We start from the raw sequence: 72089 nt of genomic DNA, 5'->3' as shown, positions 1-72089 counted from the left end.
CTCAGAGGGAGTGAGAGCTGCTGGGCTTGGGGTTTTTCTTTTGTTTGTTCTGCTGTGATGTCGACTCTATGGTCAGGGTCTGATGTGGACTGTTCTGCTGTGATGTCGACTCTATGGTCAGGGTCTGGTGTGGACTGTTCTGCTGTGGTGTTGAGACTTTTGTCGGGTGCTGAGGTGGGCTGTTCTGCTGGCGTCTCTGTGGGGATGGCCACCTCCCTAGTGGGTTGTTCTCTGTCACATGCCATCCCCCTCCACCTCTCCTCCAGCAGTCTGATCCTCTCCTCCATCCCCCTCTCCCTCTCCTCCAGCAGTCTGATCCTCTCCTCTAGTGCTCTGTTCTGCTCCTGCTCCTGCTTCTGCTCTTTCTCCTGTTGAAGTTGTCTCACCACTGTCCAGAGTGCAGATATGTCTCTCTCCACCTCCAGCACTCCGGGATTGGTTAAAGGGGTGTTGTTGTGCTGGACTGTTGTCTGGGTCTGTGCTGACTGGAGTGTAATCACCTGCTGTTCCAGCTCCACCTGCCTTACCTCCAGCTGGGTGAATGTATCCTTCATTTCAATGGGGGAGAAGTACTCTGTGCTGGGAGGTTGACTGTCTGCTGAGGGTTGCTCGTCTGTGGGGTTATGTGATGAAGAGGTCTGGTCTGACCCGCTTGGGGTGGGGGTATCTTTATCAAGGGAGAGCTTCTCCTGCTGGGCTAAATCTTTGATTAGGTGAAAGTCCAGCTGAAACTGTTTGGGGTTGCCCTGTACCATTACTGTTCCAGACTTATAAAGATTTATGTTAGCTGACTCCTCGTCCTCGTTGTCAAGAATCCTGAGTTTCCACCCCTCGTTAACCCCCCCTTTCTTAACAGAGGGGTAGTGTGCTAATATAGCACTGTGCCATGCCAGGGGATGGTTTGTGTGGAAGATAAGGTTGCTGATGTTCCCATTTTTGTAATAGTCAGCAAAAAGTGTCTCTTGATTTTCCATAAGGAGCTTCATTTTGTGATCTTTTCTTGCCTTATCATTCTTTACACTCACAGGGTACTGTATTTTAATTACCTCTGAACAGCGGGAGGCAGCTTCTAAGGCCTCTCCATTTGGTTGGGGTAGACTATTCGACTCTACTGCCATTGTTGGGCTAATGGGCTTTGACACCTCTCACTTGACACGTAAGTGCTAGTTGAAGTTGTATCAAGCTTGGCAGAATTATGTTACCATTCAGTCCTTATAAAGTAATGTCATGTATTTTTCTTCTTGGCTTTTGGAAATAAAATATAGTTTCAGACTAAACATTACTCACTCAGTTCCAGGTTGGGTGGTGTTTTCAGGTTTCTGTTGTTTTCCAGAGAATTTGCTGTATAGAATAATTCATCCTTGGTAGATGTGAACCTTCCAGGTGATTCCGTAATTCCGTCCAAAATCAGGTTGTAGGTTTTGAGTTTTGATTTGAAGTGAAGGTTATGTAGTAGAGGGTAGCATCCTGTATGTGTTCCTGACAAAAAATCCAAGTTTATCTAACTCTAAATCTATCTTTTTTAAAGAAAATGCTGAAAAATGCAGGAGCTCATCTGATCGTGACCTCTCTCTCTCTCTCTCTCTCTCTCTCTCTCTCTCTGTCTCTCTCTCTCTCTCTCTCTCTCTCTCTCAACACTGACTGTGAATTAGGGAAAGTGGTTATGTGCTGTTGTTGACCACCTCAGCTATACTTTATAATCAATGACCAGAGCACACAGTGCTCCTCCTCATGTGTCTAATATCACTACGTACCCTCCCATTGAATGCTGACTACACACAGGGCAGCATACGGAGGTCACAAATCACTGGATGTGGGCCAGGACACAGGGGGTACGTCCCAATTGACACCCTATCGTCTACATCGTGGGGCCCTGGTGAAAAGTAGTGCACCATATAGGGATTAGGGTACCATTTGAGTCAGAGCCTGGAAGAAGTGCACGGTAATGCCAAGCCCAACAGTGTCAACGATCAATCAAATAAATAATTTGGTAAATTAGTACCCTCCCACTGAACAGACCTACAAGAAAAGCCAGGTATCAGTAAAACAACAGTGTATCTGAAAGCCAGTTCCAGTCACAGCTACTGGCAACTTCTTTTTAAATTAGACTCACTCTGCTTCTGTGATACATAATTTAGCGGTGTGACTGAAAAATATGAGTTTTTCAATCCAGGTCTCATAGATATGGCACTGGCTGCCTTAATGCTTCAGGGAAACCTGGATAACATGAGATCATGTCGCCTCTAGAGGCCTCGGAAGAAGCACTGAGTGGTTGGCTTTTTCTCCTGTCTCGTGTTATTATGGATCCGTTAGCATCTCCCACTACAACCTCTACATGGAGATACAGTAGCATTTAGCAGGGATCCATTAGCATCTCCCACTACAACCTCTACATGGAGATAGAGTAGCATTTAGCAGGGATCCGTTAGCATCTCCCACTACAACCTCTACATGGAGATAGAGTAGCATTTAGCAGGGATCCGTTAGCATCTCCCACTACAACCTCTACATGGAGATACAGTAGCATTTAGCAGGGATCCATTAGCATCTCCCACTACAACCTCTACATGGAGATAGAGTAGCATTTAGCAGGGATCCGTTAGCATCTCCCACTACAACCTCTACATGGAGATACAGTAGCATTTAGCAGGGATCCGTTAGCATCTCCCACTACAACCTCTACATGGAGATACAGTAGCATTTAGCAGGGATCCATTAGCATCTCCCACTACAACCTCTACATGGAGATAGAGTAGCATTTAGCAGGGATCCGTTAGCATCTCCCACTACAACCTCTACATGGAGATAGAGTAGCATTTAGCAGGGATCCGTTAGCATCTCCCACTACAACCTCTACATGGAGATACAGTAGCATTTAGCAGGGATCCGTTAGCATCTCCCACTACAACCTCTACATGGAGATAGAGTAGCATTTAGCAGGGATCCGTTAGCATCTCCCACTACAACCTCTACATGGAGATAGAGTAGCATTTAGCAGGGATCCGTTAGCATCTCCCACTACAACCTCTACATGGAGATACAGTAGCATTTAGCAGGGATCCGTTAGCATCTCTCACTACAACCTCTACATGCAGATAGATACAGTGCATAGTCTGTTCTTCAGCTTGAATGTAAATCAGAGACGGGAAAGAAAAAAAAAAAAAATTAGCATCAGTTTTTCCGAGAGGGACCATAGGGACCTTGTATTTTTAGACACAACAAAGGAATTGCCAGAGGTGTCCAGCAGAAATAGTAACTGTAGTTAACTTCTGGGCGTTCCGGTTTGATCACTGTTACATTAGTTATCTATATCTGTGCTTAGACACAAGCTGGTAGAAATGGAGGGTAAATTAAGTGTTAGTTGCATTACATGTCTATGGGATCCATATATTTTGACTGGCAGAGCCATAAAAGATGCATGGTTTTCTGAAGTCCCTCCAATCATCTACATTATGGTTTCCTGGTGGTCTGACCATGACTATAACTGTACAGACTCTTCCACGGAGGAAACAGATTTGTAACTCTTAACTGCGGATGAATTCTCAGAAATAATAACAAGTCATTTGTAATAAAATGTTTCTTTGGATTAGGTTACAGTCGGTAGGATTTAGTCCCCATGACTACACAAGGAATCCAAAGGAGGAAGGCTGGAAACAAAATGTTGTTTTACACCATCAAGGTACCATACAGCTTAACCCTGTTCAAGTACCATACAGCTTAACCCTGTTCAAGTACCATACAGCTTAACCCTGTTCAGTTACCATACAGCTTAACCCTGTTCAAGTACCATACAGCTTAACCCTGTTCAAGTACCATACAGCTTAACCCTGTTCAAGTACCATACAGCTTAACCCTGTTCAAGTACCATACAGCTTAACCCTGTTCAAGTACCATACAGCTTAACCCTGTTCAAGTACCATACAGCTTAACCCTGTTCAAGTACCATACAGCTTAACCCTGTTCAAGTACCATACAGCTTAACCCTGTTCAAGTACCATACAGCTTAACCCTGTTCAAGGTACCATACAGCTTAACCCTGTTCAAGTACCATACAGCTTAACCCTGTTCAAGGTACCATACAGCTTAACCCTGTTCAAGTACCATACAGCTTAACCCTGTTCAAGTACCATACAGCTTAACCCTGTTCAAGTACCATACAGCTTAACCCTGTTCAAGTACCATACAGCTTAACCCTGTTCAAGGTACCATACAGCTTAACCCTGTTCAAGGTACCATACAGCTTAACCCTGTTCAAGTACCATACAGCTTAACCCTGTTCAAGTACCATACAGCTTAACCCTGTTCAAGTACCATACAGCTTAACCCTGTTCAAGTACCATACAGCTTAACCCTGTTCAAGTACCATACAGCTTAACCCTGTTCAAGTACCATACAGCTTAACCCTGTTCAAGTACCATACAGCTTAACCCTGTTCAAGTACCATACAGCTTAACCCTGTTCAAGTACCATACAGCTATAACCCTGTTCAAGTACCATACAGCTTAACCCTGTTCAAGTACCATACAGCTTAACCCTGTTCAAGTACCATACAGCTACAATCCTGTTCAAGTACCATACAGCTTAACCCTGTTCAAGTACCATACAGCTACAATCCTGTTCAAGTACCATACAGCTTAACCCTGTTCAAGTACCATACAGCTTAACCCTGTTCAAGTACCATACAGCTTAACCCTGTTCAAGTACCATACAGCTTAACCCTGTTCAAGTACCATACAGCTTAACCCTGTTCAAGTACCATACAGCTTAACCCTGTTCAAGTACCATACAGCTTAACCCTGTTCAAGTACCATACAGCTTAACCCTGTTCAAGTACCATACAGCTTAACCCTGTTCAAGTACCATACAGCTTAACCCTGTTCAAGTACCATACAGCTTAACCCTGTTCAAGTACCATACAGCTTAACCCTGTTCAGTTACCATACAGCTTAACCCTGTTCAGGTACCATACAGCTTAACCCTGTTCAAGTACCATACAGCTTAACCCTGTTCAAGTACCATACAGCTATAACCCTGTTCAAGTACCATACAGCTTAACCCTGTTCAGTTACCATACAGCTTAACCCTGTTCAAGTACCATACAGCTTAACCCTGTTCAGTTACCATACAGCTTAACCCTGTTCAAGTACCATACAGCTATAACCCTGTTCAAGTACCATACAGCTTAACCCTGTTCAAGTACCATACAGCTTAACCCTGTTCAAGTACCATACAGCTTAACCTTGTTCAAGTACCATACAGCTTAACCCTGTTCAAGTACCATACAGCTTAACCCTGTTCTAGTACCATACAGCTTAACCCTGTTCAAGTACCATACAGCTTAACCCTGTTCTAGTACCATACAGCTTAACCCTGTTCAAGTACCATACAGCTTAACCCTGTTCTAGTACCATACAGCTTAACCCTGTTCAAGTACCATACAGCTTAACCCTGTTCAAGTACCATACAGCTTAACCCTGTTCAAGTACCATACAGCTTAACCCTGTTCAAGTACCATACAGCTTAACCCTGTTCAAGTACCATACAGCTTAACCCTGTTCAAGTACCATACAGCTTAACCCTGTTCAAGTACCATACAGCTTAACCCTGTTCAAGTACCATACAGCTGAACCCTGTTCAGTTACCATACAGCTTAACCCTGTTCAAGTACCATACAGCTTAACCCTGTTCAGTTACCATACAGCTTAACCCTTTTCAAGTACCATACAGCTTAACCCTGTTCAAGTACCATACAGCTTAACCCTGTTCAAGTACCATACAGCTTAACCCTGTTCAAGTACCATACAGCTTAACCCTGTTCAAGTACCATACAGCTTAACCCTGTTCAAGTACCATACAGCTTAATCCTGTTCAAGTACCATACAGCTTAACCCTGTTCAAGTACCATACAGCTTAACCCTGTTCAGTTACCATACAGCTTAACCCTGTTCAAGTACCATACAGCTTAACCCTGTTCAAGTACCATACAGCTTATCCCTGTTCAAGTACCATACAGCTTAACCCTGTTCAGTTACCATACAGCTTAACCCTGTTCAAGTACCATACAGCTTAACCCTGTTCAAGTACCATACAGCTTAACCCTGTTCAAGTACCATACAGCTTAACCCTGTTCAAGTACCATACAGCTTAACCCTGTTCAAGTACCATACAGCTTAACCCTGTTCAAGTACCATACAGCTTAACCCTGTTCAAGTACCATACAGCTTAACCCTGTTCAAGTACCATACAGCTTAACCCTGTTCAAGTACCACACAGCTTATCCCTGTTCAAGTACCATACAGCTTAACCCTGTTCAAGTACCATACAGCTTAACCCTGTTCAAGTACCATACAGCTTAACCCTGTTCAAGTACCATACAGCTTAACCCTGTTCAAGTACCATACAGCTTAACCCTGTTCAGTTACCATACAGCTTAACCCTGTTCAAGTACCATACAGCTTATCCCTGTTCAAGTACCATACAGCTTAACCCTGTTCAAGTACCATACAGCTTAACCCTGTTCAAGTACCATACAGCTTATCCCTGTTCAAGTACCATACAGCTTAACCCTGTTCAAGTACCATACAGCTTAACCCTGTTCAAGTACCATACAGCTTAACCCTGTTCAAGTACCATACAGCTTAACCCTGTTCAAGTACCATACAGCTTAACCCTGTTCAAGTACCATACAGCTTATCCCTGTTCAAGTACCATACAGCTTAACCCTGTTCAAGTACCATACAGCTTAACCCTGTTCAAGTACCATACAGCTTAACCCTGTTCAAGTACCATACAGCTTAACCCTGTTCAAGTACCATACAGCTTAACCCTGTTCAGTTACCATACAGCTTAACCCTGTTCAAGTACCATACAGCTTAACCGTGTTCAAGTACCATACAGCTTAACCCTGTTCAAGTACCATACAGCTTAACCCTGTTCAAGGTACCATACAGCTTAACCCTGTTCAAGTACCATACAGCTTAACCCTGTTCAAGTACCATACAGCTTAACCCTGTTCAAGTACCATACAGCTTAACCCTGTTCAAGTACCATACAGCTTAACCCTGTTCAAGTACCATACAGCTTAACCCTGTTCAGTTACCATACAGCTTAACCCTGTTCAGTTACCATACAGCTTAACCCTGTTCAAGTACCATACAGCTTAACCCTGTTCAGTTACCATACAGCTTAACCCTGTTCAAGTACCATACAGCTTAACCCTGTTCAAGTACCATACAGCTTAACCCTGTTCAAGTACCATACAGCTTAACCCTGTTCAAGTACCATACAGCTTAACCCTGTTCAAGTACCATACAGCTTAACCCTGTTCAAGTACCATACAGCTTAACCCTGTTCAAGTACCATACAGCTTAATCCTGTTCAAGTACCATACAGCTTAACCCTGTTCAAGTACCATACAGCTTAACCCTGTTCAGTTACCATACAGCTTAACCCTGTTCAAGTACCATACAGCTTAACCCTGTTCAAGTACCATACAGCTTATCCCTGTTCAAGTACCATACAGCTTAACCCTGTTCAGTTACCATACAGCTTAACCCTGTTCAAGTACCATACAGCTTAACCCTGTTCAAGTACCATACAGCTTAACCCTGTTCAAGTACCATACAGCTTAACCCTGTTCAAGTACCATACAGCTTAACCCTGTTCAAGTACCATACAGCTTAACCCTGTTCAAGTACCATACAGCTTAACCCTGTTCAAGTACCATACAGCTTAACCCTGTTCAAGTACCATACAGCTTAACCCTGTTTAAGTACCATACAGCTTAACCCTGTTCAAGTACCATACAGCTTATCCCTGTTCAAGTACCATACAGCTTAACCCTGTTCAAGTACCATACAGCTTAACCCTGTTCAAGTACCATACAGCTTAACCCTGTTCAAGTACCATACAGCTTAACCCTGTTCAAGTACCATACAGCTTAACCCTGTTCAGTTACCATACAGCTTAACCCTGTTCAAGTACCATACAGCTTATCCCTGTTCAAGTACCATACAGCTTAACCCTGTTCAAGTACCATACAGCTTAACCCTGTTCAAGTACCATACAGCTTATCCCTGTTCAAGTACCATACAGCTTAACCCTGTTCAAGTACCATACAGCTTAACCCTGTTCAAGTACCATACAGCTTAACCCTGTTCAAGTACCATACAGCTTAACCCTGTTCAAGTACCATACAGCTTAACCCTGTTCAAGTACCATACAGCTTATCCCTGTTCAAGTACCATACAGCTTAACCCTGTTCAAGTACCATACAGCTTAACCCTGTTCAAGTACCATACAGCTTAACCCTGTTCAAGTACCATACAGCTTATCCCTGTTCAAGTACCATACAGCTTAACCCTGTTCAAGTACCATACAGCTTAACCCTGTTCAAGTACCATACAGCTTAACCCTGTTCAAGTACCATACAGCTTAACCCTGTTCAAGTACCAAACAGCTTAACCCTGTTCAAGTACCATACAGCTTAACCCTGTTCAAGTACCATACAGCTTAACCCTGTTCAAGTACCATACAGCTTAACCCTGTTCAAGTACCATACAGCTTAACCCTGTTCAAGTACCATACAGCTTAACCCTGTTCAAGTACCATACAGCTTAACCCTGTTCAAGTACCATACAGCTTAACCCTGTTCAAGTACCATACAGCTTAACCCTGTTCAAGTACCATACAGCTTAACCCTGTTCAAGTACCATACAGCTTAACCCTGTTCAAGTACCATACAGCTTAACCCTGTTCAAGTACCATACAGCTTAACCCTGTTCAAGTACCATACAGCTTAACCCTGTTCAAGTACCATACAGCTTAACCCTGTTCAAGTACCATACAGCTTAACCCTGTTCTAGTACCATACAGCTTAACCCTGTTCAAGTACCATACAGCTTAACCCTGTTCAAGTACCATACAGCTTAACCCTGTTCAAGTGCCATACAGCTTAACCCTGTTCAAGTACCATACAGCTTAACCCTGTTCAAGTACCATACAGCTTAACCCTGTTCAAGTACCATACAGCTTAACCCTGTTCAAGTACCATACAGCTTAACCTTGTTCAAGTACCATACAGCTTAACCTTGTTCAAGTACCATACAGCTTAACCCTGTTCAAGTACCATACAGCTTAACCCTGTTCAAGTACCATACAGCTTAACCCTGTTCAAGTACCATACAGCTTAACCCTGTACAAGTACCATACAGCTACAATCCTGTTCAAGTACCATACAGCTTAACCCTGTTCAAGTACCATACAGCTTAACCCTGTTCAAGTACCATACAGCTACAATCATGTTCAGTTACCATACAGCTTAACCCTGTTCAAGTACCATACAGCTTAACCTTGTTCAAGTACCATACAGCTTAACCCTGTTCAAGTACCATACAGCTACAATCCTGTTCAGTTACCATACAGCTTAACCCTGTTCAAGTACCATACAGCTTAACCTTGTTCAAGTACCATACAGCTTAACCCTGTTCAAGTACCATACAGCTACAATCCTGTTCAAGTACCATACAGCTTAACCCTGTTCAAGTACCGTACAGCTTAACCCTGTTCAAGTACCATACAGCTTAACCCTGTTCAAGTACCATACAGCTACAATCCTGTTCAAGTACCATACAGCTTAACCCTGTTCAAGTACCATACAGCTTAACCCTGTTCAAGTACCATACAGCTTAACCCTGTTCAAGTACCATACAGCTTAACCCTGTTCAAGTACCATACAGCTTAACCCTGTTCAAGTACCATACAGCTTAACCCTGTTCAAGTACCATACAGCTACAACCCTGTTCAAGTACCATACAGCTTAACCCTGTTCAAGTACCATACAGCTACAACCCTGTTCAAGTACCATACAGCTTAACCCTGTTCAAGTACCATACAGCTACAATCCTGTTCAAGTACCATACAGCTTAACCCTGTTCAAGTACCATACAGCTTAACCCTGTTCAAGTACCATACAGCTTAACCCTGTTCAAGTACCATACAGCTTAACCCTGTTCAAGTACCATACAGCTTATCCCTGTTCAAGTACCATACAGCTTAACCCTGTTCAAGTACCATACAGCTTAACCCTGTTCAAGTACCATACAGCTTAACCCTGTTCAAGTACCATACAGCTTATCCCTGTTCAAGTACCATACAGCTTAACCCTGTTCAAGTACCATACAGCTTAACCCTGTTCAAGTACCATACAGCTTAACCCTGTTCAAGTACCATACAGCTTAACCCTGTTCAAGTACCAAACAGCTTAACCCTGTTCAAGTACCATACAGCTTAACCCTGTTCAAGTACCATACAGCTTAACCCTGTTCAAGTACCATACAGCTTAACCCTGTTCAGTTACCATACAGCTTAACCCTGTTCAAGTACCATACAGCTTAACCCTGTTCAAGTACCATACAGCTTATCCCTGTTCAAGTACCATACAGCTTAACCCTGTTCAGTTACCATACAGCTTAACCCTGTTCAAGTACCATACAGCTTAACCCTGTTCAAGTACCATACAGCTTAACCCTGTTCAAGTACCATACAGCTTAACCCTGTTCAAGTACCATACAGCTTAACCCTGTTCAAGTACCATACAGCTTAACCCTGTTCAAGTACCATACAGCTTAACCCTGTTCAAGTACCATACAGCTTAACCCTGTTCAAGTACCATACAGCTTAACCCTGTTCAAGTACCATACAGCTTAACCCTGTTCAAGTACCATACAGCTTATCCCTGTTCAAGTACCATACAGCTTAACCCTGTTCAAGTACCATACAGCTTAACCCTGTTCAAGTACCATACAGCTTAACCCTGTTCAAGTACCATACAGCTTAACCCTGTTCAAGTACCATACAGCTTAACCCTGTTCAGTTACCATACAGCTTAACCCTGTTCAAGTACCATACAGCTTATCCCTGTTCAAGTACCATACAGCTTAACCCTGTTCAAGTACCATACAGCTTAACCCTGTTCAAGTACCATACAGCTTATCCCTGTTCAAGTACCATACAGCTTAACCCTGTTCAAGTACCATACAGCTTAACCCTGTTCAAGTACCATACAGCTTAACCCTGTTCAAGTACCATACAGCTTAACCCTGTTCAAGTACCATACAGCTTAACCCTGTTCAAGTACCATACAGCTTAACCCTGTTCAAGTACCATACAGCTTAACCCTGTTCAAGTACCATACAGCTTAACCCTGTTCAAGTACCATACAGCTTAACCCTGTTCAAGTACCATACAGCTTAACCCTGTTCAAGTACCATACAGCTTATCCCTGTTCAAGTACCATACAGCTTAACCCTGTTCAAGTACCATACAGCTTAACCCTGTTCAAGTACCATACAGCTTAACCCTGTTCAAGTACCATACAGCTTAACCCTGTTCAAGTACCAAACAGCTTAACCCTGTTCAAGTACCATACAGCTTAACCCTGTTCAAGTACCATACAGCTTAACCCTGTTCAAGTACCATACAGCTTAACCCTGTTCAAGTACCATACAGCTTAACCCTGTTCAAGTACCATACAGCTTAACCCTGTTCAAGTACCATACAGCTTAACCCTGTTCAAGTACCATACAGCTTAACCCTGTTCAAGTACCATACAGCTTAACCCTGTTCAAGTACCATACAGCTTAACCCTGTTCAAGTACCAACAGCTTAACCCTGTTCAAGTACCATACAGCTTAACCCTGTTCAAGTACCATACAGCTTAACCCTGTTCAAGTACCATACAGCTTAACCCTGTTCAAGTACCATACAGCTTAACCCTGTTCAAGTACCATACAGCTTAACCCTGTTCTAGTACCATACAGCTTAACCCTGTTCAAGTACCATACAGCTTAACCCTGTTCAAGTACCATACAGCTTAACCCTGTTCAAGTGCCATACAGCTTAACCCTGTTCAAGTACCATACAGCTTAACCCTGTTCAAGTACCATACAGCTTAACCCTGTTCAAGTACCATACAGCTTAACCCTGTTCAAGTACCATACAGCTTAACCTTGTTCAAGTACCATACAGCTTAACCTTGTTCAAGTACCATACAGCTTAACCCTGTTCAAGTACCATACAGCTTAACCCTGTTCAAGTACCATACAGCTTAACCCTGTTCAAGTACCATACAGCTTAACCCTGTTCAAGTACCATACAGCTACAATCCTGTTCAAGTAACATACAGCTTAACCCTGTTCAAGTACCATACAGCTTAACCCTGTTCAAGTACCATACAGCTACAATCCTGTTCAGTTACCATACAGCTTAACCCTGTTCAAGTACCATACAGCTTAACCTTGTTCAAGTACCATACAGCTTAACCCTGTTCAAGTACCATACAGCTACAATCCTGTTCAGTTACCATACAGCTTAACCCTGTTCAAGTACCATACAGCTTAACCTTGTTCAAGTACCATACAGCTTAACCCTGTTCAAGTACCATACAGCTACAACCCTGTTCAAGTACCATACAGCTTAACCCTGTTCAAGTACCATACAGCTTAACCCTGTTCAAGTACCATACAGCTTAACCCTGTTCAAGTACCATACAGCTTAACCCTGTTCAAGTACCATACAGCTACAACCCTGTTCAAGTACCATACAGCTTAACCCTGTTCAAGTACCATACAGCTACAACCCTGTTCAAGTACCATACAGCTTAACCCTGTTCAAGTACCATACAGCTACAATCCTGTTCAAGTACCATACAGCTTAACCCTGTTCAAGTACCATACAGCTTAACCCTGTTCAAGTACCATACAGCTTAACCCTGTTCAAGTACCATACAGCTTAACCCTGTTCAAGTACCATACAGCTTATCCCTGTTCAAGTACCATACAGCTTAACCCTGTTCAAGTACCATACAGCTTAACCCTGTTCAAGTACCATACAGCTTAACCCTGTTCAAGTACCATACAGCTTATCCCTGTTCAAGTACCATACAGCTTAACCCTGTTCAAGTACCATACAGCTTAACCCTGTTCAAGTACCATACAGCTTAACCCTGTTCAAGTACCATACAGCTTAACCCTGTTCAAGTACCAAACAGCTTAACCCTGTTCAAGTACCATACAGCTTAACCCTGTTCAAGTACCATACAGCTTAACCCTGTTCAAGTACCATACACCTTAACCCTGTTCAAGTACCATACAGCTTAACCCTGTTCAAGTACCATACAGCTTAACCCTGTTCAAGTACCATACAGCTTAACCCTGTTCAAGTACCATACAGCTTAACCCTGTTCAAGTACCATACAGCTTAACCCTGTTCAAGTACCATACAGCTTAACCCTGTTCAAGTACCAAACAGCTTAACCCTGTTCAAGTACCATACAGCTTAACCCTGTTCAAGTACCATACAGCTTAACCCTGTTCAAGTACCATACAGCTTAACCCTGTTCAAGTACCATACAGCTTAACCCTGTTCTAGTACCATACAGCTTAACCCTGTTCAAGTACCATACAGCTTAACCCTGTTCAAGTACCATACAGCTTAACCCTGTTCAAGTACCATACAGCTTAACCCTGTTCAAGTACCATACAGCTTAACCCTGTTCAAGTACCATACAGCTTAACCCTGTTCAAGTACCATACAGCTTAACCCTGTTCAAGTACCATACAGCTTAACCTTGTTCAAGTACCATACAGCTTAACCTTGTTCAAGTACCATACAGCTTAACCCTGTTCAAGTACCATACAGCTTAACCCTGTTCAAGTACCATACAGCTTAACCCTGTTCAAGTACCATACAGCTTAACCCTGTTCAAGTACCATACAGCTACAATCCTGTTCAAGTACCATACAGCTTAACCCTGTTCAAGTACCATACAGCTTAACCCTGTTCAAGTACCATACAGCTACAATCCTGTTCAGTTACCATACAGCTTAACCCTGTTCAAGTACCATACAGCTTAACCTTGTTCAAGTACCATACAGCTTAACCCTGTTCAAGTACCATACAGCTACAATCCTGTTCAGTTACCATACAGCTTAACCCTGTTCAAGTACCATACAGCTTAACCTTGTTCAAGTACCATACAGCTTAACCCTGTTCAAGTACCATACAGCTACAATCCTGTTCAAGTACCATACAGCTTAACCCTGTTCAAGTACCGTACAGCTTAACCCTGTTCAAGTACCATACAGCTTAACCCTGTTCAAGTACCATACAGCTACAATCCTGTTCAAGTACCATACAGCTTAACCCTGTTCAAGTACCATACAGCTTAACCCTGTTCAAGTACCATACAGCTTAACCCTGTTCAAGTACCATACAGCTTAACCCTGTTCAAGTACCATACAGCTTAACCCTGTTCAAGTACCATACAGCTACAACCCTGTTCAAGTACCATACAGCTTAACCCTGTTCAAGTACCATACAGCTACAACCCTGTTCAAGTACCATACAGCTTAACCCTGTTCAAGTACCATACAGCTACAATCCTGTTCAAGTACCATACAGCTTAACCCTGTTCAAGTACCATACAGCTTAACCCTGTTCAAGTACCATACAGCTTAACCCTGTTCAAGTACCATACAGCTTAACCCTGTTCAAGTACCATACAGCTTAACCCTGTTCAAGTAGCATACAGCTACAACCCTGTTCAAGTACCATACAGCTTAACCCTGTTCAAGTACCATACAGCTTAACCCTGTTCAAGTACCATACAGCTTAACCATGTTCAAGTACCATACAGCTTAACCCTGTTCAAGTACCATACAGCTTAACCCTGTTCAAATACCATACAGCTACAACCCTGTTCAAGTACCATACAGCTTAACCCTGTTCAAGTACCATACAGCTTAACCCTGTTCAAGTACCATACAGCTTAACCCTGTTCAAGTACCATACAGCTTAACCCTGTTCAAGTACCATACAGCTTAACCCTGTTCAAGTACCATACAGCTTAACCCTGTTCAAGTACCATACAGCTTAACCCTGTTCAAGTAGCATACAGCTACAACCCTGTTCAAGTACCATACAGCTTAACCCTGTTCAAGTACCATACAGCTTAACCCTGTTCAAATACCATACAGCTACAACCCTGTTCAAGTACCATACAGCTTAACCCTGTTCAAGTACCATACAGCTTAACCCTGTTCAAGTACCATACAGCTTAACCCTGTTCAAGTACCATACAGCTTAACCCTGTTCAAGTACCATACAGCTTAACCCTGTTCAAGTACCATACAGCTTAACCCTGTTCAAGTACCATACAGCTACAATCCTGTTCAAGTACCATACAGCTTAACCCTGTTCAAGTACCATACAGCTTAACCCTGTTCAAGTACCATACAGCTACAAGCCTGTTCAAAGTGTGTGAGTTTGATCAGGTTTCCATTAGGCCTGTGGATAATTTTTTTTATCATCATGAATTAGATTGAGCAATAAAACCCCCACTATTATTCCATAGGCTGGGATCTGCACTATGCAGCTGTTATTCTATAGTCTGGGATCTGCACTATGCAGCTGTTATTCTATAGGCCGGGATCTGCACTATGCAGCTGTTGCAAGAGCACGGTTTTCACTGGCTGTCCACTGGTTTCAAAAACATTGATTGATAGGCAGCTTAAACTTCTTGAATTCAACCATTTCTGTGTTCAAATACAGATTTAGATTTCTGAACAGACATCCACAACAACCACAATCCGTAAAGGCACAAATAGCTAAATGAGAGAGCAGCAGTGTGATTCACATCAATGCGATATGTAGATATCAATAATACGTGATACCCATGTCACCGTGGACTACACCACTGCTGTCGTCCTTACCGCCAAGCGTTTATTCAAGTTGGATGATCTTTGGATGCCGACAGAAATGATCTCCTGCTTATATAGGTACTTCCAATGCCTTGTGAGTTATGGGTCATGTGATTCGCCAGGTGCAAATTACAATGGGGCATCTTATCTTCTTGGTCGTGAGGTGAAATATTCTCTCTTTACTTGCAATAGGGTCCCAATTATATACAATACTGTGACTCAATGCTTAATGATAGGCAGCAACTGCAATGAGCACTGGATATAGACACATACAGTACAGTACGGTAGTTATTCTGGATATAGACATGTACAGTACAGTAGTTATTCTGGATATAGACATGTACAGTACAGTAGTTATTCTGGATATAGACATGTACAGTACGGTAGTTATTCTGGATACAGACATGTACAGTAAGGTAGTTATTCTGGATATAGACATGTACAGTACGGTAGTTATTCTGGATATAGACATGTACAGTATGGTAGTTATTCTGGATATATACATGTACAGTACGGTAGTTATTCTGGATATAGACATGTACAGTACGGTAGTTATTCTGGATATAGACATGTACAGTACGGTAGTTATTCTGTATATAGACATGTCCAGTACAGTACGGTAGTTATTCTGGATATAGACATGTACAGTAAGGTAGTTATTCTGGATATAGACATGTACAGTACGGTAGTTATTCTGGATATAGACACATACAGTACAGTACGGTAGTTATTCTGGATATAGACATGTACAGTACGGTAGTTATTCTGGATATAGACATGTACAGTACGGTAGTTATTCTGGATATAGACATGTACAGTACAGTACGGTAGTTATTCTGGATATAGACATGTACAGTACGGTAGTTATTCTGGATATAGACACATACAGTACAGTACGGAAGTTATTCTGGATATAGACATGTACAGTACAGTACGGTAGTTATTCTGGATATAGACATGTACAGTACAGTAGTTATTCTGGATATAGACATGTACAGTACAGTAGTTATTCTGGATATAGACATGTACAGTACGGTAGTTATTCTGGATATAGACATGTACAGTACGGTAGTTATTCTGGATATAGACATGTACAGTAAGGTAGTTATTCTGGATATAGACATGTACAGTACGGTAGTTATTCTGGATATAGACACATACAGTACAGTACGGTAGTTATTCTGGATATAGACATGTACAGTACGGTAGTTATTCTGGATATAGACATGTACAGTACGGTAGTTATTCTGGATATAGACACATACAGTACAGTACGGTAGTTATTCTGGATATAGACATGTACAGTACAGTAGTTATTCTGGATATAGACACATACAGTACAGTACGGAAGTTATTCTGGATATAGACATGTACAGTACAGTACGGTAGTTATTCTGGATATAGACACATACAGTACAGTACGGAAGTTATTCTGGATATAGACATGTACAGTACGGTAGTTATTCTGGATATAGACATGTACAGTACGGTAGTTATTCTGGATATAGACATGTACAGTACGGTAGTTATTCTGGATATAGACATGTACAGTACGGTAGTTATTCTGGATGTAGACATGTACAGTACGGTAGTTATTCTGGATATAGACACATACAGTACAGTACGGTAGTTATTCTGGATATAGACATGTACAGTACAGTACGGCAGTTATTCTGGATATAGACATGTACAGTACGGTAGTTATTCTGTATATAGACATGTCCAGTACAGTACGGTAGTTATTCTGGATATAGACATGTACAGTACGGTAGTTATTCTGGATATAGACATGTACAGTACGGTAGTTATTCTGGATATATACATGTACAGTACGGTAGTTATTCTGGATATATACATGTACAGTACGGTAGTTATTCTGGATATAGACATGTACAGTATGGTAGTTATTCTGGATATATACATGTACAGTACGGTAGTTATTCTGGATATAGACATGTACAGTACGGTAGTTATTCTGGATATAGACATGTACAGTACGGAAGTTATTCTGGATATAGACATGTACAGTACGGTAGTTATTCTGGATATAGACACATACAGTACAGTACGGTAGTTATTCTGGATATAGACATGTACAGTACAGTACGGCAGTTATTCTGGATATAGACATGTACAGTACGGTAGTTATTCTGGATATAGACATGTACAGTATGGTAGTTATTCTGGATATATACATGTACAGTACGGTAGTTATTCTGGATATAGACATGTACAGTACGGTAGTTATTCTGGATATAGACATGTACAGTACGGTAGTTATTCTGTATATAGACATGTCCAGTACAGTACGGTAGTTATTCTGGATATAGACATGTACAGTAAGGTAGTTATTCTGGATATAGACATGTACAGTACGGTAGTTATTCTGGATATAGACACATACAGTACAGTACGGTAGTTATTCTGGATATAGACATGTACAGTACGGTAGTTATTCTGGATATAGACATGTACAGTACGGTAGTTATTCTGGATATAGACACATACAGTACAGTACGGTAGTTATTCTGGATATAGACATGTACAGTACGGTAGTTATTCTGGATATAGACACATACAGTACAGTACGGAAGTTATTCTGGATATAGACATGTACAGTACAGTACGGTAGTTATTCTGGATATAGACATGTACAGTACAGTAGTTATTCTGGATATAGACATGTACAGTACAGTAGTTATTCTGGATATAGACATGTACAGTACGGTAGTTATTCTGGATATAGACATGTACAGTACGGTAGTTATTCTGGATATAGACATGTACAGTAAGGTAGTTATTCTGGATATAGACATGTACAGTACGGTAGTTATTCTGGATATAGACACATACAGTACAGTACGGTAGTTATTCTGGATATAGACATGTACAGTACGGTAGTTATTCTGGATATAGACATGTACAGTACGGTAGTTATTCTGGATATAGACACATACAGTACAGTACGGTAGTTATTCTGGATATAGACATGTACAGTACAGTAGTTATTCTGGATATAGACACATACAGTACAGTACGGAAGTTATTCTGGATATAGACATGTACAGTACAGTACGGTAGTTATTCTGGATATAGACACATACAGTACAGTACGGAAGTTATTCTGGATATAGACATGTACAGTACGGTAGTTATTCTGGATATAGACATGTACAGTACGGTAGTTATTCTGGATATAGACATGTACAGTACGGTAGTTATTCTGGATATAGACATGTACAGTACGGTAGTTATTCTGGATGTAGACATGTACAGTACGGTAGTTATTCTGGATATAGACACATACAGTACAGTACGGTAGTTATTCTGGATATAGACATGTACAGTACAGTACGGCAGTTATTCTGGATATAGACATGTACAGTACGGTAGTTATTCTGTATATAGACATGTCCAGTACAGTACGGTAGTTATTCTGGATATAGACATGTACAGTACGGTAGTTATTCTGGATATAGACATGTACAGTACGGTAGTTATTCTGGATATATACATGTACAGTACGGTAGTTATTCTGGATATATACATGTACAGTACGGTAGTTATTCTGGATATAGACATGTACAGTATGGTAGTTATTCTGGATATATACATGTACAGTACGGTAGTTATTCTGGATATAGACATGTACAGTACGGTAGTTATTCTGGATATAGACATGTACAGTACGGAAGTTATTCTGGATATAGACATGTACAGTACGGTAGTTATTCTGGATATAGACACATACAGTACAGTACGGTAGTTATTCTGGATATAGACATGTACAGTACAGTACGGCAGTTATTCTGGATATAGACATGTACAGTACGGTAGTTATTCTGTATATAGACATGTCCAGTACAGTATGGTAGTTATTCTGGATATAGACATGTACAGTACGGTAGTTATTCTGGATATAGACATGTACAGTACGGTAGTTATTCTGGATATATACATGTACAGTACGGTAGTTATTCTGGATATATACATGTACAGTACGGTAGTTATTCTGGATATAGACATGTACAGTATGGTAGTTATTCTGGATATATACATGTACAGTACGGTAGTTATTCTGGATATAGACATGTACAGTACGGTAGTTATTCTGGATATAGACATGTACAGTACGGAAGTTATTCTGGATATAGACATGTACAGTACGGTCATTCTCCTCATTAGATTTGACCTGCCACCTGTACCATCAGATTAACATAGACACTATTTTATTTGTTTCCCCCCCATTGTAAACATGATGTGGCCTATCACATTGCTGATATAGCCTATCACATTGCTGATATAGCCTATCACATTACTGATGTAGCCTATCACATTACTGATATAGCCTATCACATTACTGATGTAGCCTATCACATTACTGATGTAGCCTATCACATTACTGATGTAGCCTATCACATTACTGATGTAGCCTATCACATTACTGATGTAGCCTATCACATTACTGATGTAGCCTATCACATTACTGATGTAGCCTATCACAATACTGATGTAGCCTATCACATTACTGATGTAGCCTATCACAATACTGATGTAGCCTATCACATTACTGATGTAGCCTATCACATTACTGATGTAGCCTATCACATTACTGATGTAGCCTATCACATTACTGATATAGCCTATCACATTACTGATGTAGCCTATCATATTAGTGGAAAAGGAGAGTGTGTGACAAGATCAGGACAATCAATATTATTTTTTTAAGATTCCAGATTAGGAGCCTTCAAAAGGATCTGTTCCTGACTCCTTAACTTTGAAGAGAAGACTTAAAAGGCAGAACATGTCAAGACACATTCCCTGGAGGAATCCTGCCTCTTATCTGGAGTAATAGTGACTCTTCTCTGGAGGAATCCTGCCTCTTATCTGGAGGAATCCTGCGTCTTATCTGGGGGAATCCTGCCTATTCTCTGGAGGATTCCTGCCTCTTCTCTGGCGGAATCCTGCCTCTTCTCTGGAGGAATACTGCCTCTTATATGGAGGAATCCTGCCTCTTATCTGGAGGAATCCTGCGTCTTATCTGGAGGATTCTGCACTTGGGAAATGTTTCTTCATCTCTCTCTTAAAACGTCAAGTACCAAAGTCATTTTCATGCACTGAAAATCTCTCTGCAGGCAGAGAGTTAAAACTAAGGCTGTGCAATGTAACACTGTTCAGAGACTGCTGGTGAGGGAAAAAAGTACATTGGGAGGGGAAGGCTCAGGGTGTAGAGGGAGGAGGAGGTGTTGGGAGGGCCATGAAACAGAGAGAGGAGGGGAGTAGGGAGGGTAATGAAACAGAGAGAGGAGGAGGTGTTGGGAGGGTCATGAAACAGAGAGAGGAGGAGGGGTTGGGAGGGCCATGAAACAGAGAGAGGAGGGGAGTAGGGAGGGTAATGAAACAGAGAGAGGAGGGGAGTAGGGAGGGTAATGAAACAGAGAGAGGAGGAGGGGTTGGGAGGGTCATGAAACAGAGAGAGGAGGAGGAGGAGTTGGGAGGGTCATGAAAAAGAGAGAGGAGGAGGGGTTGGGAGGGTCATGAAACAGAGAGAGGAGGAGGGGTAGGGAGGGCCATGAAACAGAGAGAGGAGGAAGGGTTGGGAGGGCCATGAAACAGAGAGAGGAGGAGGGGTTGGGAGGGATATGAAACAGAGAGAGGAGGAGGGGTTGGGAGGGCCATGAAACAGAGAGAGGAGGAAGGGTTGGGAGGGTCATGAAACAGAGAGAGGAGGAGGGGTTGGGAGGGCCATGAAACAGAGAGAGGAGGAGGGGTTGGGAGGGCCATGAAACAGAGAGAGGAGGAGGGGTTGGGAGGGCCATGAAACAGAGGGAAGAGGGGTTGGGAGGGTCATGAAACAGAGGGAAGAGGGGTTGGGAGGGTCATGAAACAGAGGGAGGAGGAGGGGTTGGGAGGGATATGAAACAGAGGGAGGAGGAGGGGTTGGGAGGGCCATGAAACAGAGAGAGGAGGAGGGGTAGGGAGGGTCATGAAACAGAGAGAGGAGGAGGGGTTGGGAGGGCCATGAAACAGAGAGAGGAGGAGGGGTAGGGAGGGTCATGAAACAGAGAGAGGAGGAGGGGTTGGGAGGGCCATGAAACAGAGAGAGGAGGAGGGGTTGGGAGGGTCATGAAACAGAGGGAAGAGGAGGGGTTGGGGGGCCTTGAAACAGAGAGAGGAGGAGGGGTTGGGAGGGCCATGAAACAGAGGGAGGAGGAGGAGGGGTAGGGAGGGCCATGAAACAGAGGGAGGAGGAGGGGTTGGGAGGGCCATGAAACAGAGAGAGGATGAGGGGTTGGGAGGGCCATGAAACAGAGGGAGGATGAGGGGTTGGGGGTCTTGAAACAGAGAGAGGAGGAGGAGGAGTTGGGAGGGCCATGAAAAAGAGGGAGGAGGAGGAGTTGGGAGGGTCATGAAACAGAGAGAGGAGGAGGGGTTGGGAGGGCCATGAAACAGAGGGAGGAGGAGGGGTTGGGGGGCCTTGAAACAGAGAGAGGAGGAGGAGGAGTTGGGAGGGCCATGAAAAAGAGGGAGGAGGAGGGGTAGGGAGGGTCATGAAACAGAGGGAGGAGGAGGGGTAGGGAGGGTCATGAAACAGAGGGAGGAGGAGGAGGGGTTGGGAGGGTCATGAAACAGAGGGAGGAGGAGGGGTAGGGAGGGTCATGAAACAGAGGGAGGAGGAGGGGTAGGGAGGGTCATGAAACAGAGGGAGGAGGAGGGGTTGGGGGGCCTTGAAACAGAGAGAGGAGGAGGGGTTGGGAGGGTCATGAAACAGAGGGAGGAGGAGGGGTTGGGAGGGTCATGAAACAGAGAGAGGAGGAGGGGTAGGGAGGGTCATGAAACAGAGAGAGGAGGAGGGGTTGGGGGGCCTTGAAACAGAGAGAGGAGGAGGAGGAGTTGGGAGGGCCATGAAACAGAGGGAGGAGGAGGGGTTGGGAGGGCCATGAAACAGAGAGAGGAGGAGGAGGAGTTGGGAGGGCCATGAAAAAGAGAGAGGAGGAGGGGTAGGGAGGGTCATGAAACAGAGAGAGGAGGAGGGGTTGGGGGGCCTTGAAACAGAGGGAGGAGGAGGAGTTGGGGGGCCTTGAAACAGAGAGAGGAGGAGGAGGAGTTGGGAGGGCCATGAAAAAGAGGGAGGAGGAGGGGTAGGGAGGGTCATGAAACGGAGGGAGGAGGAGGGGTTGGGGGGCCTTGAAACAGAGAGAGGAGGAGGGGTAGGGAGGGCCATGAAACAGAGAGAGGAGGAGGGGTAGGGAGGGCCATGGAACAGAGAGAGGAGGAGGGGTTGGGAGGGCCTTGAAACAGAGAGAGGAGAAGGGGTTGGGAGGGCCATGAAACAGAGAGAGGAGGAGGGGTGGGGAGGGTCATAAAACAGAGAGAGGAGGAGGGGTAGGGAGGGCCATGAAACAGAGAGAGGAGGAGGGGTAGGGAGGGCCATGAAACAGAGTGAGGAGGAGGGGTTGGGAGGGTCATGAAACAGAGGGAGGAGGAGGGGTAGGGAGGGTCATGAAACAGAGGGAAGAGGGGTAGGGAGGGGCATGAAACAGAGGGAAGAGGGTTAGGGAGGGGCATGAAACAGAGGGAGGAGGAGGGGTAGAGAGAGCCATGAAATAGTTGGGGAGGAGGAGGGTTTAGGAGGGCAATGAACCAGAGGGAGGAGGATGGGTAGGGAGAGCCATGAATCCGAGGGAGGAGGAGGGGTAGGGAGAGCCATGAAACAGAGGGAGGAGGAGGGGTAGGGAGAGCCATGAATCCGAGGGAGGAGGATTGGTAGGGAGGGCCATGAAACAGAGGGAGGAGGAGGGGTAGGGAGAGCCATGAAACAGAGGGAGGGGTAGGGAGCGCCATGAAACAGAGGGAGGGGTAGGGAGGGCCATGAAACAGAGAGAGGAGGAGGGGTTGGGAGGGCCATGAAACAGAGAGAGGAGGAGGAGGAGTTGGGAGGGTCATGAAAAAGAGGGAGGAGGAGGGGTAGGGAGGGCCATGAAACAGAGAGAGGAGGAGGGGTTGGGAGGGCCATGAAACAGAGAGAGGAGGAGGGGTTGGGAGGGCCATGAAACAGAGGGAGGAGGAGGGGTTGGGAGGGTCATGAAACAGAGAGAGGAGGAGGGGTTGGGAGGGCCATGAAACAGAGAGAGGAGGAGGGGTTGGGAGGGCCATGAAACAGAGAGAGGAGGAGGGGTTGGGAGGGTCATGAAACAGAGGGAGGAGGAGGGGTAGGGAGGGCCATGAAACAGAGAGAGGAGGAGGGGTAGGGAGGGCCATGAAACAGAGGGAGGAGGAGGGGTAGGGAGGGCCATGAAACAGAGGGAGGAGGAGGGGTTGGGAGGGTCATGAAACAGGGGGAGGAGGAGGGGTAGGGAGGGTCATGAAACAGAGAGAGGAGGAGGGGTTGGGAGGGCCATGAAACAGAGGGAGGAGGAGGGGTAGGGAGGGCCATGAAACAGAGGGAGGAGGAGGGGTAGGGAGGGCCATGAAACAGAGGGAGGAGGAGGGGTTGGGAGGGCCATGAAACAGAGGGAGGAGGAGGGGTAGGGAGGGCCATGAAACAGAGGGAGGAGGAGGGGTTGGGGGGCCTTGAAACAGTTGGAGGAGGAGGGGTAGGGAGGGCCATGAAACAGAGGGAGGAGGAGGGGTTGGGAGGGCCATGAAACAGAGGGAGGAGGAGGGGTAGGGAGGGCCATGAAACAGAGGGAGGAGGAAGGGTAGAGAGAGCCATGAAACAGAGGGAGGATAATTCAATTTGACTTCGACTCATTGTCACTTCATACAACTGGGGGATTGGCTCAGTCTGGTCTCCTCCTAAATGAATTAGCATTCATGAAGTATTAAAACAATGTGGCCAGTTGAAGGAGGCAAGCAGAGTTTTGTTTAATTATCAATAGCTTAAAACTATAACTCTACCTTATAAAAAAGAGCCAATCAAATCAACTTGTATTTGTCACTTGCGCCGAATACAAAAGGGGTAGACCTTACAGTGAAATGCTGAATACAAAAGGTGTAGACCTTACAGTGAAATGCTTACTTACAAGCCCTTAACCAACATCACAGTTTTAAGAAAAATACCTAAAAAAGTAAGAAATAAAAATAACAAATAATTAAAGAGCAGCAGTAAAATAACAATAGCATGGCTATATACAGGGGGTACCGGTACACAGTCAATGTGCGGGGGAACCGGTTAGTCGAGGTAATTGAGGTAATATGTACATGTAGGTAAAGGTTTTCAAGTGACTATGCATAGATAATAACCGAGAGGAGCAGCAGCGTAAAAGACGGGGGCGGGGGGGGGGGGGGGCAATTCAAATAGTCTGTGTGGCCATTTGATTAGATGTTCAGGAGTCTTATGGCTTGGGGGTAGAAGCTGTTTAGAAGCCTCTTGGACCTAGACTTGGACCACTCCGGAATCGCTTGCCGTGCCGTAGCAGAGGGAACAGTCTATGACTAGGGTGGCTGGAGACTTAGACAATTTTTAGGGCCTTCCTCTAACACCGCCTGGTAAAGAGGTCCTGGATGGCAGGAAGCTTGGACCCAGTGATGTACTGGGTCATTCGCACTACCCTCTGTAGTGCCTTACGGTCAGAGGCCGAGCAGTTGCCATACCAGGCAGTGATGCAACCCGTCAGGATGCTCTCGATGGTGCAGCTGTAGAACCTTTTGAGGATCTAGGGACCCATGACAAATATTTTCAGTCTCCTGAGGGGGAATAGGTTTTGTCTTGCCCTCTTCATTACTGTCTTGTTGTGCTTGGACCATGTTCGTTTGTTGGTGATGTGGACGCCAAGGGACTTGAACCTGCTCCAATACAGCCCCGTCGATAACAATGGGGGCGTGCTTGGTCCTCCTTTTCCTGTAGTCCACAATCATCTCCTTTGTCTTGATCACGTTGAGGGAGAGGTTGGTGTCCTTGCACCAAACGGTCAGGTCTCTGACCTCCTCTCTATAGTCTGTCTCGTCGTTGTTGGTGATCAGGCCGTACCTCTGTTGTGTCATTTGTAAACTTAATGATGGTGTTGGAGTCGTGCCTGGCTGTGCAGTTATGAGTGAACATGGAGTACAGGAGGGGACAGAGCCTGCACCCCTGAGGGGCCCTCGTGTTGACAATCAGAGTGGCGGTTGTGTTGTTGCCTACCCTTACCATCTGGGGGCGGCCCATCAGGAAGTCCAGGATCCAGTTGCAGAGGGAGGTGTTTAGCCCAAGGGTCCTTAACTTAGTGATGAGCTTTGAGGGCACTATAGTGTTGAATGCTGAGCTGTAGTCAATGAATAGCATTCTCACATAGGAGTTCCTTTTATCCAGGTGTGAAAGGACAGTGTGGAGTGCAATAGAGATTGCATCATCTGTGGATCTGTTGGGGCGGTATGCAAATTGGAGTGGGTCTAGGGTTTCTGGGAAAATGGTGTTGATGTAAGCCATGACCAGCCGTTCAAAGCACTTCATGGCTACAGATGTGAGTGCTACGGTTTGGTAGTCATTTAGGCAGGTTACCTTAGTGTTCCTGGGCACAGGAACTATGGTGGTCTGCTTGAAACATGTTGGTATTACAGTACAGTACATGCTCAGAGTACACGTCCTGGTAATCCGTCTAGCCCTGCGGCCTTGTGAATGTTGACCTGTTTAAAGGTCTTACTCACATCGGCTACGGAGAGCGTGATCACACAGTCGTCCGGAACAGCTGATGCTCTCATGCATGTTTCAGTGTTATTTGCCTCGAAGCGAGCATAGAAGTAATTTAGCTCACTTCACTTTGCAGCTCTCAGCTGTGCTTCCCTTTGTAGTCTGTAATAGTTTCCAAGCCCTGCCACATCCGACTAGCATCGGCGCCGGTGTAGGACGATTCGATCTTAGTCCTGTATTGATGCTTTGCCTGTTTGATGGTTCATCGGAGGGCATAGCGGGATTTCTTATACGCTTCCGGGTTGGAGTCCCGCTCCTTGAAAGCTGCAGCTCTACACTTTAGCTCCGTGGCTTTTGGTTGGGGTATGTACGTACAGCTACTGTGGGGACGACGTCATCAATGCACTTATTGATGAATCCAGTGACTGATGTGGTGGACTCCTCAATGCCATCGGAGGAATCATCCAGTCTGTGCTAGCTAAACAGTCCTGTAGCTTAGCATCTGCTTCACCTGACCACTTATTTATTTATCTAGTCACCGGTGCTTCCTGCTTTAATTTTTGGTTGTAAGCAGCAATCAGGCAGATAGAATTATGGTTAGATTTTCCAAATGGAGGGTGAGGGAGAGCTTTGTATGCGTTTTTGTGTGTGGAGTAAAGGTGGTCTAGAGTTTTTTCCCTCTGGTTGCACTTAACATGCTGATAGAAATGAGGTAAACCAGATTGAAGTTTCCCTGCATTAAAGTCCCCACCCACTAGGTCAATAGTACAGATGGCAAAGGCAGATTAGCCGCTCATCGCCTGATCCTCACAGGGCACCCGGATCTCCTTCCGCAAAATCTCTGTATCTTTCTCCTGCGAATGAAGGGGATGAGGGCATGTTCGGGTGTCTGGAGTAAATCCCTCTCGTCTGACTCATTAAAGAAAAATGATTTGTCCAATTCAAGGGGTGTAATCGTTGTTCTGATGTCCAGAAGCTCTTTCCGGTCAAACGAGACGGTAGCCGAAACATGCTGTACAAACAATGTGAAAAAACGAACAAAATAGCACGGTTGGTTAGGAGCCCAAAAAATGTCAGGCATCCTCTCCGGCGCCATTACAGCAGTGAGCGAAGCTCTAGTGGAAATATCTGATCCTCAGCTTGTGTAACTTAGTTAACTGACTGATGCAGTCTGACGTGGTACCCTCCATCCGGTTAACAGACAAACCAGAACAACCAACGGGTTGTCCCTGCATTATCTAACTCCACATCGCTGGCTTGATGCCTTTAACAGAGATAGCTAGCTTTAATAACAAAGCTTGCCAAATAATACCCACTAGATAACAATAGACAAGCAACCAATCTCACTTTCCGCCACGGATGTTTTTTTGTCTTACTTAGGTATCAATAAATGATATAGGTTATTAAAGTACACAATTGAAAGATTTCTGACAAACTGTAATAAAATCTCTTCAGGACTTCCAGACATGTTAAGTACCTACATATATTGTTCACTACATACATGTTTATTAGACTGGAGGAAATCTAGGAACAATTTCCGGTGTCAAACTTTTCAGACTACGCACGAATAACTCATTTCTAAATTCTGTTTTAAAGGGGCATAACAAAGGCCCAGAGAGGAGAACATTATGTGACTGGGATAATCAGAATACTTCTCCTGGTGTTGCCTTGAGGGAGGAACAGGAACAGAGGAACAGCTTCCTCTTTCTCACCCACAGCGTTCACTATTCAGCCCTACCAAGCAAAAAAGGCAGGAACTGAGGAAAATGTCTTTTATTTACCTTGGTTTCACAGTAACCTAGTGCAGTTACTGCTAATATGACCCCCAATTTTTTTTCCAAAAACACAATACAAATAGAGGCAGGATACTGGTCCACCTGATTAAGCATGTATTTAATGTAGCAAAAATGAAATTAACTCATTTATGACCAAATTAGAAGTTACTGCCTTTTTGCTTGCTAGGGCGGTATTGTTATCAGCGTTTCTCTGTCCTCTTGTTTGTAATTTATGGTATTGTATTTCTTTGATATTCCATTTTAATCCTTCAAGTGGAAAGATTTTTAACTCAAGATTGTGTTGATTCAATTCTAATTCAAGATGCACTTATGGTTCTATTCAATCCCTATCACGGAAATTACGAGCTAAAGCCCAATTGAAATGTAAAGAGCAATGTTCCCACGTTGGCGGAGACCGCATTCACGGCAAACACTGTCGGCTCAATCAGAAATGACCTTTTCTTTTTGTATTTCTCAGGCATTACAAGGTAATGCTAGTGTAACCATCAATCAACCCCTTAACAACCCTCTAGCTATTTGGCGGTACTTTAGTTTGCGGAATGTGCAGGAGGTTATGCACAAATGAGGAAATACAGACATGGGTGTGTTGTATGTGATAGTTTTTATACTCATATCTGAACCAAAAAGATTGAGTATATCAGCCACAAATTGACTCGTTTTTTTGGCAAGAATCTAATCTGTATGTAGGAAGATCAGGCCTTATATTCAATACAATTGGATAGTGGGTTCCAGGATAAGAATATATTTTTTTTTTGAACAGCAAGAGAGCATGTTTTAATTGATAGGAGACTGAGTTTCTGTATGCACACTGACAATTATGTGAATCTAAATACCATGTTGTGTATTCTTACAATGCAAGAGAATGGAATTTATATTCCCAAAAAAATTTCAGGATCTTATTGCCTGTTCAGTATGTTCCAAACCAAGGCAAATGGACCCCCAAAACCCATAGGGTATGTTTTGTGGTCCTGTTTGTAAAGCCGGTGGGTAAGCTACAAACAGTTGTTGGGCTTTTACGTAGATTGCACGTTTGTGTGTGCTTGGATCAACCAGGTTGCCTAGTAACACCAACCAGCCAGTCGGGTTAGGAAACTATCTGTTTTAGTTTACGAATTCCATCAATGAAGGTTTTTATATGGCTCAATTACTTGAACCAATCAGAAGCAAAAGCTTTTTAAATCTGGGCTCCTTGAGTGCTGTCACTGGTTATTACTGCCTTGCTGTTTAGCAAAAGTGCTTTTGGCTTTTTGAAGAGCATCCCAAGATATTAGTGGCATCTAATAGCATTACCTGGAGGAGACTGATGGCGCCAGTTAAAATGGCTGGCTTCTTTTCAATCTGGTGTGTCTAAAACAAGTGATTCTTTACAGCTCTTGCATCATGTTATTTTAGCTATCTTTTGTTGACTAAGTGATTTTCTGACAGATGGATATTACCCAACGTACCGCAGACTGCTCCATTCACCAGCATCCATATTATCATTACCTTTCCCCCGTTTGATGTACATTCCATTAAGATAATGCAAAAAATTATCATGCTTGCTAATTCTGCTTAATTATGCATGTGTCAGTCAAATCCATTGTAATGAACTAGTCTTAAGGTAATTAAATCCCTAGTGTACACATTGTGTTTGTATATTTTACGTCCGTTAACCCAGCCCAATAATCCCTCTGGATATATGTTGCTAATTGCGTAATGAAACCCGTTGATAGTGTATGTTAAACATGCATGTGCCATTCAAACCAAAACAAAGTAGCTTTGTTTAACAATGATTTCATATCTGGCCTGATAGTTCAGTGTCGTAACAGCCAGGTGAATATAATAAGTAGCGTGGGACATTTTTGACAATGTCAATACCTTCAAATCAAAATCAAATTGTATTTTTATAGCCCTTCTTACATCAGCTGATATCTCAAAGAGCTGTACAGAAACCCAGCCTAAAACCCCAAACAGCAAGCAATGCAGGTGTAGAAGCACCTTGAACATAAGATTTCTAGATTGATACATTTAGATTTTTTCATTTCCAGCATAGTCAGAACATTGATTCCTAGCTTACATAAAATGTGGATATTATTTGGTGTTACAAGGTGTTGGTAGTCAGTAAAATAGCCTTGGGTACATATTGTTAAAAATAAATTTAATTAAGCTGCACTGTAAAAAGTTTAGTTTATTTATAAGACGGTTTCAAAAGCAAAACATTTAGTCATTACTTGTGTGCGTCTGTAAGTTGTTGTTCGTAAAGTTTGTATTTGAAAAAGTTTTGTCCTCACCTAATCCCACCAACGCTTGTTATGTGTCCTGCCTGAGCCTTGTAAGCATATGAGAAGCTCTAACGTTCTTGTATAAAATCATTCTAACCTCCTGAATTATCACATTTCCACACATCCACATTACTTTAATCATTAAGCAAATCATGTTCTCTTGGTAGAGCTTGGTGAAACTAATTGCCACATTTGCACGACTAGCTACATCTCAAATCTGCAGATATAAAAATACCACAGAAAAGACGAGTTTGCATAGAGATGAAAGTAGTCTGCCCATGCAAGCTGTCTATCAACTTGTGAAAGGAGCCGTAGGGCATCTTAGTGACGGTGGAGAGAATAGGAAAAGCATTGTGAAGTGGCTGGTAAAGTTGGCTAGCCTGCTCAGGAGACAATAGGAAAAGCATTGTGAAGTGGCTGGTAAAGTTGGCTAGCCTGCTCAGGAGACAATATGAAAAGCATTGTGAAGTGGCTGGTAAAGTTGGCTAGCCTGCTCAGGAGATAATAGGAAAAGCATTGTGAAGTGGCTCGTAAAGTTGGCTAGCCTGCTCAGGAGACAATAGGAAAAGCATTGTGAAGTGGCTGGTAAAGTTGGCTAGCCTGCTCAGGAGACAATAGGAAAAGCATTGTGAAGTTGCTGGTAAAGTTGGCTAGCCTGCTCAGGAGACAAATGGAAAAGCATTGTGAAGTGGCTGGTAAAGTTGGCTAGCCTGCTCAGGAGACAAATGGAAAAGCATTGTGAAGTTGCTGGTAAAGTTGGCTAGCCTGCTCAGGAGACAAATGGAAAAGCATTGTGAAGTTGCTGGCATAGTCATAGTCAGTCAGCAAGCCTACTCAGGGACAGTAAGAAAAGCATTTTGAAGGCCCTGGTCAGGCCCTGGTCAAAGGTAGTGCACTATTTTATAGGGAATAGGGTGCTGTTTGGGATTCAACCAGGATGTCATGATGGCACCTTCTCCAGTTAAGATTTAGTGAAGCTGGAAGGACTTTTAGCTGGGAGACTCAGGCTCCACATTGAACAGTCCAGAGGGATCACTGTCAGGGGAATAGCATGTTAGTTTTATTAAGGAGGAGGTGGGCAGCTAGTAGAGGGAAACTAGGAGGTCCTCAGAGATGGAAACTAGGAGGTCCTCAGAGATGTCTGGAATCTTTCCACATCCAAGTAGAGTAGATGAGCAACTCAAATTCAAGCGTTTGTTTGGTATGGCTTTTTTTTTTTTTGTATCATGTATTTTGCAGCAATTTAACTGCCTTGTTCTATATTCTTAATTATTCTCTCTTGTTTCACAAATGACTCAGAGTGTATCTCTCTCTCTCTCTCTCTCTCTCTCTCTCTCTCTCTCTCTCTCTCTCTCTCTCTCTCTCTCTCTCTCTCTCTCTCTCTCTGTCTCTCTCTCTGTCTCTCTCTCTCTCTCTCTCTCTGTCTCTCTCTGTCTCTGTCTCTCTCTCTCTCTCTCTCTCTCCGCTCTCTCTCTCTCTCTCTCTCTCTCCGCTCTCTCTCTCTCTCTCTCTCTCTCTCTCTCTCTCTCTCTCTCTCTCTCTCTCTCTCTCTCTCTCTCTCTCTCCGCTCTCTCTCTCTCTCTCTCTCTCTGTCTCTCTCTCTCTCTCTCTCTCTCTCTCGCTCTCTCTCTCTCTCTCTCTCTCTCTCTCTCTCTCGCTCTCTCTTTCTCTCTTTCTCTCTCTCTCTCTTTCTCTCTCTCTCTCTTTCTCTCTGTCTCTCTCTCTCTCTCTCTCTCTCCTCTGTCTCTCTCTCCTCTCTCTCTCTCTCTCTCTCTCTCTCTCTCTCTCTCTCTCTCTCTCTCTCTCTCTCTCTCTCTCTCTCTCTCTCTCTCTCTCTCTCTCTCTCTCTCTCTCTCTCTCGCTCTCTCTCTCTCTCTCTCTCTCTCTCTCGCTCTCTCTCTGGCTCTCCCTCAGTGGCTCTCCCCGGGGAGAGTGAAATTGTCCATGGTCATTTATAGTATGATAGCTCGTAATAATTTGGGTTAAGGACGTGGGGGTAATAAATCTTTTTCCTCAGCTAAAAGTGCTCCCACTTTCCAGTTGTTGTGCATTTACTTGCTCAATGTGAAGTGAGAGAAAGTCCTGTTTGAAGTTCAAATTGGTATTTTGGGTGTCCTACCTATGGGGACTGTTAACCTCTTGCCATTCAGCTGTAAAGCAAGTTAGTTCCATTAGAATACATCATGCATGAAGGACAGTGGAATAAATTGAGTTTAAATCCTATTAACATAACCAGTTACACATAAAGTCAGATGAATATTAAACATTGATGCCACATAACAATTAAAATGGACAAATCACTGCTCCCTCAGTTGTGGTTTTGGAACAATCAGGAATGGCCTGACCAACAAAATGTCACCCTAAGCAACAAGGGGACTAGATCATGATATTGATAGCTAAACTGTAATTATAACAATTTTAAATATAATTAGCCCTCCTGTTCGTCAGTGTTTCAACAAACGGTTTAGTTTTGGGATGATACGTGTGTTGTTGCTGGGTCTGTGGTACTTGGTGTGAAACCTAGTTTGCCATTCGGTGTACTTTCAACCCTCTCAGCCCTCTTCATCCTCCCACTCCTGACCCGGTTTTCGGTTTTTCTGTATAATGATGAAAAATATATTTAAAAAATAAATACATTAATTGACCTATTCGTAGTCTTTTATTGAAACTGAGAACAAATGCAAATGCCAATAATTTTTTGTTATGTTATGCTGTGTTTCTGTCTGTTCCTATGTTATGTTGTGTGTCTGTCTGTTCCTATGTTATGTTGTGTGTCTGTCTGTTCCTATGTTATGTTGTGTTTCTGTCTGTTCCTATGTTATGTTGTGTGTCTGTCTGTTCCTATGTTATGTTGTGTGTCTGTCTGTTCCTATGTTATGTTGTGTTTCTGTCTGTTCCTATGTTATGTTGTGTTTCTGTCTGTTCCTCCATGTAATCTCTGTTATGTTGTGTGTCTGTCTGTTCCTCCATGTAGTCTATGTTATGTTGTGTGTCTGTCTGTTCCTCCATGTAGTCTATGTTATGTTGTGTGTCTGTCTGTTCCTCCATGTAGTCTATGTTATGTTGTGTGTCTGTCTGTTCCTATGTTATGTTGTGTGTCTGTCTGTTCCTCCATGTAGTCTATGGGACTGTCTCACCGTCAGACCGACGGCCCCACTTCTTGCCCTGCAGACAGCACTCTACTCCCTCTACTCTGGAGCATAGTGCATTTAGACTTTCCCCCCAGTTCAAACCAATCATCTTGACAGGTGGCCTCCAATATAGCACCTGTCTGCAATACGTTTTTGTGGGACTGAGACGTCAAACCCTTGCCTTTTCTCTCCATTAGGCGGGGAATAATTAGGCCAATTCAATTAAGTGAATACCGATTTAACATATGTGTTTTCCCCTGATTAGATCGGTGTAAGGTCTGTCGTTGCCCTCCTGTGTGGAACGAGCGGTGACCCAAATTAGGGCACAGATCTCTCTCTTCCCGGGCTCTGCCAAGCGCCCCTTGAACAATGCCAAGAAACGCTGCCAATGGCAGAAGATATCCCCTGAACAAAATAGTAATTGTAATTGTGAGTGGTGCATCAGTCCTACTGGTTAGTGTTCTGTTATACCAGTAAAACAGCATGCAGAGAAAACATTACTTTTTCTGTGATCGCCATGGTTTGAAGGACCAGTGATTATAGTCTGGAGTGAAGAGTCATTGTTTGGTACTATATTGTACTTTCATTGTTTGTTATTAACCTTCCATGTTTTTTTTGTGTTTCAATCACTTGAATAGTACTTAGTAGACATGCAGTATCTGAGCAGTAGCATTGTAGAAGTACACAGAACAGCATAATCACTCTGACTTTAAGTGTATATCTAAGACCCTGTCTAAGATTTTTGATTGGATAAATGAGACTCTCTGGAGGCACAAACATCACTTAGGTGATATGATGCGTTTGGAATATATGTCAAATCAATACATTGTTTATTTCAGAGAGCCCAGTCTGTAATGGGTTCCACTCAAAGCCACAATTACAGGACAACAGCCCGTACTGTTGACGACTACACTCAGAGGGAAACAAAGCCACAATTACAGGACAACAGCCCATACTGTTGCCGACTACACCCAGAGGGAAACAAAGCCACCTTTACAGGACAACAGCCCATACTGTTGACGACTACACCCAGAGGGAAACAAAGCCACCTTTATAGGACAACAGCCCATACTGTTGACGACTACACCCAGAGGGAAACAAAGCCACCTTTACAGGACAACAGCCCATACTGTTGACGACTACACCCAGAGGGAAACAAAGTCACCTTTACAGGACAACAGCCCGTACTGTTGACGACTACACCCAGAGGGAAACAAAGCCACCTTTACAGGACAACAGCCCATACTGTTGACGACTACACCCAGAGGGAAACAAAGCCACCTTTACAGGACAACAGCCCATACTGTTGACGACTACACCCAGAGGGAAACAAAGCCACCTTTACAGGACAACAGCCCATACTGTTGACGACTACACCCAGAGGGAAACAAAGCCACCTTTACAGGACAACAGCCCGTACTGTTGACGACTACACCCAGAGGGAAACAAAGCCACCTTTACAGGACAACAGCCCATACTGTTGACGACTACACCCAGAGGGAAACAAAGCCACCTTTACAGGACAACAGCCCATACTGTTGACGACTACACCCAGAGGGAAACAAAGCCACCTTTACAGGACAACAGCCCATACTGTTGACGACTACACCCAGAGGGAAACAAAGCCACCTTTACAGGACAACAGCCCATACTGTTGACGACTACACCCAGAGGGAAACAAAGCCACCTTTACAGGACAACAGCCCATACTGTTGACGACTACACCCAGAGGGAAACAAAGCCACAATTACAGGACAACAGCCCATACTGTTGACGACTACACCCAGAGGGAAACAAAGCCACCTTTACAGGACAACAGCCCATACTGTTGCCGACTACACCCAGAGGGAAACAAAGCCACCTTTACAGGACAACAGCCCATACTGTTGACGACTACACCCTAATGAAAACAAATGCACTGCCAAGGCAAAGACACTCTACTGTATACTACAGTTGTTTACTACCATTATGTAGGTCTACCAGGGTTTATGGGACTATACAGAGCATTCAGAAAGTATTCAGACAACTTGACTTCATCCACATTTTGTTGTTACAGCCTTATTCTAAAAAGGATTAAATTAATAAAAATCCTCATCAATCTACACACAATTCCAAAGCAAAAAATTGTTTTTTAGAAATGTTTGCAAGATTTATAAAAAATATATAAAACAGAAATACCTTATTTACATAAGTATTCAGACCCTTTGCTATGAGTCTCGAAATTGAGCTCAGGTGCATCCTGTTTCCATTGGTCATCATTGAGATGTTTCTACAACTTGATTAGAGTCCACCTGTGGTAAATTCAATTGATTGGACATGATTTGGAAAGGAACACACCTGTCTGTATAAGGTCCCACAGTTGACAGTGCATGTTAGAGCAAAAACCAAAAACCATTTCGCGGAGCAGAAATCTCAGAGACCAATTGGTACACTCTGATTTACCACCCCAAGATATTCCTGAACAACGTCTATTTGCGCCCCTACTGGATGGAAATTACAAGTGTAATGGCTGTGCTCAATGCAATGGCACTTATAAATGCAGATCCTTCAAACACCCACAAACAGGGAAATCGATCCCAATCAAAGGTGTTATCACCTGCTCCACTAAGGCAGTTATTTATCTTATAACTTGTCCTTGTGGTAAAAAATTATGTGGGTAAAACAAAGCTGCGAATTAAAAGTACGTATCTCAGAGCATCGGAGCACAATTAGGTGCAAAAACTTGACTTACCCAGTTGCGGCCCACTTTTTGGAGGCAGGCCACTCGATTTCGTCTCTGCGTTATATTGGCATCGGTCATGTCACCCTCCCTAGAAGAGGGGGTGACCTTGATAATTTATTGTTAAAACGAGAGCCTGCCTGGATCTTTAATTTAAAGGCCCTTGCTCCCTTCGGTCTCAACGTAGACTTTGATCTGAAGCCATTCTTGTGATTATTGTGACTTTGCCATTGTAATTGTTTGTAAGCTTGTGTAGTCTAAAATGAATCTATGATCGTATGCTATCCATTTGTTTTTTGTATGCTGCTCTTTGTATGCCATTTTAATATTTGAGAATTAACCAATGATATTAGGCCACTCTTGGCCATGATTACAGACACCTGTGTGTCTTTTGACACTATATAAACGAGTCATCCGGCAGTGTTTGTGAATATACCCTGATGAAGACAGCTTGGCTGTCGAAACGTTGGTAATTACATTTTTGCGTCTGAGCTCCTAGAGCTCCTTTATTTTTAAGAGCAAAAACCAAGCCATGAGGTCAAAGTAACTGTCCGTAGAGATCCGAAACAGGATTATGTCGAGGCACAGATCTAGGGAAGGGTACCAAAACATTTTTGCAGTATTGAAGGTCCCCAAGAACGCAGTGGCCTCCACCGTTCTTAATTTGAAGAAGTTTGGAACCACCAAGAACCTTCCTAGAACTGTCTGCCTGGCCAAACTGAGCAATCGGGGGAGAAGGGCCTTGGTCAGGGAGGTGACCAAGAACTCGATGGACACTTTTACACAGCTCCAGATTTCCTCTGTGGAGATGGGAGAACCTTCCAGAAGGACAACCATCTCCGAAGCACTCCACCAATCAGGGCTTTATGGTAGAGTGGCCAGACGGAAGCCAGTTCTCAGTAAACGGCACATGACAGCCTGCTTGGACTCTCAGACCATGAGAAACAAGATTATCTGGTATGATGAAACCAAGATTTAACTCTTTTGCCTGAATGCCAAGCATCACGTCTGGGGGAAACCTGGCACCATCCCTACGGTGAAGCATGGTTGCAGCATCATGCTATGGGAATGTTTTTCAGTGGCAGGGACTGGGAGACTAGTCAGTATCGAGGGAAAGATGAACGGAGCAAAGAATAGAGAGATCCTTGATGAAAACCTGAGCACCCAGGACCTCAGACTGGGGCGAAGGTTTACCTTCCAACAGGACAACGACCCTAAGCACACAGCCAAGGCAACGCAGGAGTGGCTTCGGGACAAGTCTCTGAATGTCCTTGAGTGGCCCAGCCAGTGCCCGGACTTGAATCCGATCCAACTACTCTGGAGAGACCTGAAAATAGCTGTGCAGCGATGCTCCCCATCTAACCTGACAGAACTGGAGAGGATCTGCAATCCTACCCAAGAAGACTCAAGGCTGTAATCACTGCCAAAGGTGCTTCATAAAAAAGGACTGAGTATAGAATCTGAATACTTATGTTAATGTCACATTTCAGATTTTTTTTTAAATTGAAAAAATTGAAAAAATTTCCCAAAAAAACGATTGTGCTTTGTCATGATGTGGTGTTGTGTGTAGATTGATGGGGCAAATAAACTATTTCATTCAATTAAAAATAAGGCTGTAACGTAACATAATGTGGAAAAATTCAAAGGGTTTGAATCCTTTCCGAATGCACTGTATGCAGACAGCTATAAGTGCTGGGGTTACTGCAGTGGGCTAAATCAGGGTCACACAGAGTGTTTCTTGGTAGTCTTAAACACATCTACTATGAAATAAAAGTATCCACCTCACACACAGGGTTATGGGCACAAACAATGAAGACACCTGTACCATGTCAGATATATAGTTGAAATGTATTACATTTTATAGTTTGCCTCCCAATATTACACTTTATACAGTGTACATTACAGAAGTCTGCAGAAGACTTTAACAAAACAGTTTGACATATAAATACCAGATTTTCTGAGATTAAACATAAATAATGTTTATGAAATTTTGAAAAATATGAATATCGTTCCACCCATGAGGCCGCTAGAGGGCGCTTTGGTCATTCGACTGCAGGAAAGGCGTCTACACTAGGGCATCATGATGTGTATTGATAGATACTGTAGTATATGTTACTTAACTACAGTTAAGGTTTTCAAGTACAACTTCTGTAGGCCTACCAGGGCATATGGCTGCTATGCAGACAGATGTCAGAAGAGCATCATGATGTGTTTGGGTAGCTTAAAGTGCTATTGACAGTTTTTCAGAGCGGTCCATCATTGAACACAGGAAGGATAAGGCTCTGATAAGGCTCTGATAAGGCTCTGATAAGGCTCTGATAAGGCTCTGTCGATTAGCCGTTCGTCACATCATCTCAGAAACATTGTCATCTCACTAACATAATCTCAAAAACATTAATTGAATTTTTTTTATTTTTTTTATTTTACTTTTATTTAACGAGGCAAGTCAGTAAAAATTCACACATTCATATTCACAATGACCAAGACAAGGCTAGGCCAGTTGTGCGCCGCCTTATGGGTTGTGATACAGTCTGTATTCGAACCAGGGTGTCTGTAGCGAAAAATTATACTCTTCAATACTCAGTGAAGCTGTGTTCTTATTGTTTTTGCAGAATACTCTATAATATATGAACACAATCTATTTAAATGTCCTGGAGTTAATCCATGCTTTGAGGCCCAATCCTAATACGTTGTCAGAGTGCTCAAAGTAAAACTACATAAACTTCTGCTAGGACGTTATCGGTAACGTTACTGGCATCACCGGGAGGTCTTTCCCACAAGCCCAGTAGAGTATAGAGGGATTGCAGAGCAACAAAGAGAATGGAGAAATATCAAGTGTGACTCCTAAACAGCTCCGTGTCTTTAAAACTCAAGGGATTCCTAGTTTGATTTGTCGATGATGAAAGAATTATGAAAATACGTTCGTCTTGTCAGAGTTAAGAACATTTGATCTTACTTTTTCCTCCACCTTTTTTTTGCCTTTCTACTGCAGGCAAAACAAAATGTAGTAAAGAATATACACAGAGATAAAACGAGGAATTTGTGTATCTTCGTTGCTTTCTTCAGTTTTAAGGGGTTCTTTTAACTTATTTCTTTCATACAGTGCAGCAGTGATTCAGTGGCCCGTATATTGAGTGAAAGAGTGTTATTGTGCTTCTCCCTGGGTAGAGAGCTGTTTATCAACTAGGGAAAGGGGGATACATAGTCAGTTGTACAACTGAATGCCGTCAACTCCTCTGAATCATAGAGGTGGGGGGAGGGCTGCCTTAATCGACATCTACGGCTGCTGGGGAACAATGGGTTAACTGGCTTGCTCAGGGGCAGAACGACAGATTTTTACATTTTTACATTTTTACTGGCCCGACGCTCTAACCACTAGGCTACCCTGCCACCTCTGTCCTTCATGAATCTGTTTTTGGGGGATGCTTCTATTTAATTTGTATAACTGTCAGGTACGGGAGCTCATCAAATTGATTTAATGAAATGTACTGTTAGCTACAATTGAACATTTATTGTCTGTAATCAGGGTAAAGTAACCTCGGTGAGTAGCTCTGGCAAACGTGCAAACAGCCCTGGCCCTGAATGACTTGTCTTGTGTTTCTACATACTGCTGATAGAGTAAGCTGTGATACTTCCAAACAAATAGTTATAGTTGCAATTAGTCAAACCCATGTTTGTGTGTACACAACTCATTCAATCAAGCTTCGGTTAGTAGTGAATGCTAATTAAAACCAATATTTGCCTGATGTAAAATTGGTTCGCGAAACAAATTTAATCACTGACATAGTGTATGCATTAAACAGCAAAAAAGTTAACAGCAAAATTATAATTTCTTGTAAAGATAAAGAACAGTAGATGCCTAATTATTCAATTTGAACTAAAATCACTGACACAATATTATTCTATAGATTATCAAAGAATAGAGCTGTGGCAGAACTAGTTGGATTGGATTGGACAGCAGGCTGATCATGTGACCTCTGACTGCTGAGAGTTTGTCCCATGTGCATAATACCACATGGGCAGACCGGCCCAACGGCATGATATTGATGTTTATTTGAAAACTTCTTATGCAAATACCCTGCCTTTTACAAGATACTGCCGCTTTGTTAGTAGGAAAAGCGTGGAACTAACTATTTATATGTTATGTCAGGTTTAGAGAACGGGCCGAGTCTAGGCTGTTATGGTCATAGAATTAGGAATTAAATACAGGATGTCTATGATCATAGAGGGGTTGGGCATCGTCTTCCTCCCTTTACTGATCTGTCTTGTATCTCTCAAAAGGTAATGGGATTGATCAAAAGTAATACGGCTGCAATGTGCTGTATAATGGTAAAAAATTATATAACCTACAGATATAGGATCTTAATTTGATCACTATTCTGTTGCTGAGAATTTCACTATACAGTAGGACAGTTCAACTTGTGCTGTATTCAAGGTTTAAAAAAAAGTTTTTAATTTCCACTTTAAAATGTCAGACTTGATTTGTCATAACCAAAAATGTATCAACCCTACAATTTTTTTTTTGTATTAATTATAATCCACCCAATAATTCACATTTCCTGTTGCTGCAGTATAATTTTCCTACTGTAGCAAACTGGCTCAAATTAAGATCCTACATCTGTAGGTAACCTAATGACCTATTGAACCCCATTTTCATCCTCAAAACAGGCAGAATTAATCAAAGCTAAAACAATACATCTGAAAATAATGTTAATGTGTTTTGATTAGGGAATTCTTAGTCGCACCATTTCACATCTAGCTAAACAAGTTTTGTGCCTGACGGAGCAGTATTTCTGAAGTCTGACAATGTGCACGACAATTAGCTTAAATTTGTCCATTAGCTTGCTTATGTAGCTCTTAGCCAGTCACTTCGTATGAAATGAATAGGACGCTAACCTAGTGCACACACTTAATAATGCTGAACACCAAATGTTTCCTCCATCTGCTAGCTAGTAAGCGAGCTATTTTAGCAACATTATTTGATCACAATGGAATGAGTTTTAAAGAAGCAGATAGCACTGCCTGTTCTGCCACATGTCCGTAGCCTCCAGTCAGCTGCTGCTGTGCTCAGCTGACCCCAACATTAGTAACTATAACCATGTGGAGAGACATGCTGCTCTACGAACTGATTTCTGATAACAGTTCCTCTTTATTTTTGGGCAGCTTGTCTACAACTTCAGGGCAAGCTTTAGCAAGCTGTTAATTTGTTCAGTAACGGTAAAGCTAGCCAGCTAAGTTAGTAAGCTAGCTACAAGAAGTTGGCTAAGCAGCTGATCACACTCGTGGTGACGGACGTGGTTCCACATCATCTTAGTCACCACTTTGTTTTATTTTCTCTGAAATTAAAGACAATGATGGGAGAGTACTTTTCTGTAAATGGTACTTGACATGTTTAGGACATGTTAGTAGGATAATTATGATGATGTGACTGTGTAGTATCACTGTGGTTTCTAAACCAATATGCACAGACAGGTGGCAGTGGCTGGGCTTATTGTAATAGAATTACAGTAGCTGTGGACAGGCTTATTGTAATAGAGTTACAGTAGCAGTGGCTGGGCTTATTGTAATACAGTTACAGTGGTAGTGGCTGGGCTTATTGTAATAGAGTTACAGTAGCAGTGGCTGGGCTTATTGTAATACAGTTACAGTGGTAGTGGCTGGGCTTATTGTAATAGAGTTACAGTAGCTGTGGCCGGGTTTATTGTAATAGAGTTACAGTAGCAGTGGCTGGGCTTATTGTAATAGAGTTACAGTAGCAGTGGCTGGGCTTATTGTAATATAATTACAGTAGCAGTGGCTGGGCTTATTTTAATAGAGTTACAGAGGCAGTGGCTGGGATTATTGTAATATAATTACAATAGCAGTGGCTGGGCTTATTGTAATATAGTTACATTGGTAGTGGCTGGGCTTATTGTAATATAATTACAGTAGCAGTGGCTGAGCTTATTGTAATAGAGTTACATTGGTAGTGGCTGGGATTATTGTAATAGAATTACAGTAGCAGTGGCTGGGTTTATTGTAATAGAGTTACATTGGTAGTGGCTGGGCTTATTGCAATATAATTACAGTAGCAGTGGCTGAGTTTATTGTAATAGAGTTACATTGGTAGTGGCTGGGATTATTGTAATAGAGTTACATTGGTAGTGGCTGGGATTATTGTAATATAATTACAGTAGCAGTGGCTGGGATTATTGTAATAGAGTTACATTGGTAGTGGCTGGGCTTATTGTAATAGAGTTACATTGGTAGTGGCTGGGATTATTGTAATATAATTACAGTAGCAGTGGCTGGGATTATTGTAATATAATTACAGTAGCAGTGGCTGGGATTATTGTAATAGAGTTACATTGGTAGTGGCTGGGCTTATTGCAATATAATTACAGTAGCAGTGGCTGAGCTTATTGTAATAGAGTTACATTGGTAGTGGCTGGGATTATTGTAATAGAGTTACATTGGTAGTGGCTGGGATTATTGTAATAGAGTTACATTGGTAGTGGCTGGGATTATTGTAATATAATTACAGTAGCAGTGGCTGGGATTATTGTAATAGAGTTACATTGGTAGTGGCTGGGATTATTGTAATATAATTACAATAGCAGTGGCTGGGATTATTGTAATAGAGTTACATTGGTAGTGGCTGGGATTATTGTAATAGAGTTACATTGGTAGTGGCTGGGATTATTGTAATAGAGTTACATTGGTAGTGGCTGGGATTATTGTAATATAATTACAGTAGCAGTGGCTGGGATTATTGTAATAGAGTTACATTGGTAGTGGCTGGGATTATTGTAATATAATTACAGTAGCAGTGGCTGGGATTATTGTAATAGAGTTACATTGGTAGTGGCTGGGATTATTGTAATATAATTACAATAGCAGTGGCTGGGATTATTGTAATAGAGTTACATTGGTAGTGGCTGGGATTATTGTAATAGAGTTACATTGGTAGTGGCTGGGATTATTGTAATAGAGTTACATTGGTAGTGGCTGGGATTATTGTAATATAATTACAGTAGCAGTGGCTGGGATTATTGTAATAGAGTTACATTGGTAGTGGCTGGGTTTATTGTAATAGAGTTACATTGGTAGTGGCTGGGATTATTGTAATAGAGTTACAGTAGCAGTGGCTGAGTTTATTGTAATAGAGTTACATTGGTAGTGGCTGGGCTTATTGTAATAGAGTTACATTGGTAGTGGCTGGGATTATTGTAATAGAGTTACATTGGTAGTGGCTGGGCTTATTGTAATAGAGTTACATTGGTAGTGGCTGGGATTATTGTAATAGAGTTACATTGGTAGTGGCTGGGATTATTGTAATAGAGTTACATTGGTAGTGGCTGGATTTATTATGGCTGAATTTGTTTCAAACTTGCACTGGAAGGAGAGGCGGCGCCAGAGCCAGTCAGAGGCAGGGAGAGACAGTCAGAGGCAGGGAGAGCCAGTCAGAGGCAGGGAGAGACAGTCAGAGGCAGGGAGAGCCAGTCAGAGGCAGGGAGAGACAGTCAGAGGCAGGGAGAGCCAGTCAGAGGCAGTCTGAGCCAGTCAGAGGCAGGGAGAAGCCATTGCTATCTCTTGTTTAAAGAATGTGTCAGATTGTAAAGCACAGGCGCTTGCTGAGCTCTTTGTATGCCTGGTAGAAGACAGCAGCTTGACAGTTCGTTTCAAAGAGTGTTTCAATACCTAAGGGGAGGTGTGCTGTACACGGAAGGATACATCACAGAGGCAGTTCACTCATGCAAATTACATTATACTGGTTTCATTAATCCCCACTGTACTGTACATCAAGACTGTGCAAAGAACACACTTCTAACGCCCACTGTAACATGTATCTATCACAGCTATTTCAAATGCCCACTTAGAAATACAGGACAGTGGACATTCATCTGAAATGAAGGACAGTATGATACATGTACACGTTACCTCAATTACCTCAACTACCTCATACCCCTGCACATTGACTCAGTACCTCAACTATCTCATACCCCTGCAAATTGACTCAGTACCTCAACTACCTCGTACCCCTGCACATTGACTCAGTACCTCAACTACCTCATACCCCTGCACATTGACTCAGTACCTCAACTACCTCATACCCCTGCACATTGACTCAGTACCTCAACTACCTCGTACCCCTGCACATTGACTCAGTACCTCAACTACCTCGTACCCCTGCACATTGACTCAGTACCTCAACTACCTCGTACCCCTGCACATTGACTCAGTACCTCAACTACCTCGTACCCCTGCACATTGACTCAGTACCTCTACTACCTCGTACCCCTGCACATTGACTCAGTACCTCAACTACCTCGTACCTCTGCACATTGACTCAGTACCTCAACTACCTCGTACCCCTGCACATTGACTCAGTACCTCAACTACCTCGTACCCCTGCACATTGACTCAGTACCTCAACTACCTCATACCCCTGCACATTGACTCAGTACCTCAACTACCTCGTACCTCTGCACATTGACTCAGTACCTCAACTACCTCGTACCTCTGCACATTGACTCAGTACCTCAACTACCTCATACCCCTACACATTGACTCAGTACCTCAACTACCTCGTACCTCTGCACATTGACTCAGTACCTCAACTAACTCGTACACCTGCACATTGACTCAGTACCTCAACTATCTCGTACCCCTGCACATTGACTCAGTACCTCAACTACCTCCTACCCCTGCACATTGACTCAGTACCTCAACTACCTCATACCCCTGCACATTGACTCAGTACCTCAACTACCTCGTACCCCTGCACATTGACTCAGTACCTCAACTACCTCGTACCCCTGCACATTGACTCAGTACCTCAACTACCTCGTACCCCTGCACATTGACTCAGTACCTCAACTACCTCCTACCCCTGTACATTGACTCAATACCGGCCCTCCTTGTAGTGTGTATAGCCTCATTATTATCTTCTTTTTTACTCTGCATCATTGGGAAAATGTTTTTTAAGTAAGCATTTCAAGGTAATCTCTACTTTTGTTGAATTTGACAGGTGTGACAAATACATTTGATTTGATTGGTTTTGACAAAGCACATTAAAACAAATCCCAAATGTGCCTTGCACATCGTGGTCATTATTTTTCAAGACAGTACAATATAATCAACGGGGAAAAGAGAAAATGATTTTGCCCGTGTCAAACTGTCACGCCCTGACCTTAATTGTCTCTGTTTTCTTTATTATTTTGGTTAGGTCAGGGTGTGACGAGGGTGGGTATGCTAGTTTTGTATGTCTAGGGTTTTTTGTATGTCTAGGGGTTTTGGTAGTCTAGGTATATGTAGGTCTATGGTGGCCTGAATTGGTTCCCCATCAGAGGCAGCTGTTTATCGTTGTCTCTGATTGGGTATCATATTTAGGTTGCCATTTTCCCTTTTGGTTTTGTGGGTTCTTGATCTATGTTTAGTTGCCTGTCTGCACTATCCATATTAGCTTCACGGTTCGTTTTGTTATTTTGTTCGTTTTGTTCAGTGTTTGTTCGTTTTGTTCAGTGTTCGTTCTTTAAATAAAGAAGAATGTACGCTTACCACGCTGCGCCTTGGTCTCCTCCCTATGACGGCCGTGACACAAACACATGAGGACTGTTCTGGTAAAACTGTAACTTATTCTAGAGGATCTAGTAGTGGTTTACATTGCAGAACTCTGACTGTCAGGCTTATCAGACCATGGTTTAAAATAGCCCAACTTTGTTTGATCTAATCTGTGGAATCTAAGCTCTTGGATGAGATATATTTGTATAACAATATTAATCTGTTATACACAGTATACTGTGTTTACCACCATAGCTATCTAAGAGTAAGACTGGGTTATGACTTTATAATCAAAGTAACCTTAATAAGGTTATGTTTTTTTATGTAATTATTCAGCAGAATTTGGCAGTCTACATAGAGTTTGAGAATGTGATAGAGTTTTAATCTCTTCCCTATGTAGCGGAATTTGGCAGTCTACATAGAGTTTGAGAATGTGATAGAGTTTTAATCTCTTCCCTATGTTACGGCATTTGGCAGTCTACATAGAGTTTGAGAATGTGATAGAGTTTTAATCTCTTCGCTATGTTGCGGAATTTGGCAGTCTACATGCTTTTTAAGGATGCAATAGGGTAGCAATATCTTCTTCCCTTGTTACTGGAAGTTTACCCTAATTTGCTATAATTCAGTGTCAACGATGCGTCAACCTGTTTATCTTGATGCACGTCACAATGCTGATGCCTTAGTTAAAGTCTTCATTCTTCGATACATAGACAACTGTGATTTTTGGTCTAGAAGAGAAACACGTCATATAAACCCACAGGTTAGTTAAATAAAGGTTAAATAAAATAAATAAATAAATAAATAAATATATATATAAAGGAGGACATGGACACATTCTGGTTATCTCCCTCCTTAACAAGGAGCTTTAGAGAACCTGTCCCACTATAAGTATAATTATTATAAGTAATAATTGGTATTATCCAATATGTTTAAATGTAGCTCCTTATTTCTTAATTAAAACACAAGCCTTGCATGCAGTCCCAGCAGGTGTAGAAAACCACATCCAAACCAACCAATTGCAATAATTACACTATCGTGAGGATGAGGAAGAGGATGAAGATGAGGAGGGTGGATGACGAGAAGCATAGAGGTTCAGGTGTCTACAGGTGTCTCCTGATTAAGTGTAATGTGGCAGCCCTCCCCTTCCTTATCTCTCCGGTGCTCCTCCTGCCTCTGGGCTGCAGCAACACGGCGGCAGAGCTCCGTAATGAGCTGCTCAGCAACACATTGGATACCCTGGAGTACAGTCCCTACAGAGGCATAATGAGTACTCCAGTGTACCGTTCACCAGCTCTCCACTCCCTGCCAAGGGCCCCGAGCGAGCCCTTCCCTTCAGACATCCACCAGCTCTCCACTCCCTGCCAAGGGCCCCGAGCGAGCCCTTCCCTTCAGACATACACCAGCTCTCCACTGCCTGCCAAGGGCCCTGAGCCCGCCTTCCCTTCAGACATCCACCAGCTCTCCACTGCCTGCCAAGGGCCCTGAGCCTGCCTTCCCTTCAGACATCCACCAGCTCTCCCCTGCCTGCCAAGGGCCCTGAGCCTGCCTCCCCCCAGACAATGGCACCAGGGTGGGCATGGCTTGTTCTCTTTTCTCCTTTCGGGGGGGCCCCCCTAGGGGTTGCATGATTGAAGGTTGAAGTGGTAGGAGGGATGGCCTGTAGCCTGAGGTTGGCATCCAGTCACCTCACGCACACAGAGATAGAGGAAAGGGGATAGGGAGTGGAGGAAGGGAGGGAATATGAGAGAGGCAGAGGAGTCATGGAGAGCTGGAGAGAAAGAGAGAGAGAGAGAGAGAGAGGTGGAGTGAGAGATAGAGTCATCGAGAAAGGGAGAAAGATGGAGAGAGGCACTCTTTAGTCAGACAGCAGTCCTTCTGTTGGTGTTTGTGTGTATCTGTGTGCTTTAAAGAGCAGCACTGCTGTGCTCTGACTATCTGAAGCTTCCAGGAAGAGAGATGAGGATCACTGGACTGTGATGACCAGACTGTGATGACTATGAACCCGGTCCTTTTGAAAACAGGGTCATGCTGAGAAGAAGATTCTGAGACTGTTTTCTCAAGAAAAAGCATATTCATGAAGACGATGCATCGGATGCTTTCATGCATCCCTCTGATTATACTCACTATTTCAATATATTTATGAATAACAATTAGCTATATTCTTCGATTTTATTTTTGGTGGTGAAATAAAGAGAAAGATCATTGCAGACGTCGTGATGACGCATTCGTTATTATTATAATTCAATATTAACACTATTAATTATGCTGTGAATAATTTCGGGAAAATGAATCATTTCCACACAGTTCAACCTGGCACATAGAAGTGCTGAATGTATCTGTGGGTGTATGTGTAGGTTCTGGGGTGAGTTCTGGAGTGTAAGCACAATACTGTAGGTGAAGCTTGGCTTGCATATATGAGATTCAGAAGACATGAAAAAAAAAATACATTTTTTGATATAAAATAACATGATTTATTCATTGTGTTAAGGATTGGGCAGTCAGTACGTCTTCTGTATTTTCTCTTTATTCTAATTGTACTGTTTTTTAACGAGATTGACGTCATGTCAATAGAACTTCAATAGAACTTATGTTGGCCACGAACTGTCTTTTCACCAACGCCCTCATCTGGGAATCGGGATTACATAGTCATTATCTTGTGAGGATTAAGGATTTGTCTCAAAAACAGAGTGGTGCTGCCTAACACAAAGGAAATCACAACGGGATGTTACAAAGTCTATTGTTCATATCCCAATAGTAATAGTAATAATAATAATAATAATCATAAAACCCCTTAAAAAGACAGGGGGAAGTGCTTCTGAACAAAGGGAGTATTTTGGTTTTAATACCAGTTTTTCATTTTGGGTGGAGGATTAAACAATAGAACAGCATGTATTTATGACCTCAGATGTCAAAGGTCAACGGCAATTTGGTATTACATTGAAGATACAATTACACCAAAAACAAACTAACTTGTGTGGGATTTTACCAAATGTTTAACCGTGCTTACAAGGACATGGTACTGCTGCCTCTGTGCTCTGTGCTCTGCTGCTGGTGAACCTGTCAATATGAACTACATGGTACTGCTGCCACAGTGCTCTGCTGCTGGTGAACCTGTCAATATGAACTACATGGTACTGCTGCCACAGTGCTCTGCTGCTGGTGAACCTGTCAATATGAACTACATGGTACTGCTGCCACTGTGCTCTGCTGCTGGTGAAGCTGTCAATATGAACTACATGGTACTGCTGCCACTGTGCTCTGCTGCTGGTGAACCTGTCAATATGAACTACATGGTACTGCTGCCACAGTGCTCTGCTGCTGGTGAACCTGTCAATATGAACTACATGGTGCTGCTGCCACAGTGCTCTGCTGCTGGTGAACCTGTCAATATGAACTACATGGTACTGCTGCCACAGTGCTCTGCTGCTGGTGAACCTGTCAATATGAACTACATGGTATTGCTGCCACAGTGCTCTGCTGCTGGTGAACCTGTCAATATGAACTACATGGTGCTGCTGCCACAGTGCTCTGCTGCTGGTGAACCTGTCAATATGAACTACATGGTACTGCTGCCACTGTGCTCTGCTGCTGGTGAACCTGTCAATATGAACTACATGGTACTGCTGCCACTGTGCTCTGCTGCTGGTGAACCTGTCAATATGAACTACATGGTACTGCTGCCACTGTGCTCTGCTGCTGGTGAACCTGTCAATATGAACTACATGGTACTGCTGCCACTGTGCTCTGCTGCTGGTGAACCTGTCAATATGAACTACATGGTACTGCTGCCACTGTGCTCTGCTGCTGGTGAACCTGTCAATATGAACTACATGGTACTGCTGCCACTGTGCTCTGCTGCTGGTGAAGCTGTCAATATGAACTACATGGTACTGCTGCCACAGTGCTCTGCTGCTGGTGAACCTGTCAATATGAACTACATGGTGCTGCTGCCACAGTGCTCTGCTGCTGGTGAACCTGTCAATATGAACTACATGGTACTGCTGCCACTGTGCTCTGCTGCTGGTGAACCTGTCAATATGAACTACATGGTACTGCTGCCACTGTGCTCTGCTGCTGGTGAACCTGTCAATATGAACTACATGGTACTGCTGCCACTGTGCTCTGCTGCTGGTGAACCTGTCAATATGAACTACATGGTACTGCTGCCACTGTGCTCTGCTGCTGGTGAACCTGTCAATATGAACTACATGGTACTGCTGCCACTGTGCTCTGCTGCTGGTGAACCTGTCAATATGAACTACATGGTACTGCTGCCACTGTGCTCTGCTGCTGGTGAACCTGTCAATATGAACTACATGGTACTGCTGCCACAGTGCTCTGCTGCTGGTGAACCTGTCAATATGAACTACATGGTGCTGCTGCCACTGTGCTCTGCTGCTGGTGAACCTGTCAATATGAACTACATGGTACTGCTGCCACAGTGCTCTGTGCTCTGCTGCTGGTGAACCTGTCAATATGAACTACATGGTACTGCTGCCACAGTGCTCTGCTGCTGGTGAACTTGTCAATATGAACTACATGGTACTGCTGCCACAGTGCTCTGCTGCTGGTGAACCTGTCAATATGAACTATATGGTACTGCTGCCACTGTGCTCTGCTGCTGGTGAACCTGTCAATATGAACTACATGGTACTGCTGCCACAGTGCTCTGCTGCTGGTGAACCTGTCAATATGAACTACATGTTGCTGCTGCCACTGTGCTCTGCTGCTGGTGAACCTGTCAATATGAACTACATGGTACTGCTGCCACAGTGCTCTGCTGCTGGTGAACCTGTCAATATGAACTACATGGTACTGCTGCCACAGTGCTCTGCTGCTGGTGAACCTGTCAATATGAACTACATGGTACTGCTGCCACTGTGCTCTGCTGCTGGTGAACCTGTCAATATGAACTACATGGTGCTGCTGCCACTGTGCTCTGCTGCTGGTGAACCTGTCAATATGAACTACATGTTGCTGCTGCCACTGTGCTCTGCTGCTGGTGAACCTGTCAATATGAACTACATGGTACTGCTGCCACTGTGCTCTGCTGCTGGTGAACCTGTCAATATGAACTACATGTTGCTGCTGCCACAGTGCTCTGCTGCTGGTGAACCTGTCAATATGAACTACATGGTACTGCTGCCACAGTGCTCTGCTGCTGGTGAACCTGTCAATATGAACTACATGGTACTGCTGCCACTGTGCTCTGCTGCTGGTGAACCTGTCAATATGAACTACATGGTACTGCTGCCACTGTGCTCTGCTGCTGGTGAACCTGTCAATATGAACTACATGGTACTGCTGCCACAGTGCTCTGCTGCTGGTGAACCTGTCAATATGAACTACATGGTACTGCTGCCACAGTGCTCTGCTGCTGGTGAACCTGTCAATATGAACTACATGTTGCTGCTGCCACTGTGCTCTGCTGCTGGTGAACCTGTCAATATGAACTACATGGTACTACTGCCACAGTTCTCTGCTGCTGGTGAACCTGTCAATATGAACTACATGGTACTGCTGCCACAGTTCTCTGCTGCTGGTGATCCTGTCAATATGAACTACATGGTACTGCTGCCACTGTGCTCTGCTGCTGGTGAACCTGTCAATATGAACTACATGGTGCTGCTGCCTCTGTGCTCTGCTGCTGGTGAACCTGTCAATATGAACTACATGGTACTGCTGCCACAGTGCTCTGCTGCTGGTGAACCTGTCAATATGAACTACATGGTACTGCTGCCACTGTGCTCTGCTGCTGGTGAACCTGTCAATATGAACTACATGGTACTGCTGCCACTGTGCTCTGCTGCTGGTGAACCTGTCAATATGAACTACATGGTACTGCTGCCACAGTGCTCTGCTGCTGGTGAACCTGTCAATATGAACTACATGGTACTGCTGCCACAGTGCTCTGCTGCTGGTGAACCTGTCAATATGAACTACATGGTACTGCTGCCACTGTGCTCTGCTGCTGGTGAACCTGTCAATATGAACTACATGGTACTGCTGCCACAGTGCTCTGCTGCTGGTGAACCTGTCAATATGAACTACATGGTCCTGCTGCCACAGTGCTCTGCTGCTGGTGAACCTGTCAATATGAACTACATGGTACTGCTGCCACAGTGCTCTGCTGCTGGTGAACCTGTCAATATGAACTACATGGTACTGCTGCCACTGTGCTCTGCTGCTGGTGAACCTGTCAATATGAACTACATGGTACTGCTGCCACAGTGCTCTGCTGCTGGTGAACCTGTCAATATGAACTACATGTTGCTGCTGCCACTGTGCTCTGCTGCTGGTGAACCTGTCAATATGAACTACATGGTACTGCTGCCACAGTGCTCTGCTGCTGGTGAACCTGTCAATATGAACTACATGGTACTGCTGCCACAGTGCTCTGCTGCTGGTGAACCTGTCAATATGAACTACATGGTACTGCTGCCACTGTGCTCTGCTGCTGGTGAACCTGTCAATATGAACTACATGGTGCTGCTGCCACTGTGCTCTGCTGCTGGTGAACCTGTCAATATGAACTACATGTTGCTGCTGCCACTGTGCTCTGCTGCTGGTGAACCTGTCAATATGAACTACATGGTACTGCTGCCACTGTGCTCTGCTGCTGGTGAACCTGTCAATATGAACTACATGTTGCTGCTGCCACAGTGCTCTGCTGCTGGTGAACCTGTCAATATGAACTACATGGTACTGCTGCCACAGTGCTCTGCTGCTGGTGAACCTGTCAATATGAACTACATGGTACTGCTGCCACTGTGCTCTGCTGCTGGTGAACCTGTCAATATGAACTACATGGTACTGCTGCCACAGTGCTCTGCTGCTGGTGAACCTGTCAATATGAACTACATGGTACTACTGCCACAGTTCTCTGCTGCTGGTGAACCTGTCAATATGAACTACATGGTACTGCTGCCACAGTTCTCTGCTGCTGGTGAACCTGTCAATATGAACTACATGGTACTGCTGCCACAGTGCTCTGCTGCTGGTGAACCTGTCAATATGAACTACATGGTACTGCTGCCACAGTGCTCTGCTGCTGGTGAACCTGTCAATATGAACTACATGTTGCTGCTGCCACTGTGCTCTGCTGCTGGTGAACCTGTCAATATGAACTACATGGTACTACTGCCACAGTTCTCTGCTGCTGGTGAACCTGTCAATATGAACTACATGGTACTGCTGCCACAGTTCTCTGCTGCTGGTGAACCTGTCAATATGAACTACATGGTACTGCTGCCACTGTGCTCTGCTGCTGGTGAACCTGTCAATATGAACTACATGGTGCTGCTGCCTCTGTGCTCTGCTGCTGGTGAACCTGTCAATATGAACTACATGGTACTGCTGCCACAGTGCTCTGCTGCTGGTGAACCTGTCAATATGAACTACATGGTACTGCTGCCACTGTGCTCTGCTGCTGGTGAACCTGTCAATATGAACTACATGGTACTGCTGCCACTGTGCTCTGCTGCTGGTGAACCTGTCAATATGAACTACATGGTACTGCTGCCACAGTGCTCTGCTGCTGGTGAACCTGTCAATATGAACTACATGGTACTGCTGCCACAGTGCTCTGCTGCTGGTGAACCTGTCAATATGAACTACATGGTACTGCTGCCACTGTGCTCTGCTGCTGGTGAACCTGTCAATATGAACTACATGGTACTGCTGCCACAGTGCTCTGCTGCTGGTGAACCTGTCAATATGAACTACATGGTCCTGCTGCCACAGTGCTCTGCTGCTGGTGAACCTGTCAATATGAACTACATGGTACTGCTGCCACAGTGCTCTGCTGCTGGTGAACCTGTCAATATGAACTACATGGTACTGCTGCCACTGTGCTCTGCTGCTGGTGAACCTGTCAATATGAACTACATGGTACTGCTGCCACAGTGCTCTGCTGCTGGTGAACCTGTCAATATGAACTACATGTTGCTGCTGCCACTGTGCTCTGCTGCTGGTGAACCTGTCAATATGAACTACATGGTACTGCTGCCACAGTGCTCTGCTGCTGGTGAACCTGTCAATATGAACTACATGGTACTGCTGCCACAGTGCTCTGCTGCTGGTGAACCTGTCAATATGAACTACATGGTACTGCTGCCACTGTGCTCTGCTGCTGGTGAACCTGTCAATATGAACTACATGGTGCTGCTGCCACTGTGCTCTGCTGCTGGTGAACCTGTCAATATGAACTACATGTTGCTGCTGCCACTGTGCTCTGCTGCTGGTGAACCTGTCAATATGAACTACATGGTACTGCTGCCACTGTGCTCTGCTGCTGGTGAACCTGTCAATATGAACTACATGTTGCTGCTGCCACAGTGCTCTGCTGCTGGTGAACCTGTCAATATGAACTACATGGTACTGCTGCCACAGTGCTCTGCTGCTGGTGAACCTGTCAATATGAACTACATGGTACTGCTGCCACTGTGCTCTGCTGCTGGTGAACCTGTCAATATGAACTACATGGTACTGCTGCCACAGTGCTCTGCTGCTGGTGAACCTGTCAATATGAACTACATGGTACTGCTGCCACAGTGCTCTGCTGCTGGTGAACCTGTCAATATGAACTACATGGTACTGCTGCCACTGTGCTCTGCTGCTGGTGAACCTGTCAATATGAACTACATGGTACTGCTGCCACTGTGCTCTGCTGCTGGTGAACCTGTCAATATGAACTACATGGTACTGCTGCCACAGTGCTCTGCTGCTGGTGAACCTGTCAATATGAACTACATGGTACTGCTGCCACAGTGCTCTGCTGCGGTTGAACCTGTCAATATGAACTACATGGTACTGCTGCCACAGTGCTCTGCTGCTGGTGAACCTGTCAATATGAACTACATGGTACTGCTGCCACTGTGCTCTGCTGCTGGTGAACCTGTCAATATGAACTACATGGTACTGCTGCCACAGTGCTCTGCTGCTGGTGAACCTGTCAATATGAACTACATGGTACTGCTGCCACTGTGCTCTGCTGCTGGTGAACCTGTCAATATGAACTACATGGTACTGCTGCCACAGTGCTCTGCTGCTGGTGAACCTGTCAATATGAACTACATATTGCTGCTGCCACTGTGCTCTGCTGCTGGTGAACCTGTCAATATGAACTACTTGGTACTGCTGCCACTGTGCTCTGTGCTCTGCTGCGGTTGAACCTGTCAATATGAACTACATGGTACTGCTGCCACAGTGCTCTGCTGCTGGTGAACCTGTCAATATGAACTACATGGTACTGCTGCCACTGTGCTCTGCTGCTGGTGAACCAGTCAATATGAACTACATGGTACTGCTGCCACAGTGCTCTGCTGCTGGTGAACCTGTCAATATGAACTACATGGTACTGCTGCCACAGTGCTCTGCTGCTGGTGAACCTGTCAATATGAACTACATGGTACTGCTGCCACTGTGCTCTGCTGCTGGTGAACCTGTCAATATGAACTACATGTTGCTGCTGCCACTGTGCTCTGCTGCTGGTGAACCTGTCAATATGAACTACATGGTACTGCTGCCACAGTGCTCTGCTGCTGGTGAACCTGTCAATATGAACTACATGGTACTGCTGCCACTGTGCTCTGCTGCTGGTGAACCTGTCAATATGAACTACATGGTACTGCTGCCACAGTGCTCTGCTGCTGGTGAACCTGTCAATATGAACTACATGGTACTGCTGCCACTGTGCTCTGCTGCTGGTGAACCTGTCAATATGAACTACATGGTACTGCTGCCAAAGTGCTCTGCTGCTGGTGAACATGTCAATATGAACTACATGGTACTGCTGCCACAGTGCTCTGCTGCTGGTGAACCTGTCAACATGAACTACATGGTACTGCTGCCACTGTGCTCTGCTGCTGGTGAACCTGTCAATATGAACTACATGGTGCTGCTGCCACAGTGCTCTGCTGCTGGTGATGGTGAACCTGTCAATATGAACTACATGTTGCTGCTGCCACTGTGCTCTGCTGCTGGTGAACCTGTCAATATGAACTACATGGTGCTGCTGCCACAGTGCTCTGCTGCTGGTGAACCTGTCAATATGAACTACATGGTGCTGCTGCCACTGTGCTCTGCTGCTGGTGAACCTGTCAACATGAACTACATGGTGCTGCTGCCACAGTGCTCTGCTGCTGGTGAACCTGTCAATATGAACTACATGGTGCTGCTGCCACTGTGCTCTGCTGCTGGTGAACCTGTCAATATGAACTACATGGTACTGCTGCCACTGTGCTCTGCTGCTGGTGAACCTGTCAATATGAACTACATGGTACTGCTGCCACTGTGCTCTGCTGCTGGTGAACCTGTCAATATGAACTACATGGTACTGCTGCCACAGTGCTCTGCTGCTGGTGAACCTGTCAATATGAACTACATGGTACTGCTGCCACAGTGCTCTGCTGCTGGTGAACCTGTCAATATGAACTACATGGTGCTGCTGCCACTGTGCTCTGCTGCTGGTGAACCTGTCAATATGAACTACATGGTACTGCTGCCACTGTGCTCTGCTGCTGGTGAACCTGTCAATATGAACTACATGGTTCTGCTGCCACAGTGCTCTGCTGCTGGTGAACCTGTCAATATGAACTACATGGTTCTGCTGCCACAGTGCTCTGCTGCTGGTGAACCTGTCAATATGAACTACGTGGTGCTGCTGCCACAGTGCTCTGCTGCTGGTGATGGTGAACCTGTCAATATGAACTACATGGTACTGCTGCCACAGTGCTCTGCTGCCGGTGAACCTGTCAATATGAACTACATGGTACTGCTGCCACAGTGCTCTGCTGCTGGTGAACCTGTCAATATGAACTACATGGTTCTGCTGCCACTGTGCTCTGCTGCTGGTGAACCTGTCAATATGAACTACATGGTACTGCTGCCACAGTGCTCTGCTGCTGGTGAACCTGTCAATATGAACTACATGGTACTGCTGCCACAGTGCTCTGCTGCTGGTGAACCTGTCAATATGAACTACATGGTACTGCTGCCACAGTGCTCTGCTGCTGGTGAACCTGTCAATATGAACTACATGGTGCTGCTGCCACTGTGCTCTGCTGCTGGTGAACCTGTCAATATGAACTACATGGTACTGCTGCCACTGTGCTCTGCTGCTGGTGAACCTGTCAATATGAACTACATGGTACTGCTGCCACTGTGCTCTGCTGCTGGTGAACCTGTCAATATGAACTACATGTTGCTGCTGCCACTGTGCTCTGCTGCTGGTGAACGTGTCAATATGAACTACATGGTACTGCTGCCACTGTGCTCTGCTGCTGGTGAACCTGTCAATATGAACTACATGGTACTGCTGCCACTGTGCTCTGCTGCTGGTGAACCTGTCAATATGAACTACATGGTACTGCTGCCACAGTGCTCTGCTGCTGGTGAACGTGTCAATATGAACTACATGGTACTGCTGCCACAGTGCTCTGCTGCTGGTGAACCTGTCAATATGAACTACATGGTACTGCTGCCACTGTGCTCTGCTGCTGGTGAACCTGTCAATATGAACTACATGGTACTGCTGCCACTGTGCTCTGCTGCTGGTGAACCTGTCAATATGAACTACATGGTACTGCTGCCACAGTGCTCTGCTGCTGGTGAACCTGTCAATATGAACTACATGGTACTGCTGCCTCTGTGATCTGCTGCTGGTGAACCTGTCAATATGAACTACATGGTACTGCTGCCTCTGTGCTCTGCTGCTGGTGAACCTGTCAATATGAACTACATGGTACTGCTGCAACAGTGCTCTGCTGCTGGTGAACCTGTCAATATGAACTACATGGTACTGCTGCCACTGTGCTCTGCTGCTGGTGAACCTGTCAATATGAACTACATGGTACTGCTGCCACAGTGCTCTGCTGCTGGTGAACCTGTCAATATGAACTACATGGTACTGCTGCCACAGTGCTCTGTGCTCTGCTGCTGGTGAACCTGTCAATATGAACTACATGGTACTGCTGCCTCTGTGATCTGCTGCTGGTGAACCTGTCAATATGAACTACATGGTACTGCTGCCTCTGTGCTCTGCTGCTGGTGAACCTGTCAATATGAACTACATGGTACTGCTGCAACAGTGCTCTGCTGCTGGTGAACCTGTCAATATGAACTACATGGTACTGCTGCCACTGTGCTCTGCTGCTGGTGAACCTGTCAATATGAACTACATGGTACTGCTGCCACAGTGCTCTGCTGCTGGTGAACCTGTCAATATGAACTACATGGTACTGCTGCCACTGTGCTCTGCTGCTGGTGAACCTGTCAATATGAACTACATGGTACTGCTGCCACAGTGCTCTGCTGCTGGTGAACCTGTCAATATGAACTACATGGTACTGCTGCCACAGTGCTCTGCTGCTGGTGAACCTGTCAATATGAACTACATGGTGCTGCTGCCACTGTGCTCTGCTGCTGGTGAACCTGTCAATATGATCTACATGGTACTGCTGCCACTGTGCTCTGCTGCTGGTGAACCTGTCAATATGAACTACATGGTACTGCTGCCACAGTGCTCTGCTGCTGGTGAACCTGTCAATATGAACTACATATTGCTGCTGCCACTGTGCTCTGCTGCTGGTGAACCTGTCAATATGAACTACTTGGTACTGCTGCCACTGTGCTCTGTGCTCTGCTGCGGTTGAACCTGTCAATATGAACTACATGGTACTGCTGCCACAGTGCTCTGCTGCTGGTGAACCTGTCAATATGAACTACATGGTACTGCTGCCACTGTGCTCTGCTGCTGGTGAACCAGTCAATATGAACTACATGGTACTGCTGCCACAGTGCTCTGCTGCTGGTGAACCTGTCAATATGAACTACATGGTACTGCTGCCACAGTGCTCTGCTGCTGGTGAACCTGTCAATATGAACTACATGGTACTGCTGCCACTGTGCTCTGCTGCTGGTGAACCTGTCAATATGAACTACATGTTGCTGCTGCCACTGTGCTCTGCTGCTGGTGAACCTGTCAATATGAACTACATGGTACTGCTGCCACAGTGCTCTGCTGCTGGTGAACCTGTCAATATGAACTACATGGTACTGCTGCCACTGTGCTCTGCTGCTGGTGAACCTGTCAATATGAACTACATGGTACTGCTGCCACAGTGCTCTGCTGCTGGTGAACCTGTCAATATGAACTACATGGTACTGCTGCCACTGTGCTCTGCTGCTGGTGAACCTGTCAATATGAACTACATGGTACTGCTGCCAAAGTGCTCTGCTGCTGGTGAACCTGTCAATATGAACTACATGGTACTGCTGCCACAGTGCTCTGCTGCTGGTGAACCTGTCAACATGAACTACATGGTACTGCTGCCACTGTGCTCTGCTGCTGGTGAACCTGTCAATATGAACTACATGGTGCTGCTGCCACAGTGCTCTGCTGCTGGTGATGGTGAACCTGTCAATATGAACTACATGTTGCTGCTGCCACAGTGCTCTGCTGCTGGTGAACCTGTCAATATGAACTACATGGTGCTGCTGCCACAGTGCTCTGCTGCTGGTGAACCTGTCAATATGAACTACATGGTGCTGCTGCCACTGTGCTCTGCTGCTGGTGAACCTGTCAACATGAACTACATGGTGCTGCTGCCACAGTGCTCTGCTGCTGGTGAACCTGTCAATATGAACTACATGGTGCTGCTGCCACTGTGCTCTGCTGCTGGTGAACCTGTCAATATGAACTACATGGTACTGCTGCCACTGTGCTCTGCTGCTGGTGAACCTGTCAATATGAACTACATGGTACTGCTGCCACTGTGCTCTGCTGCTGGTGAACCTGTCAATATGAACTACATGGTACTGCTGCCACAGTGCTCTGCTGCTGGTGAACCTGTCAATATGAACTACATGGTACTGCTGCCACAGTGCTCTGCTGCTGGTGAACCTGTCAATATGAACTACATGGTGCTGCTGCCACTGTGCTCTGCTGCTGGTGAACCTGTCAATATGAACTACATGGTACTGCTGCCACTGTGCTCTGCTGCTGGTGAACCTGTCAATATGAACTACATGGTTCTGCTGCCACAGTGCTCTGCTGCTGGTGAACCTGTCAATATGAACTACATGGTTCTGCTGCCACAGTGCTCTGCTGCTGGTGAACCTGTCAATATGAACTACGTGGTGCTGCTGCCACAGTGCTCTGCTGCTGGTGATGGTGAACCTGTCAATATGAACTACATGGTACTGCTGCCACAGTGCTCTGCTGCCGGTGAACCTGTCAATATGAACTACATGGTACTGCTGCCACAGTGCTCTGCTGCTGGTGAACCTGTCAATATGAACTACATGGTTCTGCTGCCACTGTGCTCTGCTGCTGGTGAACCTGTCAATATGAACTACATGGTACTGCTGCCACAGTGCTCTGCTGCTGGTGAACCTGTCAATATGAACTACATGGTACTGCTGCCACAGTGCTCTGCTGCTGGTGAACCTGTCAATATGAACTACATGGTACTGCTGCCACAGTGCTCTGCTGCTGGTGAACCTGTCAATATGAACTACATGGTGCTGCTGCCACTGTGCTCTGCTGCTGGTGAACCTGTCAATATGAACTACATGGTACTGCTGCCACTGTGCTCTGCTGCTGGTGAACCTGTCAATATGAACTACATGGTACTGCTGCCACTGTGCTCTGCTGCTGGTGAACCTGTCAATATGAACTACATGTTGCTGCTGCCACTGTGCTCTGCTGCTGGTGAACGTGTCAATATGAACTACATGGTACTGCTGCCACTGTGCTCTGCTGCTGGTGAACCTGTCAATATGAACTACATGGTACTGCTGCCACTGTGCTTTGCTGCTGGTGAACCTGTCAATATGAACTACATGGTACTGCTGCCACAGTGCTCTGCTGCTGGTGAACGTGTCAATATGAACTACATGGTACTGCTGCCACAGTGCTCTGCTGCTGGTGAACCTGTCAATATGAACTACATGGTACTGCTGCCACTGTGCTCTGCTGCTGGTGAACCTGTCAATATGAACTACATGGTACTGCTGCCACTGTGCTCTGCTGCTGGTGAACCTGTCAATATGAACTACATGGTACTGCTGCCACAGTGCTCTGCTGCTGGTGAACCTGTCAATATGAACTACATGGTACTGCTGCCTCTGTGATCTGCTGCTGGTGAACCTGTCAATATGAACTACATGGTACTGCTGCCTCTGTGCTCTGCTGCTGGTGAACCTGTCAATATGAACTACATGGTACTGCTGCAACAGTGCTCTGCTGCTGGTGAACCTGTCAATATGAACTACATGGTACTGCTGCCACTGTGCTCTGCTGCTGGTGAACCTGTCAATATGAACTACATGGTACTGCTGCCACAGTGCTCTGCTGCTGGTGAACCTGTCAATATGAACTACATGGTACTGCTGCCACAGTGCTCTGTGCTCTGCTGCTGGTGAACCTGTCAATATGAACTACATGGTACTGCTACCACAGTGCTCTGTGCTCTGCTGCTGGTGAACCTGTCAATATGAACTACATGGTACTGCTGCCACTGTGCTCTGCTGCTGGTGAACCTGTCAATATGAACTACATGGTACTGCTGCCACAGTGCTCTGCTGCTGGTGAACCTGTCAATATGAACTACATGGTACTGCTGCCACTGTGCTCATATCTCTGCTGCTGGTGAACCTGTCAATATGAACTACATGTTGCTGCTTCCACTCTGCTCTGCTGCTGGTGAACCTGTCAATATGAACTACATGGTACTGCTGCCACAGTGCTCTGCTGCTGGTGAACCTGTCAATATGAACTACATGGTACTGCTGCCACTATGCTCAGTTCTCTGCTGCTGGTGAACCTGTCAATATGAACTACATGTTGCTGCTGCCACTGTGCTCTGCTGCTGGTGAACCTGTCAATATGAACTACATGGTACTGCTGCCACTGTGCTCTGCTGCTGGTGAACCTGTCAATATGAACTACATGGTACTGCTGCCACAGTGCTCTGCTGCTGGTGAACCTGTCAATATGAACTACATGGTACTGCTGCCACTGTGCTCTGCTGCTGGTGAACCTGTCAATATGAACTACATGGTACTGCTGCCACAGTGCTCTGCTGCTGGTGAACCTGTCAATATGAACTACATGGTACTGCTGCCACAGTGCTCTGCTGCTGGTGAACGTGTCAATATGAACTACATGGTACTGCTGCCTCTGTGCTCTGCTGCTGGTGAACCTGTCAATATGAACTACATGGTACTGCTGCCTCTGTGCTCTGCTGCTGGTGAACCTGTCAATATGAACTACATGGTACTGCTGCCACTGTGCTCTGCTGCTGGTGAACCTGTCAATATGAACTACATGGTACTGCTGCCACAGTGCTCTGCTGCTGGTGAACCTGTCAATATGAACTACATGGTACTGCTTCCACAGTGCTCTGCTGCTGGTGAACCTGTCAATATGAACTACATGGTACTGCTGCCACAGTGCTCTGCTGCTGGTGAACCTGTCAATATGAACTACATGATACTGCTGCCACAGTGCTCTGCTGCTGGTGAACCTGTCAATATGAACTACATGGTACTGCTGCCACAGTGCTCTGCTGCTGGTGAACCTGTCAATATGAACTACATGGTACTGCTGCCACTGTGCTCTGCTGCTGGTGAACCTGTCAATATGAACTACATGGTACTGCTGCCACAGTGCTGCTGCTGCTGGTGAACCTGTCAATATGAACTACATGGTACTGCTGCCACAGTGCTCTGCTGCTGGTGAACCTGTCAATATTAACTACATGGTATTGCTGCCACAGTGCTCTGCTGCTGGTGAACCTGTCAATATGAACTACATGGTACTGCTGCCACAGTGCTCTGCTGCTGGTGAACCTGTCAATATGAACTACATGGTACTGCTGCCACAGTGCTCTGCTGCTGGTGAACCTGTCAATATGAACTACATGGTACTGCTGCCACTGTGCTCTGCTGCTGGTGAACCTGTCAATATGAACTACATGGTACTGCTGCCACTGTGCTCTGCTGCTGGTGAACCTGTCAATATGAACTACATGGTACTGCTGCCACAGTACTCTGCTGCTGGTGAACCTGTCAATATGAACTACATGGTGCTGCTGCCACAGTGCTCTGCTGCTGGTGAACCTGTCAATATGAACTACATGGTACTGCTGCCACAGTGCTGCTGCTGCTGGTGAACCTGTCAATATGAACTACATGGTACTGCTGCCACAGTGCTGCTGCTGGTGAACCTGTCAATATGAACTACATGGTACTGCTGCCACAGTGCTCAGTGCTCTGCTGCTGGTGAACCTGTCAATATGAACTACATGGTACTGCTGCCACAGTGCTCAGTGCTCTGCTGCTGGTGAACCTGTCAATATGAACTACATGGTACTGCTGCCACAGTGCTCTGCTGCTGGTGAACCTGTCAATATGAACTACATGGTGCTGCTGCCACTGTGCTCTGTGCTCTGTGCTCTGTGCTCTGTGCTCTGTGCTCTGTGCTCTGTGCTCTGTGCTCTGTGCTCTGTGCTCTGCGCTCTGCTCTCTGTGCTCTGTGCTCTGTGCTCTGTGCTCTGTGCTCTGTGCTCTGTGCTCTGTGCTCTGCTGCCACTGTGCTCTGTGCTCTGTGCTCTGTGCTCTGTGCTCTGTGCTCTGTGCTCTGTGCTCTGTGCTCTGTGCTCTGTGCTCTGTGCTCTGTGCTCTGTGCTCTGTGCTCTGCTGCTGGTGATGATGAACGTGTCAATATGAAACATATTGTTGTGTGGTAAAGTCTAAGACGTTTTTACTTTCCTCTAGACTTGCTATTCATGATAACCTGTCAAACTGCTGGGCCTTTTCAAATGAGATTCTACTGAGGAACTGATATGATTGACAGTTTTTTAGACATGTCACCGGGCTGCAACTAGGGGTCCAATCAAATGTTCTCGCCCAAGGCCACTATTGACCTTTTGTAGCATTCAAAGGTCAATAGGCCATCAATTGTAAATGAGAATTTGTTCTTAACTGACTTGCCTAGTTAAAAAAACAGGTTACATTAATAACAATTACAGAATAAATGTGTCTGTATATGTCCTAACAGATAAAGCCTTCCTTTAGCCGTGTCCCAATCCGTTAGATTACAATAGACGCACGCTAATGACACACCAAATGGCACCAAAACAACTACAATTTAGCATTAACACTGGAGTGAAAGATGTGCAGATGATGATGTGCAAGTAGAGATACTGGGGTGCAAAAGAGCAAGAGGATAAATACAATATGGGGATGAGGTAATGTGCTTTGTCAAAACCAATCCGTTAGATTGCAATAGACGCTAATGACTAGGGCTGGGTCACTACTTTTGACTTTTGAACAGGCTGCCATTTGGGACAAAGAATAGAATAGAGTCACTTGTTCTCGTCCAATGCTGGCCCTAACCCATGGCTATCTCTGTAACTCAAAGTACATCCTTCCTCTAGGTGTCATCTAGCCAAGTGGTGCATAAGGTCCCTCCATCTCTTTCCGGTGTGAATGATGTTTCTATGTCTACATCTAAAATGGCAGCCTAATCCATATAACACACCTGAAAGGTGTAGGTTTCAATGGAACAACTCCAGGCCCTATTGATTAAGATTTGCTCACTGGAAGATGTGTTTTTTATATTGAGATGACATTGTATTTGAACATTTTGGCTGTTTGCAAAAAACAATGGATTTACTTGTATTCCTTTCGGAGGTTGCTTTGACAAAAAAAAAGGGACGACCTTCAAATGTTTCACAGTACTATTAATATAACTATATCAATACTGTTAATATTATTAGCCTGAGACTTCTTATGAAATCAGAGTTGTGACTCAACACATCTGGTAGGATTTGGACCAGTAGAAAATGTGTGAGTTTCAATTCAAGGAACAAGAGGACGAGTCTAACTTGGAAGTGAAATGGGCAAATATGTGTGTATGGTAATGATCATCTGTTCACCAAATTACAGGCCAGCCGGTCGGTTCTACTGATGCGCTGATGCCTCCTTCCCTTTGAGACTGGAGAGACTGGAGAGACTGGAGAGACCGGAGAGACCAGATAGACTAGAGAGACTAGAGAGACTGGAGAGACTGGAAAGACTAGAGAGACTAGAGAGACTGGAGAGACTAGAGAGACTGGAGAGACTAGAGAGACTAGAGAGACTGGAGAGACTGGAGAGACTAGAGAGACTGGAGAGACTAGAGAGACTAGAGAGACTGGAGAGACTGGAGAGACTAGAGAGACTGGAGAGACTAGAGAGACTGGAGAGACTAGAGAGACTAGAGAGACTAGAGAGACTGGAGAGACTAGAGAGACTGGAGAGACTAGAGAGACTGGAGAGACTGGAGAGACTGGAGAGACTGGAGAGACTAGAGAGACTAGAGAGACTAGAGAGACTAGAGAGACTGGAGAGACTGGAGAGACTGGAGAGACTAGAGAGACTAGAGAGACTGGAGAGACTGGAGAGACTGGAGAGACTAGAGAGACTGGAGAGACTAGAGAGACTGGAGAGATTGGAGAGACTGGAGAGACTGGAGAGACTGGAGAGACTAGAGAGACTGGAGAGACTGGAGAGACTGGAGAGACTGGAGAGACTAGAGAGACTAGAGAGACTAGAGAGACTGGAGAGACTGGAGAGACTGGAGAGACTAGAGAGACTGGAGAGACTAGAGAGACTAGAGAGACTGGAGAGACTAGAGAGACTGGAGAGACTGGAGAGACTAGAGAGACTGGAGAGACTAGAGAGACTGGAGAGAGACTAGAGAGACTAGAGAGACTAGAGAGACTAGAGAGACTGGAGAGACTAGAGAGACTAGAGAGACTAGAGAGACTGGAGAGACTAGAGAGACTGGAGAGACTAGAGAGACTAGAGAGACTAGAGAGACTGGAGAGACTAGAGAGACTGGAGAGACTAGAGAGACTAGAGAGACTAGAGAGACTGGAGAGACTGGAGAGACTAGAGAGACTGGAGAGACTAGAGAGACTAGAGAGACTGGAGAGACTAGAGAGACTGGAGAGACTGGAGAGACTGGAGAGACTGGAGAGACTGGAGAGACTAGAGAGACTGGAGAGACTGGAGAGACTAGAGAGACTGGAGAGACTGGAGAGACTAGAGAGACTAGAGAGACTGGAGAGACTGGAGAGACTGGAGAGACTAGAGAGAGACCTTTTAGACCTTTGCATTTTGATGTGCAGCCTCTTGAATTATGTTTGGGATTAAATAAAGCATGACTAATGCATTCCAGATTTCAAAGAGAGCCAATCTATGTATCCTTACAGGCCAGACAAGACCCCCCGTCACCACATTTCTGAAAATATACCTACTCATTTGTTTCAGTACTGAGCCTTGAAGTGGCTGTCTGTTGAAGAGAAAGGTTCCCCCCCTTGTTATATTGCTGTTAAATGGCACCAGTCTTTTATCTTGCTAACCGTGATTTAGAAGGCCCTACTGTAGTGTGTGATTGTGAATGAGTCTGGAAGGATTCAATCAGTTTCACTTGTACAGACACTGTCGACATCCATAGAAAACATGATTACATTTTATTTATTTTTTAATGTTTTTTATTTCACCGTTATTTAACCAGGTAAGCCAGTTGCCAGTTACGACCTGGCCAAGATAAAGCAAAACAGTGCGGCAAAAACAACAACAACAAAGAGTTACACATAAACAAACGTACAGTCCATAACACAATATAAACAATATATATACAGTGTGTGCAAATGTAGAAGATTAGGGAGATAAGGCAATAAGTAGGCCATAGAGGCAAAATCATTACAATTTAGCATTAACACTGGAGTGATAGATGGGCAGATGATGATGTGCAAGTAGAGATACTGGGGTGCAAAAGATCAAGAGGATAAATAACAATATGGGGATGAGGTAGTTGGGCGTGCTATTTACAGCTGGCTGTGTACAGGTACAATGATTGGTAAGCTGCTCTGACAGCTGATGCTTTAAGTTAGTGAGGGAGATATAAGACTCCAGCTTCAGTGATTTTTGCAATTCGTTCCAGTCATTGGAAGCAGAGAACTGGAAGAAAAGGTGGTCAAAGGAAGTGTTGGCTTTGGGGATGACCAGTGAAATATACCTGCTGGAGCGCGTGCTACGGGTGGGTGTTGCTATGGTGACCAGTGAGCTGAGATAAGGCGGGGCTTTACCTAGCAAACTTATAGATGACCTGGAGCCAGTGGGTTTGGCGACGGATATGTAGTGAGGGCCAGCCAACGAGAGCATACAGGTTGCAGTGGTGGGGAGTATATGGGGCTTTGGTGACAAAACGGATGGCGCTGTGATAGACTACTTCCAGTTTGCTGAGTAGAGTGTTGGGGGCTATTTTGTAAATGACATCGCCGAAGTCAAGGATCGGTAGGATAGTCAGTTTTACGAGGGTGAGTGTGAGTAAAGGAGGCATGAGTGAAGGAGGCTTTGTTGCGAAATAGGATGCCAATTTTAGATTTAATTTTGGATTGGAGATGGTTAATGCGAGTCTGGAAGGAGAGTTTACGGTCTAACCAGACATCTAGGTATTTGTAGTTGTCCACATATTCTAAGTCAGAACCGTCCAGAGTAGTGATGCTAGTCTTGCGGGCATGTGCAGGCAACAATCTGTTGAAGAGCATGCATTTAGTTTTACTAGCATTTAAAAGCAGTTGGAGGCCACAGAAGGAGTGTTGTAAGGCTTTGAAGCTCATTTGGAGGTTTGTTAACACAGTGTCCAAAGGGCCAGACGTATACAGAATGGTGTCGTCTGCATAGAGGTGGATCAGAGAATCACCAGCAGCAAGAGCGACATCATTGATACATACAGAGAAAAGAGTAAGCCCAAGAATTGAACCATGTGGCACCCCCATAGAGACTTCCAGAGGTCCGGACAACAGGCCCTCCGATTTGACACACTGAACTCTGTCTGAGAAGTAGTTGGTGAACCAGGCGAGGCAGTCATTTGAGATACCAAGGCTATTGAATCTGCCGATAAGAATGCGATGATTGACAGAGTCGAAAGCCTTGGCCAGGTTGATGAAGACGGCTGCACAGTACTGTCTTTTATCGATGGCGGTTATTATATCGTTTAGGACCTTGAGCGGGGCTGAGGTTCACCCATGACCAGCTCGGAAACCAGATTGCATAGTGGAGAAGGTACGGTGGGATTTGAAATGGTCGGTGATCTGTTTGTTAACTTGGCTTTCGAAGATTTTAGAAAGGCAGGGCCGGATGGATATAGATCTGTAACAGTTTGGGTCTAGAGTGTCTCCCCCTTTGAAGAGGGGGATGACCGCGGCAGCTTTCCAATCTTTGGGGAGCTCAGACGATACGAAAGAGAGGTTGAACAGGCTAGTAATAGGGGTTGGAACAATTTCAGCGGATCATTTTAGAAAGAGAGAGTCCAGATTGTCTAGCCCAGCTGATTTGTAGTGATCCAGATTTTGCAGCTCTTTCAGAACATCAGCTGTCTGGATTTGGGTCAAGGAGAAGCAAGTTGCTGCAGGGCGTACAGAACTGTAGGCCGGGGTTGGGGTAGCCAGGTGGAAAGCATGGCCAGCCATAGAAAAACGCTTACTGAAATTATCGATTATCGTAGATTCATCAGTGGTGACAGTGTTTCCTGTGCTCTTATTCTCCGTGGACTTTACAGTGTCCCAAAACCTTTATGGAATTAGTTTAACAGGATACACATTTCTGTTTGAAAAAGCTAGCCTTACCTTTCCTAACTGACTGTGTATATTGGTTCCTGACTTCCCTGAAAAGTTGCCTATCGCTGGGACTATTCGATGCTAATGCAGAACGCCACAGAATGTTTTTGTGCTGTGTAGTACTTGTACTACACATGGGACACAGACAGACTGAATGTTAGGGACCAGCTGGCTGTTTCTCTTGATGTCTTGTTTTTGACATCTGTGTGTTCCTCACTGTTAGAAGGCCAGGTATGCCTTTCAGGTGGCCCCTACCTCAGTCCACACAGCAACTGTACAGTGCACTTCTTTTGACAAAGCAAATACTATATCACCTTAGTATGTTTGTGTTTCAGCGACACAATAACAACAACGTTAAACACAGTAATGATCTCGTTTTGTTTTATGATGCTCTAGTCTTTCAGTGCCTGTAGTGTTTAGTCTTCTTGGCCTCAGAAGTAGCTGTCAATTACTTCAATATTCTCTTTTAAGACTTTAAAGACTCTTTAAAGTGAAGCAAACTGCTTAAAGTGAACTGAGCAACCGTTTCAGATAAGCTTTAAAAGCACAGCAGCATCCTAATATTCAAGTCATGGAATTAACGGATTGGTGAAAAGCAATACATAGTGCCGTGCTAAAAAGCCATTCTGTGTTTCCGTATTGTCCCGACGAGAAACATTTGTAAGAAGAGATGGCAACTTGAAAATGACATTTTGTATACAGATCTCCAAAGGCAACACAATAATTGCAGAAGAAAAGTGGCTTAGCCTCATTCTCTGATAATTGTATCTGTGTCTAACACACACACACACACACACACACACACACATACAGCACACACACACACACACACACATACAGCACACACACACACATACAGCACACACACACACACACACACACACACACATACAGCACACACACACACACACACACACACACACACACACACACACACACACACACACACACACACACACACACACACACACACACACACACACACACACACAGCACACACAGTGAGTGGATGAGATGAGCTTCCACTGCAGCAAATGAGAAGTGTTCCAAAGCCGGTTCCTCTCTGCCCTTGGAACCGTGGATCAGGAAGTGACTGAAGAGCTTCTGTCCCAGTGTAGCTCTGTAACACTTGGCCTTGTCCCTAGTCACTGCCTGGATCAGAGAAGCTGCGCTGCCATCATCCCAGAGCTGGCAGCAATAAGGCCAGGCTTAGAATGACAAATTGGTTGGGGGAACTGATGATAGCAGGCCAAGAAAGATACTTTGAAGAGGAAACGGTCGGACTGGTTTGTGACAAGCATGCAAATGATATGGCCAAGTGTATACATGTCTGAAGGCCCTGCAATGTGGAGTGATCCAGTCCCGAAGAAGAGGTGGTACAAGGCATTCTTGTCAAGACTAAACAGACTGAGGCGTTCAGATCAAAAGTATTGAATAAACAGAAGAATTAGAGCTTCTCTGTCTCGTCTCTTGCTGCCTGACCTGAATCTGAACAAAATAGAACTCAAAATACTTTGGTCGTTTGATATATAAAAATAATAATATAATATTCAAATCTATGTATGGATAGCTGTGTGAGTTGGCATTTTGGCAATGTGTAGGTCAGTGGTCACCAACCTTTTTTCTGAGGCAAGATCACTTCCTGAGTCAAAAATGCATGCCTGAGATCTACAGCTCTGATTTTCTTTTTTGCATAACAAACATTTAAGCCTATGCAACAATAACCAATTAAAAACAGTACTGTAGCAATGAGGTTCGTGCAGTAAGCTACAGGCCCAACACATTATCACCACATACTGGCTTTGCTTGAATTTACCTGCCAATGCATTGTTGTTCAGGACATTTAAAAAAATAATAATACTTCAACATTTGAGGTAGGCTATATGTTCACACCGGTAATAGATCCATTGTTGTATTACTTGTGAGGCACAGCTGAGTGAGCACACAGTACATTTAAATCATTTGCTTTTTATTTTACTGGGCTGATGTTGGCTGCATCTGATGGTCAGTCTCAGCGGAGGGAGAGAGCAGCAGACTGAGGGTCAGTCTCAGCAGAGGGAGAGAGCAGCAGACTGAGGGTCCGTCTCAGCAGAGGGAGAGAGCAGCAGACTGAGGGTCTGTCTCAGCGGAGGGAGAGAGCAGCAGACTGAGGGTCAGTCTCGGCAGAGAGCGGCAGACTGAGGGTCCGTCTCAGCAGAGGGAGAGAGCAGCAGACTCAGGGTCAGCCTCTCAGAATCCCTCCGCTCTCGCTTTCCTCTACTGACACTGACCAAAAAGGGTCACCGTCTTCCAGCTGATGGCGAAACCCGAGTCGCACTGCATCATTTCTGCCTCATGAACAAATTCATGTTGTTACTCCTATGAACAGAGAAAGTGAAATATTCCTCGATATTAAAAAAGACCCAAGTCGCTAATAATAACAACAACTCAAGCCTACAGATCCACTGTCCTCCTCATTCATTACTGCTGCACTGCTTGTTGTAGCGCTGAGTGGAAATAGGAAGAACACACATTTCATGGCTTATAAAAGTGTTGAATACAAAGTATTGACAGTGCTGAGTAAGAACTTAAACATGAACTCATTCATACAAACAGCAGTTATTTGCTGTATTTTTTTTACAGTCTCTCTCTAGTCATGGTTTTAAACGTTTTGAAATCTCACAGTATCAATTTTATCGTAGTTTTCTTTTATGCCTGCTACGTTACTGCGGACTCGGTCATCTGAACAATCTGATTGGCCAGCGGTGGCATAGTGCACTTGGTTTCCTCTCCAGGCCCACTGGGAAGGCAGAGCTTGTACCTTCAGACACATGCAATGGCAACATTTGCCTACCCGGCGCAAACTGTTGGCTGCATTGGCCGCACCTACCTCCAACAGCCCGAGACTAATAAAAAACAAATAGGAACACAAGGCTTTATCGTTGTTTTTTTTTACAGAAACGTTTGGCGATCGCCTAGTAATGCCTGGGAGATCAACAAGTTGATCACGATCAACCGGTTGGTGACCACTGGTGTAGGCCAATGATTGGATGTCTCCAAAAATAAGATCTGCAGTTATGACTGACGCAATTTCAATGAGTTTTATCGACAGTTTCCAGAAATGTTTACATGAAGTTACAATCATTAGTTTAAAAAAATCTAAACACTTCTAAACATGCATTATGTTATTCTAATCATGTTTATGTTGTTGTCAATCTGATGACCTCCTGTTTTACAAATGTATAACTAAATTCTAACATACACGCAATGTCCAAATTTGTATCTCTCCCTGTTGATTATTCACACGAGAATCAAATGCATGTATTTGCAATGCACTGAGATCCCTGACATCTTAACAATTAATATCCAAATAGAGAGACATGTCAGATGAATCATTATTCCATGAAAACATTTACATAGCCAGAAAATACTCCAAGCCAGTCACTTCGTATGATATAAAAAGGAGCCTAACCTAGTGTACACATTAAATTCTGAATACCAAACGCTTCCTCCATAAAGCTAGCTAGCTGACAAGTTACTTTCGCAACACGTTTTGAAGAAGAAGCTTCAAGTGCTTCAATCTGTCCAACATTAGCTTGATACTGAGCCAGTCA

The sequence above is a fragment of the Salvelinus namaycush genome, chromosome 17, assembly GCF_016432855.1.
Source record: "Salvelinus namaycush isolate Seneca chromosome 17, SaNama_1.0, whole genome shotgun sequence".
Lineage (NCBI taxonomy): Eukaryota > Metazoa > Chordata > Actinopteri > Salmoniformes > Salmonidae > Salvelinus > Salvelinus namaycush.
Note: the sequence above shows the minus strand (reverse complement) of the source record.